Here is a 72,089-nt window from a genome sequence, read left to right as displayed (position 1 = left end):
ATCATCCAATTTGTTCCTAAATACCCATTTGGTGTCAATTATGGACTTATCTACTGGTTTAGGTACAAGTTCCCAGACTTGGTTTCTATCAAATTGGGCTAATTCTTCTTGCATAGCAATAACCCAGTCTGGGTCAGGTAGGGCTTCTTCTATAGTCTTAGGTTCAATTTTAGAAATAAGGGCAATCTTACTCAGGTTTCTATAGGAGGATCTAGTTCTGACTCCTAGGTTTGGGTCACCCAAAATTTGGTCAGGTGGGTGAGAGGTACTTACTCTAGTTGGTCTTATGTGTGGGTCAGAAACTGGTTCTTCTGGTTTATTGAGGTTAGGTTGGATTTCATCATCTTCTATAGTTCTTGGATTGATGTCAATGTTTTCATTTATATTAGGTAGGTTGTTTTCTTCATCAAAGATTACATTAATTGTTTCTTCAACTTTTAAGGTATTTTGATTATATACTCTAAAGGCCCTACTGGTTGAGGAGTATCCTAAAAATATTCCTTGGTTAGATTTGGGTGTAAATTTTCCTAAGTAATCTTTAGTATTTAAAATGTGAACTTTACAACCAAATACTTTTAAATAGTTTAGGTTGGGAATTTTATGGTAATATAGTTCATAAGGTGTTTTATTGTGAGGTTTGTTAATTAGAATTCTGTTTTGAATATAATTTGTGGTATTTATGGCTTCGGCCCAAAATTGATGATTTAAGTTATACTCATTTAGCTTGGTTCTAGCTGCTTCGTGTAGGGTTCTATTTTTACGTTCCACTAGGCCATTTTGTTGGGGGGTTCTAGGACATGAAAATTCATGTTGGTTTCCATTTATTTTACAAAATTGGGTAAACCTATGATTTTCAAATTCCCCCCTGTGATCACTTCTGATACGTTTAATTTTAGTATCTTTTTCATTTTCTGTTAATTTACAGAAATTACTAAATATTTCAAAGGTTTCATCTTTTATTTTTATAAATTTTACCCATGTGAATCTAGAGTAGTCATTAATTATAACTAAGCAATACTAGTTCTTGCTTAGTGACTTGGCTCCATGTGAATCAAATAAGTCAAGGTGAAGGAGCTCAAGCACAGAGTTAGTTCTTTCTAGATTCGTTGACTTGTGTGTTGATTTGGTTTGTTTTCCTTGTTGACAAGCATTACAGATTGAGTTTTCAATGAATTTTAATTTTGGCAAACCTCTAACTAAACCATTTTGACTCATTTTAGAAATGAGTCTAGTGTGAGTGTGACCCAGTCTTCTGTGCCACAGTTGAGTTTCCTCTTATTGTGTCATGAGACACTTTATTGAGGATATTGATAGGTCAATTGTGTAGATGTTATTTTTTCTAAGTCCCTTAAGTCTGATTTCAGGGTTTTCGATGTTTTTAACTAAACATCCAGATTTGTCAAAATTGACTAAGTATCCACTATCACACAATTGACTTATACTTAGTAAATTAAAGTTAAAATTTTCAACCAATAAAACATTTCGAATAATGAAGTCAGAATTAAGTTCAATATTACCTTTTCCGATTACTTTCAGTTTACCGTCGTTGCCGAATGCAACCGATCCTAAATTCTTGTATTTGAGTTTAGTAAACTTCAACTTATTTCCAGTCATGTGTCTGTAGCATCCACTATCCAACATCCATTGATCCAATTCCTATGCATGAAGTAGTTGAATTGGTTTCCTTTTAATGGATTCAAAGATAGCTTAATTGAAGTAGACTCCTTAGTTTTTCTATCTCACCCAATTTAAGTTAGCAATCAATTAATCCTATGGGTGTTTGTGAGATGTTTGATTAATGTTTTGAAACATTTTGGAAAAGGTTTTAAGTTAATGATTTCTAACCAATAATTTTAAGCTAATTAGGTTTTGAAACTAATTTTAAGTTTATTAAATTTGAAAATAATTTTAAGTTAATTAATTTTGAAAATAATTTTAAGTTAATTAATTTTGAAACTAATTTTAAGTTGATTAATTCTGAAAATAATTTTAAGTTAATTAATTTTGAAAATAATTTAAATTGATTAATTTTGAAAATAAATTAAGTTGATTAATTTTGAAAATAATTTAAGTTGATTAAATTTTGAGTTTATTAAATTTGAAAATAATTTTAAGTTAAAAGATTTTTAAAATAATTTTTAAAGTAATTTTGAAATTAAGTTTTTAAAAGATTTTTAAAATAATTTTGAAATTAAGTTTTTAAAAGATTTTTTAAAATAATTTTTTAATTTTAAAAGTAATTTTGAAATTAAGTTTTTAAAGATTTTTAAAATAATTTTTTTTTTAAAAGTAATTTTGAAATTAAATTTTTAAAAGATTTTTAAAATAATTTTTTTTTAAAGTAATTTTGAAATTAAGTTTTTAAAATGTTTTTTTTAAAGTAATTTTGAAATTAAGTTTTTAAAAGATTTTTTAAAAGTAATTTTTAAAGTAATTTTGAAATTAAGTTTTTAAAGATTTTTAAAATAATTTTTAAAGTAATTTTGAAATTAAGATTTTAAAAATAATTTTAAAAATAATTTTTAAAATAATTTTGAAATTAAGTTTTTAAAAGATTTTTAAAATAATTTTTAAAGTAATTTTGAAATTAAGTTTTTAAAGGATTTTTTTAAAGTAATTTTGAAATTAAGTTTTTAAAATATTTTTAAAATAATTTTTAAAGTAATTTTGAAATTAAGTTTTTAAAAGATTTTTAAAGTAATTTTTAAATTAATTTTTTAAAAGATTTTTTTAAAGTAATTTTTAAAGTAATTTTGAAATTAATTTTTAAATATTTTTAAAATAATTTTTAAAGTAATTTTGAAATTAAGTTTTAAAAAGATTTTTAAAGTTATTTTGAATTTGAATTAATTATCAGTTTGATTTTACTTACTTAGTCATCTCACCCGATCTAAATTTTTCAATAAGAGAATCCTATAATTTTTGTGAGATGAATTATAGTTCAATTTAAGATTTTGGTTTAACTTTGTGTTAGATTCAAGTTTAGTTTTGGGTTCAACAAGTAAGCATTCTTTGGATAAACTTCTGGTCTATGGTGAGTCACAAGGAACTCATTAAAGTAATCATGCCTTCGAGGTTTTCCAAATAGTCCTACCCATTGAACTTAATACTAAACCATGGTCTAACTAGTTATGATCTATTTAAGAGTAGCTTCGGTCAGTTCCACTTGGCCAAATGCACTAGGTCGAAGCCATATCTTCCTAGACATGCGATGCCCAAGCTTCCCTAACGTACTATCATCCAAAAACTTCACCAGTACCGTGGGTCAAGTTAAATCTAGCCCATTTTTTTTTTTAACCTTAATTACCCGGCCGAGTAGTCTACTCTTGTTTACCCATTCCGGGTAGATTAAGTTCAGTTACCCAGTCGGGTAGTTTAGTTAGGGGTGCCAGCTATTCTGGATCCTCCTTCTAAGTTTTTATTTGATTGAATTTTTGAATTTTGAATTTTGAACTTTGAATTTAATTTTGAATTTTTTAATTTAATTTCGAATTTAATTTTGAATTTTGAATTTTTAATTTAATTTTTAATTTTTTAATTTAATTTCGAATTTAATTTTTAATTTTTTAATTTAATTTTTAATTTTAATGGTTTTTCTGTTAACTCCCCCTGGATCATAGCCTCGATATGGCCTATCGAGGTAGTATATTTGATACTTCGGGACCCAATATTGACCAAGTCCAACTTGATTGACCAATTTGGACTTGGGGACCCATGCTTGGATTACCTTACTATTTGGTTTGTTTATTAAGGATAAATAAGATTTATATTTCTTTTGGTTTTGTATCCTAGCCCGGTTCTATTATAAACGACTCTTTGTGTCCCAAGAATTAAGTCAAGATTCTTGGAACCTAAAGAAAACAGTTCTAAAGTATTTTTAAAATTTTTGACTTGATTTTTCATACCAGAGTTTTCTTCCTCAAGTTTTTGAACTTGAGTTGAATTTCCAGTCTGAACTTGGTCAGGTAATGATTTAGAGTTAGTCACTTCTTTAAGGACTACTATTTCCTTTAGAAGTGACTTGACCTTAAGGTTTGACTTAGCTAGTTTGCGCAATAAATAATTGACTAGATTATTTAGAATAGGGATACTTACAGCGGGATCTGGCCCTTCGGAATTGGATACAGATCCGTGGCTTCGCTCGGACTCGGCCTCCGACTCACTCTCGCTCTCGGATCCGTCAATCTGGTCCCTGGCCATCAGAGCAAGTAGGCTTGTCTGATCAAGTTCGTCGTCGTCGTCTTCCGAAGAAGATTCATCCCACGTCGCCTTCAGGGCCTTCTTTCTTCTCTGCTTCTTAGCTTCCTTTTGATTTGGGCAGTTGACCTTGATGTGCCCCTTCTGGTTGCACCCGTAGCAGATAACTTTGAACTTACCTTTCGAACTTGGTTGAACCTCATTGGTTTGTACCACCTTCTTTAGATCTTTCTTGTTAAAGCCCTTCTTCTTCTTGTAGAGCTTCTTTACGAGGTTCACGAGCTCGGTTGTTAGTTCATCGTCTTCGTCTTCCGAGTTGGGATCATCTTCCGATTCAGGTTCAGTTCTTCGTTGTGATCTCGGTTCGTGCGTTCGACTGGTACCTACAACCAAAGCAAGCCCCTTCTCGATTGGCTGTGCATTAGTCTGCTCGTGAAGTTCAAACTCACAGAATAATTCATCTAATTTAAGACTAGATAAATCCTTAGAGACTTTGTAGGCATCTACCATTGATGCCCACAATGTGCTCCTCAGAAACGAATTTAATGCGTAACTTATGACGTCCCGATTCTCTACCTTTTGCCCTATTCCGTGGAGAGAGTTGAGGATGTCTTGTATTCTTGCGTGTAGAGAGCTTGCCGTCTCACCTTCCTGCATTTTCAGATTATATAGTTTATTAAGTAGTAAATCACGTTTACTCACCTTTGTGTCGGAGGTTCCCTCGTGAAGTTCAATCAACTTTTCCCAAAGCTCCTTTGCTGATGAGAATGGACCAACTCTATTAAGCTCCTCTTTGGTCAGTCCACACTGGAGGGTGCAGGTAGCTCTGGCGTTGGCTTCCACTTTCTTGATGAGGGAGGGTTCCCAGTCTTCGCAGGGAGTAGGTTTGCCATCAGTGTCAGTCGGTAGTTGAAATCCAGTTCGGATGATCATCCACATCTCGAACTGGATCTTTAGAAACGTCTCCATCTGTCCCTTCCAGTACCCGAACTCTTCTCCGAAGAAGAGCGGGGGACGGACGGTGCTGAAACCCTCTTGTTGGGCCATCAAGATAATATGCAAAAGAAAAGTAAAGAAATACGTCCCAAGACTAGGTCTTGGATTAGTAGTGCGGGAGTAAAGAATTGAAAAAGAACTAACTCGAGTGGTGTTGCACCAACTTCGAGCGATATCGATACGAACGAAAAAAAACTGGAATATAGTAATAATACTAATTTCAGTTGACTCCGAAAAATTTAAAACACCGCGAAAAAAATTGTGTGATTGATGGTTGCACCAAATCAACGCGACCGGCTCTGATACTAATTGTTGGATCGAGACGCGCTAGAGGGGGGGGGGGGGTGAATAGCGCTCGCGGCTTTCACACTTTTCGAATTCGTACGAGTAAAAACAAACGCAGCGGAATTAAAGAACAAGCAGATGAACACAGTGGATTTACTTCGTTCGGAGCCTGTGACGACTCCTACTCGAAGGCCCGCGATCCTTGATCGTTTTCCGTGGGCAACAACTATAAGCATGAGAATTATTACAATCTACATACAAATTAAAACAGTAATTAAAAATATCGACAACACTTAGAGAATATGAATTCTGGAGCTTAGGGTCGTCGAAAAGTAGTCGCAGCACTTCGAGAACCTTTTGTTAGCTGCTAATCGTGTATAGGGATCACTTGGAATACTTGTAATAAACTGCTGGTCGAGATTCCTTATAAAGGGTGTTCAAGGCGCCTTCCACTGTTCACCAAGGCGCCTTGAATGAGCCGAGTCAGCCGCGGAGATAAGGGCTGAACTGGTCGAACCTTATTAGGTTCAAGGCGCCTTCAACCTCTCCAAGGCGCCTTCATCAAGCTGTCTAAGGTGCCTCCAAGCTTGTTTCGCAGCCAGCTCAGGTTCTGCACCCGAGGCGCCTCCAAGATCCATGGAGGTGCCTCGGTACTATTCATCCGAGGCTAATTTTGCACTTTGGTCCCTACAAGATATGTTAAACACAAAAATACCCTACAACACAAAGTTAGCTCATAACACATAAGTGATAGTATAAAAGTGAAAGTTTGACAGTCTCCGGACTGTCCGAGTCTGACTTCGGGTTTCCGACCGGAAACCCTAGGTCGACCCGACGCCTACTGTTCCCTCTGCGGGGAACGCGTCCTCACCTACTCCACTCAGGAGATTTACCTGCTGCCAGTATGATCCTCCAGATCGGCTGGACTTTTGCTCAGCACTCGAAGCTTCCGGACTTTCTGCTGGACATCCACTTCCCGGCTAGTCCAGTCTTTCACCTGATTTGCAACACCAGGACTTTCCACCTAGGGTTACCACCCCCTAGGACTTTTGCCTGAAGCCTTCGACCTGCCAAGAATTTCCGCATAGGGTTACCACCCCTATGACCTAGGGTTATCACCCCCTAGGGTTTTTACCTTGCCTAACCACAGTTAGGTCTTTTCCTGAAACGCTTAACAGATTTGTTAGATCACTAAACATCTTAACTTTGAATCCTTTGCCATTTATCAAAATACGAGTTTGATCGTCGGATGCTTCCCGCACCAACATTTTCTACACCATATAATAGTAAGATCTAACGAAAGGAGGTAAGTACTACTCACCTGCAGTATAAGTTGCTTCGATGATGCATGTTGTGATATGTTTTATACATGTTAAAGAAGATACATGTTGTGATATTTTTTATGCATATTAAAGAAGATACATGTTATGATTGTAAGATGTCCTCTAAAGTTTTGGGATTAAGAGCATGTTTAGAGTATCTTGAATGACTTCCCATTTAGTTTTGGGGCTAAGAAGCATATTCAAGTGCCCTAAAGTGCTTCCCTATAAGTATGGGGGATTAAGCGCACATAAGGTGCTTGTTTAAATGACAAGTAAGTGAAAGTATAAGAAAACGGATTAAGCGCACATAAGGTGCTTGTTTAAATGACATGTAAGTGCAAGTATAAGAAAGTATTTTAGTTTAAAGTGGCATGTACTGGACACAAGGTCCATGGGTGGGCTTCTAGATCACCCCTAGGCCCCTAGATTGCCTAGTAGTACCTTAATAGGTTCGGGAATAACTACCTTGGATCTTATTAAGGATGCGCACAAAGTGGTACAATGTCGGGCCCAAGCAAGTTTATTATTATTTTCACTAGTATGTAATATAAAGTTTTCAAACTTCGTTGTTTGTTTTAGTGGAAGCCTTCTTAAGTTTGACAACTTGAGTTATGAAGTGTAGCATGGATGAACTCCATAGTATGGCAAGAATTGTGTTTCCATTACATGTTTACATTGCTAGCATAGTTTTAAGTTGATGTTTTGCATGATAAACGTATTTAAAAATGCATGTCATGTACATATTTCTGACTTATACATTTTAGTGCGAATTATTGTCAAGTGCGAGTTTTGTGTTTTCGCCAAACAGTATTGAAAAGCATATTCTTGTTTTAATGATTATTTTGTGAGTAGATGGTACTTACTAAGCATTCGCTTATAGATTTGCATTTTCTTAAACTGTAGATGAAGGTAAAGGAAAGCTCGAGTAGGAGGAGGCAGCAGGAGCGGTGTTTTGTATGTGTGTGACGGAACAGTGGAAGAAGATCTGAGAACTTGCTATTGTTTGGAATGAATTTAGATCTTGATGCTTAAGTATTTCTTTCTCTCCTCTCTACCTGAAATCTTACCAATAGTTGCTTAGGATGAATTTATTAGTTTGGCAATAACAATAGGGGCAAGGAGGGAAGATCTATGGCCTCCCCAAAGAGGAGGACCCCTCCTCAAACAATGGGAGAGAACCCTAAGCAAAGGATGAGTACAAAGGGGAGAACAACCCATTTTTGCAGAGCAGGGTGTGACCCCCACACGGCTCGTGACACGGTTGTGTGGATTCACTCGGCCTTGTACCTCCTCCTCTCGACCAAGGTGACACGACCATGTGGATTCACACGGCCGTGCACCTCTTCCTCTTGGCCAAGGTGACATGGCCGCGTGGATTCACATGGCCGTGTACCTCTTCCTCCCGGCCAAGGTGACGTGGTCGTGTGGATTCACACGGTCGTGCACTACCAAGGTGACACGGCCGTGTAACCCTCACACGGTCGTGCCTTGCGCCAGCCGGGAATGCCTTACACGGTTGTGTGGCACACACGACCGTGCCAAAATTTAGCCTCAGTAAGGCTACACGGTCGGTCATCGCCACACGTCCAGGTATTGCTCCTTCTCGGGTAAGCCAACACGGTTGGTCAGGGCCACACAGCCAGATCCACTAGAAGCTCTAGACTCCCTTCCAGCTCCGTTTGGCTCCAAATCATGTCCTATCAGTCGAAACAAGTTCAGAGTAGATCTCTGAACTAAGCATTATATAATGTAAAAAGTATAAAATTAGAAATTAAAGAGTAACGTCTGACTAGATAGGTAAGGTTAGAAGGTTGGGGCATTACAGTTTGGTATCAGAGCAAGTTCCACCCTTCCGCCACACACACATCAAGCATTGATCCTGTAGCTTCCAAGTAAGAAAGTACCTTCTCACAAATTTTATGCATTTTATTCCTATTATGATTAGTAAGAACTGTTTGTTAAGATTAAGCATGCTTATACATGAACGTATTAAAGGCAGCAAGTAAGAATGATGATGGGATGACGTATGTCTCACTGGTTGGGTTTATGAATATGTAGATGGCTAGAGGATGGCCGGCTAGAGAACCGAGAGTTAATGAACCTCAACCAGAGACGAATGAGTCTGCACCACCACCCAACCTTTTAGAAGTAGTAACTCAGCTGTAGAGATAATTGGCAAAACAACAGCAGGTTATAGCCACCCTGATTGCTAACCAGCAAGTTTCTCCTGTAGTCCCACTGGAAGCCAATGTGGTGGCACCATTTATGACAGAGGTTCCATCAGTTACACCTGCAACCCCAACAAGAGTAGTGAGGCAGGAAGCATACCTTATCTAGTGGCAGAAACTGAAACCAGAGAATTTCTCTGACACCAACGAACCATGGGATGCTCAAGCATGGTTCAAAACCCTAGAGAGCATAATGGAGCTACTAGACTGGCCGGAGGTAGAAAAGATAAAGTGTGCTTCCTTCTACCTCACTAGTGATGCAAGAATGTGGTGGGAACGGGTCAAGGCAAAAAGAATAGTGAATCAAATGACCTGGTCTGACTTCGAGACTGAGTTCTTCGAAGAGTTCTTCCATATCCAAGTCACGAACAAACATTACGATGAGTTCACAGAATTCTGACAAGGAAGTTTATCAGTTGATGAAGCCGTGAAGAAATTTAATAGGCTGGCTCGTCTATGCCCCGAGCTAGTTAGCATAGAATGAGAAAGGGTAAGGCTAATGCCCAAGATGCTGAGGCCAGAGATAGCACTAAATGTAGCTGGCGGAATTAATAGACCGTAGACTACAGAAGAGTTGATTAGTAGTGCCCTGATCATGGAGCATTACCTGAATAGTATCAAGCAGCAGAAGCCAGTACTGATTGAGAATAAAAGTCAAGGGAGTTCCAGAACTCAGAAAACCCAGAGCCATGGTTCAACCTAGAAGGGGAGCTCCAAGAGAAAGCAGTGGAGTAATAAAAATGGAGGATCTGTAAGCAAGCAGCCTAAGTATGCTACGTGTCCCACGTGCGGAAAAATGCATCCTGGAATCTGTCACAAAGGCACTAGTGGTTGTTATACGTGTGGCCAAGAGGGGCATATGGCCAAGTATTGCCCGACCAAGATCAACCTTCCTCCAGCACAACTTGTTTAGTATGGAGGCAACTCGGCACAGCTACACCAGATGCAGGCCATTTTGGAGGGTCCTCAGATTAACCAAGGCAGACTGGAGGCCCCGCCGAGTTCTAAAAATGCTCAAGTTTTCTCCCTTACCAGAGAGGAGGTAGCAAATACCTCTATTGCTGTCACAGGTCAGATACGCATTTTTAATCAATATGCAATTGTGCTATTTGATACTGGGGCAACCCATTCGTTTGTTTCCATAGCATTCGCTGGAAAAATAGGTATACCCCCGGAGGTTCTAAGTGGATAATTCTTGACGACACTACCCTCGGGAGAGATAATGACATCTATGCACTGACTACATGCAGTGCCAGTCAAAATTTCAGAAAGAGAACTGTATAGTGATCTGATAATGTTGAACATGTCTGATTATGATGTTATTTTTGGGATGGACTTTCTGAGCAAGTATGGTGCTTCCATCAAGTGCCATAAGTGAAGAGTCCTATTCTAACCCCAAGTAGAATCTAAGTTTGAGTTCATCGGAGAATCAAAGAAGAGACCCCAGAAATTCTTATCGACCATGAAAGCTTAGAAAATGTTAGCCGATGAATGTGCTGGGTTTCTAGCTCAGGTGGTTAATACCCAGCTAGAAAGAGACCAAAAGATGGAGGAAGTTAGAGTCGTATGTTACTACCCAAAAGTGTTTCTGGATGAGTTGCTAGGGGAGCTCCGGTATTATTCGTAAAGAAGAAGGACGGGTCCATATGAATGTGTGTGGACTACCGAGCACTGAACAAAGTAACAATCAAGAATAGGTATCCCCTGCCGAGAATTGATGATCTATTTGATCAGTTAAAGGGAGACGCAATCTTTTCTAAGATAGACTTGCAGTCCGGATATCATCAAGTGAAAGTGAAAGCGGATAATGTATCGAAGAAGGCATTCTGAACGAGGTGTGGGCACTACGAGTTTATAGTTATGCCTTTTGGAGTAACAAACGCTCTTGCTACGTTTTTGGATCTGATGAACAGAGTATTCAAAGCATATTTGGACAAGTTTGTAATCGTCTTCATAGACGATATCCTTATATACTCCAGAACTCAGGAAGAACATGCTGAGCATCTGAGTATAGTATTACAGATTCTTCAGCAGAGCCAGTTGTATGCAAAGTTCTCCAAGTATGAGTTCTGGATAGATCAAATGTCCTTTCTAGGTTACATTATTCCAAAGATGGGGTTATGGTGGACCCGACAAAAATAGAAGCTGTGAGTAACTGGAATAGACCCAAGAATGCTAGTGAAATCAGGAGTTTCCTTAGGTTAGCAGGCTACTACAGGAAATTTGTAGTGAATTTCTCAAGGATCACCTCCCCATTGACAGTACTTACCAGAAAGAACAGGAAATTTGAGTGGACAGAGGATTGTGAGAAAAATTTCATTGAGCTGAAAAGGAGACTGACCAGTGCTCCAATCCTGATTCTTCCTGAAAATAGCGAAAGCTTCGATATTTACCGTGATGCTTCTAAATTGGGGCTCGGAGCTGTACTGCTGTAAAATGGCAAAGTCATTGCCTATGCCTCGAGACAACTCAAGGATTATGAGAAGAACTACCCGACTTATGACCTTGAGCTAGAAGCAGTAGTCTTTGCTCTCAAAATCTGGAGGCATTACTTATACGGAGCTCAATGCAAAATTTACACAGATCACCAGAGTCTGAAGTATTTCTTCACTCACAAAGACCTGAACATGAGACAGCGGAGATGGCTTGAGCTAGTCAAAGACTATGATTGTGAAATTCTCTACCATCCAAGGAAGGCGAACAAAGTGGCAGATGCACTAAGTAGAAATCTTGCGCAGCATTATTGTCCTTATCTGCTATGTCTCATTTCCTACAGGAAGAAATAGTAAATTTTGGGCTTGAAATTATTACTGGGCAGCTCCCCACTTTGACATTAGTGTCAACCCTGTTTGAAGATATACAGAAAGGGTAGGATGAGGATCCAAATATTAAGAAGATCAAGTAAGGAATACAGGAAAGAGAAAATGGAGAGTTCCGAGTATCAGACCGTGGGATACTATATTATGGTGATCGCCTTTGTGTCCCTAATCAAGAAGAATTACGAAAGGAAATTCTAGATGAAACCCATAGAACACCCTACACTATGCATCCTGGTTCCACCAAGATATACCAAGATGTAAAGGAATGCTTCTGGTGGCCTAGAATGAAAAGAGGCATTGCAAGATATGTTAGTACCTGCCTGACATGTCATCGGGTTAAAGTAGAACATTAGAGACCGGGCGGAGTTCTGCATCCTATATGTTGGTAAGAAGGTGGTGAAAAGAAATAAATGGGACTCCAGATAGACCTTATCGAGGACACCACCAGAGCCATTCAGAACATTCGTCAGAGAATAGAAACTGCTCAGAGCCGGCAAAAGAGCTATGCTGATGTGCGTCGTAGACCGCTGGAATTTGAGGTTGGAAACTCAGTGTTCCTCAAAGTAGCTCCTATGAAAGGAGTCATGCGGTTTGGAAAGAAAGGAAAGTTGAGTCCACATTATGTGGGGCCATACCTGATCACTAGAAGGGTTGACAAGGTAGCTTATGAGCTGGAACTACCTCATGAAATGTCAGCCATCCATAATGTATTCCATGATTCACACGGTCGTGCACCTCTTCCTCTCGGCCAAGGTGACATGGCCATGTGAATTCACACGGTCGTGCACTGCCAAGGGGACACGGCCGTGTAACCCTCACACGGTTGTGCCTTGCGCCAGTCGAGAATACCTTACACGACCGTGGGGCACACACGGGCATGCCAAAATTTAGCCTCAGCAAGGCTACACGGTCGGTCATTGCCACACGACCAGGTATTGCTCCTTCTCGGGTAAGGCTACACGGTCGGTCAGGGCCACACGGCCAGACCCGCTAGAAGCTCTAGACTCCCTTCCAGCTCCGCTTGGCTCCAAATCATGTCCTATCAGTCAAAACAAGTTCAGAGTAGATCTCTGAACTGAGCATTATATAATGTAAAAAGTATAAAATTAAAAATTAAAGAGTAACGTCTGACTAGATAGGTAAGGTTAGAAGGTTGGGGCGTTACATCATCTCCTCAAATTTGAGAATGCCACTCTGCCCCAGCAATTTACGGACGGTGTAAAATGTCGTATGTTCCTCACCACATTTGGTGGGGTGGGTCAGCAATGGTTTGAACGACTACCAGATAACTCCATCTTTCGTTTCAAAGATTTTTGCAAAGTCATTCTTCAACATTTCTCTAGCAACCGGTGTTATAATAAGATGCCCTGAACCTCTTCTTGCTTAAACAGGAGCCTAAAGAGACACTACAAGCCTACATTAAAAGGTTCAATCAGGTGGCTATGAGTGTCCCTATCGTCACCACAGAGATTTTGGTGAATGCCTTCTCTCAAGGACTCACCGACAATGTAACACCCACGAATTTCTTAAGCTAAGTATGTGAAGATTTTCTCTTAGAATAAAAAGATAAGATAGAACCAAAAATATATAAAAGAAATGGAATTGGTCAAGGATTGAACCTTGAACCTTTTTAAGCTAAGGATTATGGAATTACCACTAGACCATCATAATTTATTGTTAAAGGAGGAATGGAAATTCTAGATAAAGTTAAGAGCATGATAAAAAGAAGGAAGCAAGAAAAATTCAATTAGCTTTCTTTCTCCTTCTCTTGATTAAGAAGAAAACAAGAAAAAGACAAATTGTCTTCTTCTCCTTCCTTCTCCTTTAATTTTCGTGGGTTGATGAGATGAGGGATTTGGAGAGCAAAGGGGGATGAATGAAGACATTTTCTTCATCATTAAGAGAATAAAGGATGAGTTAAGAAGAAGGGAAGGCAAAGTTTCTTTTTGCTTCTTACTCCCACCTAGCATAAGAGGAAAAACAAAGAAGGGAGTTCATTTTCTTCCCTTTCCTCACCATTGCCGTGACCTAGAGCCTCCCCTCTCCCCTTTCCGAAAATCCAACTAAGGTTTTCTCCCTAAGAAAACCAAACCACAAGAAGGGGTCCTCAAGATCTATCTCTCACAAGCAAGAGAAGCAAAAGGGAGCACTAGAAGGAGAAGCTCTCTTCTTCCTCTTCACAAAGGGTATCTTCTTTTAGGGAAAAGACCAAGCAAGAGGATGTGAGTATCCCCTCACCTGTGGTACAAGTTGTTATATGATTTTGTTCGAGTTTAGATGGATTAACAACCTAGGGTTTCTTTTGGAAACTTTCGGCCATGACACTTTGTAAGGCCTATGGAAGTTCAAAACCAAAACCAACATGCTTAAGGTTTTTCTCATGATATGCTATGAATATGACCTTGATATTTCATGCTTTTATGTGGCTTGGAGTTAGGTAATACCCCACCTTAGGGTTCAGTCATGAAGAGACTTAAAACTCTAGAGAAGCTCAACTTAAAGACTAACATGCTTATGATCTCTTCTATGATATGATATGAATATTTTCTTGTCGTTTCATGCTTGTATGTTACTTGGAATTTGTAGAACCTCACCTTAGGGTTTCGGCCATGAAAGGAATAAAAACCCTAGAAGAAGCTCAACTCAAAAAAAAAAAAAAAACCAACATGCTTATGAACTTCCCCATAATATGTTATGAATGTTCCCTTGATGTTTATACTTGTATGTTGCTTGGAACTAGTAGAACCTTACCTTAGGGTTTCGGTCATGAAGGGATTAAATACCTTAGGGAGGCTCAACCTCAAATCTAGCTTGCTTATGATTTACCTTATGATAGGATATGGAGATAACTTGATGCACTTGTGATTTCATGTTGCTTAGGGTTAGGTTTTCACATGGTGAACTTTCGGCCAAAATGAAAAGTAGGGCTTAGGCAAGCCTAAATTCAACCCTAACATGTTTATGTTCTTCTCCATGATATGCTATGAAATTTATAGGGTATTCACATGCTTGTATTTGGTTGAAAAAAAAAAAACTTAGAGTCACATTGATGGCATTCGGCCACCTATGATTTATGGACTTAGGAAGCTTGAAACTTAAACTCAATATGCTCATGTGGTTGCCTATGATAAATGCATGGAAATTGTTTAGGGTTCACATGTTTACATGCTATTTGTAATCAAATTTTGGACCTTGTATGTTTCGGCCAATGTGGATTTCTAAACCTAGGAAGCATAGAACCTAAATCAAACATGCTTATGATGTTCTTTATGATAAATGTTATGGAAATGAATTAGGGTTCATATGCTTGTATGATTTCATGCAACCTAAGTGAGCCTATGCATGTTTCGGCCACCCTTAGTTGGTTGAAGATTGAGACCAAATTATGACTCATTATGTGCTTCACTTTGCCATGATATGAATTAGGAGAAGTTAACTCGTGATCCATGCATGATTATGTTTTCTTTTTCTTCCATGATATATATTATATATGCTCGTTTAAGTATGCTTATGAACCATGCATGAGAATGATACCTATGTGTTGGAACCCCAAGGTTGTTTTGGTGTGATCAACAAGTTAAGTTAGGTCCTGCGTTGTTTCTAACCTTGTGTCTAAGTGTGCAGGAGCTTAGGAACACAGGTAGTCGAGCGGAAGACGCAGCTAGCGAGAAGGACGACAGTCCGAGGGACGAGGTGCTGCGGAAGAGTACACCGGCGGACGAGAAGGAAGCGCGCGGTGGTTCCGAGGGACGAAAGCCGGAGCGGAAGATTACTCGGGGAGCAAGAGACGCAGTTAGCGAGAAGGTCGACGACTGAGGGACGAAGACTGCGGATGAGTACGCTGGCGGACGAGAAGGAAACATGCGGCAATTCCGAGGGACGAGAAGCCGGAGGGAAGCCCGCTTGAGAAAACCGGAAGTTGGGTTCGGGTGAGCCCTTTTCCGGATGGCAGAGATCACCCAAGTAAGCGGATCCGGAGAGGAAGACCCGGACCAAGGCGGGACTAAAACAGAGCAGAGGTCCCGGACGCAAAAGTCAACCAGAGTTGACTTTTTGCTCCGGGGCGCCCGGAACTGTCCGGGGCGCCCGGAGCAGCCCGGGGCGCCTGGAACAGTCCGGGGCGCCCGGAACGTGAAGTTTGACCAGAACGCATCTTTCGTGTTCTAGACGTTGGGGGATAAAGTTTTATCCCCCCTAAGGCGCCCGGAACCCTTCCAGGCGCCCCGACCAAGACTATAAATATAGCCTTGGTCCAGAAGTTGTCAATCAACTGAGAACTCAAGTATTCTTTCTACACTTGTACGCTTTTCTGTTTTAAGCTTCTATTGTGCGCTTCATTGCTGTAAAAGGCTTCTCCGCCTGAAGGAGATACTAGTGCTACGCTTTCTTGGATTAACAACCTTCCCGGTTGTAACAAAGTAAATCTCGGTGTGCCTTTTACTTTTCTGCTTTTATTTATTTCTCTTATTTTACAAGTGTTAGTTTAAGAGTTCGAGAAGGGTGTTTGCGTTTTGATTTTTGCAGGGCTATTCAACCCCCCCCTTCTAGCCGGGCCAACGGTCCTACAAGTGGTATCAGAGCCAAGATGCTTCAGGAGGACTAACCGCCAATCGAAGCAAAGATAATGGCCGGACCAAGCATCCATAGGAGGGACAAAGAATCCCTTTTTATACTACAACGGATGTTTCTGGGGTCTGCGGGTGTAAGGAAAATGTCAATGGATAGGCTTTGTCTGGCGGTGAATGCACGTGACACCTCCTCATAAGCCGTCGATAAAACCAAAGGGATAATGAACCCCGACTTTAGGAAATTCCCTGACACATTGAAAATTCTCTGAAGGCAGTTACGATTCCCTTGCTTGCTTGTCCACTACAACCTGGGAAGATGAGACAACAAGCACTTGCACTCAAGAATCAAAGAGATCATCACCGGACTATCGAATCTCGGAGAAACGGTAAGTAACCGAGATTCGCTAAGGTACGCACTAAATTCATTTCCTAGAAATTCAAAATGGGCATCACTAGTAGATGCCTTTTATATTTCTAAAGATTTAGAAAAGATCTCGTTAGAAGAATTTTTTTCTACTTTTGAAGTGCATGAGTCAAGATGTACAGGAATGAAGGAGCCCAAGAATAACGTCGCCCTCAAAGCTTTGAGAGACGAACCAGAGTCGGAATCCTCTCTCGATGATGAGGAAATGGTAATGATGGTAAGAACATTCAAGAAGCTTTGTAAATCCAGATCTACTAACCATCCACAGGGGAAGAAGAAAAGGACGATCCGCTGCTACCACTGTGACGAAGAAGGGCACGTCAAGGACAGTTGCCCCAAGCTGAAGAACAAGAACAAGGAAAAGGGTAAGAAGCCTATCCAAAAGCGAAAAGTCCTAAAGGCGACGTGGGATGATACGTCGTCGGAGTCGGAAGTCGAGGCATTCTCCGGACTTGCTCTAATGGCAAGTCATCAAGACGACGACTGCGAGTCAAGCTCTTCCGAAATGAGCATCGATGAAGGGGGAGCTTCGTCAGAGGAAAGCAGTAGTTCAGGGGGAGACACGGAAAACGAACTCGACAAGGTAAGTCAGGTACGTTCACTTCCTCCCGATAAACTTTATAAATTTGTTAAGTTATTAACTAAAGACTGCTGTAAATTAGAAAAAGAAATAAAAAATTTAAAAATAATCTTAGCTAAATCCTGCCCTCTAGAAGAATTAGATAAATCAAAATTGGAAAATGAAAAATTGAAACTTGAAAATAATGATTTGAAAATTCAAGTAGATAATTTGAAAAACCATGCATGTTCATCTAATTCTAGAAAATTTAAAAATTTAAATTGGTATTATAGATATCACCCGGGACAAATTAAGAATATCTCTAGAAAATATGTCCCTAAGAAATTTTTAATCAATCCAGTAGGCTGGAACCTTTATTGGGTTCCTAAATCTTGCTTAGTCTAAGTTTTAAAATTAAAATTAAAATTAGCGCTTTTCAGTGAGAAAATTAAACAATGAATTTCTCTATGAGGTTTTGTCTAAGGAAGTGGTTGTTGCTCCAATAACCAAGAAGGCCTAGTGCCTCGCCACGACCTGGAAGCCAAAATATTGAAATAAATGTTTAATTAACTTTCTGTCAAAGCATTAAAATTAGAATTAATTAATGCTTTCAAAGTTAAAAAAAACATTTTTTCAAAATATTTTTATACTTAGAAAAATACTTTTTGCCAAAGTCAAATTTTCACTTAGAAAAATTCTCAAAGTTCTCACTTAGAAAAATTTTCTGCTTAAGTTACTTAGAAAAATTCTCATTTTTTGTTAATTTAGAAAAACTTTCATAAGACAATTTTGTTTAAGTTAAAAGACCATTTTGAAATTGAAAATTTCTGCTTAAAGTCTTTAAGAAATTTTTTTTACTCTAAGTCTTTAACCCTTAGTTCTTTTTAAACCCCATTTTTTTGTGATCAAAGGGGGAGAAGAATTAGTATAAGTCTAGGGGGAGATAGAAATTGAAAATTAAAAATTTTTGAAATTTAATTTTGTTGCACATTATTGCAATAACTTGTTTTAATTTTATGTCTAGTTTTGACCCTAGCTTAACTTGGGTTGATCACACCAAAAAGGGGGAGATTGTTGGAACCCCAAGGTTGTTTTGGTGTGATCAACAAGTTAAGTTAGGTCCTGCGTTGTTTCTAACCTTGTGTCTAAGTGTGCAGGAGCTTAGGAACACAGGTAGTCGAGCGGAAGACGCAGCTAGCGAGAAGGACGGCAGTCCGAGGGACGAGGTGCTGCGGAAGAGTACACCGGCGGACGAGAAGGAAGCGCGCGGTGGTTCCGAGGGACGAAAGCCGGAGCGGAAGATTGCTCGGGGAGCAAGAGACGCAGTTAGCGAGAAGGTCGATGACCGAGGGACGAAGACTTCGGATGAGTACGCTGGCGGACGAGAAGGAAACACGCGGCAATTCCGAGGGACGAGAAGCCGGAGGGAAGCCCGCTTGAGAAGACCGGAAGTTGGGTTCGGGTGAGCCCTTTTCCGGATGGCAGAGATCACTCAAGTAAGCAGATCCGGAGCGGAAGACCCGGACCAAGGCGGGACTAAAATGGATCAGAGGTCCCGGACGTAAAAGTCAACTAGAGTTGACTTTTTGCTCCGGGGCGCCCGGAACTGTCCGGGGCGCCCGGAACGTGAAGTTTGACCAGAACGCGTCTTTCGCGTTTTGGACGTTGGGGGATAAAGTTTTATCCCCCCAGGGCGCCCGGAACCCTTCCAGGCGCCCCGACCAAGACTATAAATATAGCCTTGGTCCAGAAGTTGTCAATCAACTGAGAACTCAAGTATTCTTTCTACACTTGTACGCTTTTCTGTTTTAAGCTTCTATTGTGCGCTTCATTGCTGTAAAAGGCTTCTCCGCCTGAAGGAGATACTAGTGCTACGCTTTCTTGGTTTAACAACCTTCCCGGTTGTAACCAAGTAAATCTCGGTGTGCCTTTTACTTTTCTGCTTTTATTTATTTCTCTTATTTTACAAGTGTTAGTTTAAGAGTTCGAGAAGGGTGTTTGAGTTTTGATTTTTGCAGGGCTATTCAACCCCCCCTTCTAGCCGGCCCAACGGTCCTACACTATGTTGGCTATGTGCCCAAATGTGATGGCTACGTGCCCAAATATGATGGCTATGTGCCCAAGACGAGTATGATGGCTATGTGCCCAAGTATGCATGGCTATGTGCCCATTTATGCATACCTTATGAATGACATGAACGTGATATGCTATGAATGACATGAACATGATATGCTATGAATGACATGGACATGATATGCTATGAATGACATGAATATGATATGCTATGAATGACATGAATATGTTATGCAATGATAAAGATATGATATGACATGTATTTTACTTTGAATGGCTTGTACCAAAAGGGTGGACTCCTTATGCGCCCCTAGGTCGAATTACAGGCCTAGTAAAGGGTGGGCTCCTTACGTGCCCCTAGGTTGAGCTACGGGCCTAGTTTCCTAGTAGGTTCAAGACTAGCTACCTTGGGTCTACTTAGGATGCGTGCATTTATGTATGTATGTGGTACTAAGCCGGGCCCCTCTCATGTTGAGATTATTTTTAAGTACTATATGATATTGTTTTAAGACATTTCACACATGACATAAATAATGTTTTGAAAGACATATAGCACATGACATTACCCATGTTTTAAAGAACATCTTGTATCCATGCTTACGATATGATATGAAATAATGCTTACAGTTATGCTATGATATGATGCCTTGATGTTATGAAAAGAAATGTCAATGATACTTTCACTTATGCTATGATATGATTCATGCCATGATATGATGTTTACTTATGCTATGATATGATCTATGCCATGCTATGATGTTCACTTATGCTATGATATGATCTATGCCATGCTATGATGTTTACTTATGCTATGATATGATCTATGCCATGCTATGATGTTCACTTATGTTATGATATGATCTATGCCATGCTATGATATGATTCATGCCATGATATGATGATTACTTATGCCATGATATGATTTATGCCATGATATGATGTTACTTATACTATGATAAGATTTATGCCATGATATGTTGTTACTTTATGTTACGATATTATTGAAAATTATGCCATGATATGATGTTTTTTTTTATTATATGATGATATGAGCGTCATTTATTCTATGATGTATGATATGATGATTTTACATGATATGTTGGCTTTTGTGAGTAGGAAAGGATCTCACTAAGCCTTGAGTGCTTACAGATACTTTTCCTTGTACCACAGATAAAGGTAAAGGATGGATAAACTAGAGGAGCAGTAGGAAGGGGCAAGAGATGTGTGATGGTGACTTGGCTAAAGAAATAAAATGACCTGCTTAAGTGAACTTATGAATAATATGTTATTTTATGTTGATGTCTTACATGATTCCCTATGTATGTGTTAGAAATGAATAATATGACTTTTTAAGTTGAACCATGCTATTTCATACTCATATGCTTAGTATGATTTTAGAAAAAAAAGAATATGCTTCCGCTGTATGTATGTATATGTATGCTAAGTCAAAGTGAGTAACCCCGCCCCCCACTAGCAGGAGGAGGGGTCGGGCGTTACAGACAATGACTTCTTTTGCGATCTAGCCACAAGGCCCCCGCGGAATTTTGACCTTCTACTCAATCGGGCCACGGAGTTTATAAATGTTGAAGAAGCACAGGCTGCCCGGAGGAAGGAGGTCACCACACCTGCCCTAGTGGTTGATCGTCTAATGCAGCCTACTACACTGCCAAGAGGACCTCAGGCAGGTCCTAGATTCGCCATCAAGAATCATGGCCTCAAGTCGTACAACATGTGGAGGCCCCACTTGAAGTCCGCGAAGATAGTGTACAGACAAGCTCAGCAAAACATGTCTCCTCCATGCAACTTGAAGGAGGCACAGAGATTGACTGGCCGAATTACTGTCCTATCTCACTTCATCTTCCGATCGGCTGATCGAAGTCTGCCATTCTTCAAGATACTTTGATTGGCGATCAAGGTTCAATGGGATGCTGATTGTGACAAGGCGTTCAAGGAGTTAAAGAGTTATTTGGCCACTCTGCTTGTATTAACTAAACCAATAGTAGGTGAAACCTTATGAATTTATTTATCAACTAATGAGCATGCTATTGGTTAAGCGTTAGTGAGGCAGGAGGGAAAAGAACAACAACATGTATACTTTTTTAGCTATTTATTAAAAGGAGCAGAGGGTTGAGTACTCAACAATCCTGAGGCACCCGGATGAATGATCAAATGGATGACTGAACTCAGTGAGTATGATATACAGTACCAATCAAAGGCAGCTATTAAAGCTCAGGCCCTAGCCAAATTCGTAATAGAAGTGCAAGGGCCTAAAATTGAAAAACTTGGAAGATATATGTGGATGGATCCTCTACCCAGTAGTGTAGTGGGATAGGTATTCTTTTTATATCACCTAGGAAAGATAAAATGTAGTTATCTATTCAGTTGAATTATAGAGCTACTAATAATGAGGCAGAATATGAGGCATTGATAGCTGGATTGCAAGTCACACAACATGTAGGGGCGACTCGGATCTTAATTTATTCAAATTCTCAATTGGCAGCCCAACAACTATTCGACAATTTTGAGATCAATAATGAGCGGCTCAAGTTATATGCAGAGGCATATAATAGGTTGAAAATTGAGTTTAAGAAGTGACTATACAAAAAATTCCTCATTGAGATAATCAAACAACAAATGAATTAGCTAAGTTAGCTTCTGCCATAATTCCCTAGAATTTAGATAAGCCTATTGAGCAGATAGTATTAGTGGCTTGTATTGAGCGGTAGGCTGATCTGGAATTGCAAAGTGATTGGAGAGTGCTGATTATCTCATTCTTACAACAGGGCACTCTATTGACTAATTGAGAATAGGCATGCTTACGCAAGAAAAGAGTGAGTTGGTTCACCATGATTGGGGATCAGTTATACAAGAGAGCTTTCTCTTGTCCTTTACTCAAGTGCGTTGGATCGGATAATGTGTCCTATATTTTAAGAAAGTGCATCAGGATTCCTATGGAAGTCATGCAGGAGGTCGGTCTCTCACCCGAAATGTATTATTAGCCGGGTATTTTTACCTACTTTGCATGCTGATGCAGCTTAGTTAGTTAGGACCTGTTTATCTTGTTAAAAGAATCAGAATATCTCACATTATCCTACAGAATTGCTCAAGACCTCTATTATTTCTTGTCCATTTAACCAATGGAGTATGGGCATAGTAGGACATTTTCCCTTCACACCATCCTAGAAAAGGTTTCTACTGGTGGTTGTGGATTATTTTTCAAAATGGTGAATGTCGAACCCTTAGCCAAAATAACTAAACAAATGATTATTAAATTCTTATGACAGTGTATTATTTATAGATTTGGCATTCTACATAAATTAGTTTCTGATAATGGAAGGTAATTTTAGGACAGAAGAATTCGAGAATGGTGTATAAAATATGGTATCACACAGGCCTTCACTTCGTGGCTTATCCACAAAGCAATGGTCAAGCTGAGTTAATAAACAGAGAGATTAATAAAGGGATTAAGACTAAATTAGATCATGTTGGAGGTAGTTGGATGAATGAATTACCCAATGTGTTATGGGCATATCGCATAACTCCTCTAGAATCAATAGGTATAACTCATTTCCAGCTGGCTTATAGTGGTAAAGCTACATCCCCAGTCGAGATTGTGGTGGAATTCGATTGGAGACATTTATATGATGAGGATAATGCTAATAGACATCTTATGGAGTTTGACTAGATAGAGGAGGTTCGAGATAAGGTGACAACTAGACTTATATCATATCGTCAAAGAATGAGACAAAACTATAACAAAAGGGTTATCCCTAGATTTTTTTTTTCAAATACGCGACCTAGTCTAGAAACGCATCAAGCTGGTCGGGGACATTAATAAGCTGGAACCACAATGGGAAGGACAATAGTAGGTGGTACAGAAACTAGCTTCAGGCTCATATTATCTCCAAGATGCAAAGGGAAGAAAGTTAGAGCGACCCTAGAGTGTCAATCATCTATAGGCTTATAGAATTTTATAAGTACGCTTGTGACTTACTCTTGTATGTTGTTCCATTTTTAATACATTTAATGAGAATGCAGGTGAATTATCTAGAAAATTTATGTAACTCTTGAGCAATCGGGTTTGCTTTACATAGTAGAAGTCGACTTTAAACCTTATACTGTAGAACTCGTCTTTAAACCTTATATAGTCGAACTCGACTTTAAATCACATACAGTTAAACCCGACTTTAAAACTTATACAGTGAACTCGACTATAAAACTTATACAGTCGAACTTGACTTTAAACCATATATAGTCGAACTAAACTTTAAATCTTATACAGTCAAATTTGACTTTAAACCTTATACAATCGAACTCAACTTTAAACTTTATATAGTCAAATTATGACTTTAAACTTTACACCATCAAAACTGACTTTAAACCTTATATAGTCGAACAATGACTTTAAACCTTACACAATTGAACTCAACTTTAAATCTTATATAGTCAAACCCGACTTTAAACCTTGCACAGTCAAGCTATGACTTTAAACTTTACATCCAGTCGAACGACGACTCTAAATCCTATGTAGATTTTAGGTCCCCAAATAATCCAGCCTATTTATTTCGTGCGACATTATGTGCTGGTCCAGTTTATTTTTTAGTTCTGGATTTCATTATAAAAGAATCTTGTAAACATCCGGTCTGTTTATTTCATGCAACATTATGTGCTCGTCCAATTTATTATTCAGTCTGGGACTTTATTATAAAAGAAGTTTGTAAACATTCGGTCTGTTTATTTAGTGTGACATTATGTGCTATCCAATTTATTATTCAGCCTAGGATTTCATTATAAAAGAAGCTTGTAAACATCTGGTCTATTTATTTCGTGCGACATTATTTGCTCATCCATTTTATTATTCAGTCCAGGACTTTATTATAAAAGAAGCTTGTAAACATCCGGTCTATTTATTTCATGCAACATTATGTACTCATCCGGTTTATTATTCAATTCGGGGCTTCATTATAAAAGAAGATTTTAAACATCCGATCTATTTATTTCGTGCAACATTATGTGCTCGTCTGGATTATTATTCAACACGGGACTTCATTATAAAGATGCTTATAAACACCTGGTCTGTTCATGTCATGTGTCCGCCCGGTGTATTATTCACCCCAGGAATTTATTATAATGGAAGATTATATATATCTGGCCTAATTGTTTCGTTTGGCATTATGTTTTCTCCCAACTCAATATTTAGTTTGAAAATTCCTTATGAAAATTACTTATCATTCGTCTGGAGAATTTTTTACAATACAAGTTGTTCGCTTAGCTTGGTTCTTTTACTCAAGCCATTGTCCTAACTAATATATATTGCATGAAGAGCACTTGCTGGATCTATTTTTATCAGAAATATTGGTGATTCTAATGATTTGTAAAGGGACAGGAAATATCTAGCAATAGTTAAGTGTGCCAAAAAATCTCGCAACTAATTTCCTTTTAAAATCAATAGAGTCAAGGTAAGCCTTCCTCCCTATCTCGATGTGTTCCTCTTCCCCAGCTCGATAAGTGGATAGCTTGGCTCGAGCAACATCTACTTTAGCCTTCATGGTGTTTAGTTCAGCCCATAGAAATTAACTCTAGTTCGGTCTCTCGACAATTTAGTTCTTCCTGTTGCTTTAACAACAAGAAATTCTTTATAGAAAGTTCTTTAGTCAATTCAGGGGACCTGGAAGTATGCGAAACTCTCAACTCTTCTAATAAAGTACTCTTATGAGCCAGATTTGAGAGGGCTTTGTATTTTAAGGCTCTCTCCACTTGGAGCTTATATTTGCTACCATCTAATAAGAGCTCTAAATTTTTCTTGTCCATTTCTTGAGTCAACAGTAATTGGCGGCAGTCTTGTAAAGTTTTGTTCATACCCAAAATAGGTTCAGCCTGCGCCTCTATTTTTCCTTGTAAGTGGGTCATCTCATTGGTAGGAATAGTGGAAGCAGCCTCCAGTTCCCCCACCCGATCCTTCAATACTTTATTGGCCTTTTCCAGATCCCCAACCAATTGGCCCATATGTAGGCCCGATGCATAAAACTGGATAGAATATTACTAAAGTTATATTTCATAATAGTAATCTAAGAAAACTCAATCATGAACTTACCGCAGTGGCATCTCGATTGTATTTGTGAACATACTCTAAAATTGTAGTCTTTTGGGCTTGTACGTGCACTTGTGCCAAGGATTCGTCTAACAGACCTTTCAATTTTAGTATCCCATAGGGTGGGGAAGAAGCAAGGTCCACGCCTTGCTGGGATGGTAACCCATGAGTTTGCTTGAACGAGCAGAGAGAACTGGTTGAAGGTGTAGGCCTTGAAGGGAGAACAACAGGGAGCTTGGGTGATAGTAAATGAACAGCAGCTGATTGGACGGGTAGGGATGTTGATGCTTGATTAATTGGCTTGAGATTTTGCTCTAGCATTGGTCCTTCAGACACCCAAACAGTTGATCTCCTACAAGGGGTTCACCTCGAGTGAGTGACAGCCGAAGGAATGATTAAAGTTTGTGTTGAAATTGGTTGAGTAGGTAGAAGGGTGGTCATTGTCTCAGGGGGCTGCATAGCTGGGGCAATCGCATGAGACATAGGAATAAGAAGGCCTAGCCTCATCATAGTAATTGCAAAAGGAGAACTGTTGGCTCATGAAAGTCGCTAGAGGGGGGGGGGGAGGGGGTGAATAGCGATCGAAAATACGATGCGAGTATGCAACGAAAAAATAAAAATCACAACGCTAACACGAACCAATTTTACTTGGTTCGGGGCCTTCGTCGACTTCTACTCCAAGGCTCACACTCGTTGAGTGTTTTTGTTGGGAAATCACTAATAGTTCACAAACAAGATTAGAACAGTAGGTACAAGAACTATAAAAATGGAATACCGAAAATAATAATAAAAAACTTGAACTACAAGTTATCGGAGTAGATTCGCAGCGTCGGAGGGGCAGAGCGCAACAGAGCAGTTGTAACCAGAAGTGTTGTTTTGATGCTCCGTGGAGGCCTTCTTTTATAGGCATTCTCCAGGCACCCGAATCCCTTCCAGGAGCCCAGACTAGCATTTTCCAGAAAACTCCTTTTCCTGCAAGAAAATGTTAGTCCAAGGCAAAAATAAAAGTTATACTATCCTACAAAATAAAAGTTAGCACAAATATAATAAAACAGAGTAATAATTAGATTTCGTCTCACTGCCATTTGAATCTAGTCACAATCACAACTTAGACTTCCGAAATGGATCTAAATTGGATCGATGCCTAAGTTCCCTAATGTAACGACCACCCTTCTTACTACTTCTATACTCTAAGGATGACCGTTACTTAACTACTAACTCTACTTAACCGGTATCATCGAAACCACGAGGAGTCTCTACCAAAAAATTTCGACAGTCTCCCCTGTACCGGTGACCTTTAACTAAGATACAAACATAATATACATCAGCCACATGCGGCTGGAATATATATATCAATCACTCACGCAGTTAAATAAATGACAAACATCAAAATAACTACTTATTAAACAGAACTCATCTCCATGCAATCTAAACAAAAATAATCTCAAATGACATGAACATAAAATACAACTTCAAATGTTTATTAATTACTAAAATGCGGAAAACTTAATAACGTCCCAAGTCTCTTCCATAGTCCTGGCATCACACATCCATCCGCACCTCCTTGTCACCTTCCTTTGCTAACACTTTTCTTTTCCTGTATCTGCAGTAAGAGGAAATGCAAACTATAAGCAAAATACTTAGTAAGCGCTATCTAACTCACAAAATCTTGATATGCATGTACATATATCTATAACTTGATCTAACTGATTGCTTACTGAAGACTGTTCATGCTCATCTACTAATAAAAGAACAAGACATGCTGGAATGCTAACCATGTAAAGCTACTCATGCTCAGAAAATAGCAAAGAACAGTAAGCTAATCTAAATAACATGCTAGCATAAAAGAAAACTCAACTTGTTGATTTTAAAACAAGGTGAAACTTAATTCATCTGTTCTAAACTTATTCTTTAATTCACTTGTTTAAAACTTATTCTTTAATACTTTATACTTATGTAAAACTTGCTTTACTTGTTCAAAAACTTATACTTATAATACTTGAAAATAGTAATCAACTTCTCTTGGGCCCGACAACTGTACTTGCCTTTACTTTTGTAATGACCCGACCCATTTGGCGGCCCATTTGGTGACCCTCGGGTTGTCGACCGTCGGCCGTGCCGTTACTACTAGGTTATCTAAACCTAAGGACGACTATGGGAGCCCAACCCAAGGACAACTAAGAGTCCAGCACAGTGCCACTGATAAAAGTAAAATACTTGTTATCTTTTAATACTTCTATATAATGCTTCGGCATTTTCTTTAGCACCTTGTGTGCCAAAATCCTTAAAGTCTTGACTTTGGGATCTACTTAAGGCCTTGGCCTTTTTCTTTCTTCTCTTTATCTTTCTTATACTTGTTAATACCTCTAATAAAGAAATATTTCATGCTCATCTAATAATAAAGGAATCAAACAGGCTGAAATCTGAAACTGTAAATAACTAAAGGCTGAAAACTAAATCTGCATGCTTAAAACTTCCAACGGAAAGATCTAAAATAGCAATTAAACTAAAGGCAAAAACTGAAATGCTAAATCCAGGAATCTGGAACAAATGTTAGAGTAGCACTAAAAGCTAAACTAAAACCGAAGGCTTAATTCTAGGCTAGAATCTACACAAAGGTGCTAAAAATAAAGGTCGTTCGTGCTTGTTCAAGTAAGGAAAATGCTCCACACACATATATGTTCTGTTCATGCTAAATAAGGTAGCAAGGAAAGGAAAACTGCACTTCTATCAGCAATGGAAAAGAAATTTGCTCATGCTTACAAATAGCTAAGATAAAGCTAGAAAAACTGCACTTCTATTAGCAATGGAAAAGAAATATGCTCATGCTTTACTAACAACAAATGAAAACTAAACAGCAAGAGAAAAATCTAAACAACATGCTAAATCCATTCAAATCCCTTCTCCTCTTCTTTAACAAACGAAAACTGGAATCTGAAACTTCAATTCATGGCAGTAAATAAAGGAATCCGAAACTACTCATCACTGTGACAAATGAAATAAAGACTACTTGCTCAAAAGAACTAAACTATTTCATACTCAGATTTAACAAAGAAATTTCTAAATTGAAATACTAAACTACACTATTAATGGATCTAAAAACTGCATGTACAACCGGAAAACACACAACCTGCAGCCTATCCAAAAAAAAAAACTTGAACTAGAGAAGAAACTAGGGTCCGGAACTACTCCTACCGCAGGTGAGTAGCAACTTACCTCTTGTTCTTTGACTCACAACCGGAAATAACTTCTATGGTTTCGGCGAGCTCAAGATCCCAGCTCTTCCTTGCACCCACGAGCTCTCCTTGACGAGAGGGACTCGGGTCCAAGAAGAGCTCGCGGAAATCCTCTTTGGCCGGCAGCCGGAGAAACCCCAGCTCCCTGATGCGTCTTCGCCCGAGAAGAGGAATGTCGACGCGCCGCGCATGAGAGAAAGGGGAGGAAGGAATTTAGGTCACGGGTAATCAATCAAGCCCTAAGTTCTCCTCTTTTATAACTTCAATATTCGGTTAACTTCTTTAAATAATTTTGCTATAATTTCTAAACAGAACCGATGGCCCGAATACTTGGTCAACAGCGGTTTGGCGTGAGTTGGAGGTCGCGCGTTCGAACTCTGCCCGGCTCCCTTTATTTTGGTATTTCTGTTCCTATTATGGCTTAAGTATAATTTGGTTCCTCTATGTTCACAAAATATCCGCAGCACACTTGGTTAGTTGGATTTACTTACGGCTTTGCTTAACCGGAGGTCTCCGGTTCGAATCTCGGCTTGGGCATTATTTTTGCCGAAACTTCTTTCGTCTAGTAAAAATACCAAACGATCTCCAAATATTACATAAAAATACTCTAAAAATCGCTAGAATTTTTCTAAAGTATTTCTAAATATTTTTAAGAACTTTTAGAACTCCTAATGAGGAAAATTGGGTCGTTACACCTAATTGGGAACGCGTCCTCACCAAGTCACTCCCATCTAGTGACTTACCTTAATTTACCTGCCAGACGTCCGGTCAACCCGTTGACCCATATGGACTTCGTGCCAGCAACCCGGTCAGCCCGTCAACTAGTTTAGATTCGTGCCAGCTATCAGGCCAGCCCGTCGACCAAGCTAGGCTTTGTGGCAGACGTCCGGTCAGCTCGTCGACCTGTCTGGACTTTGTGCTAGCTACCCGGTCAGCCCGTCGACCTACCTGGACTTCGTGCTAGACATCCGATCAGCCCGTCGACAAGTCTGGACTTCGTGCCAGCTATCAGGTTAGCCCGTCGACCTAGCTGGGCTTCGTGCTAGACATCCGGTCAGCCCGTCGACCAGTCTGGACTTCGTACCAGCTACCCGGTTAGCCAATCGACCTAGCTGGACTTCGTTCCAGACATCCGACCAGCCCGTCGACCAGTCTAGACTTCGTGCCAACTATTAGGTCAGCCCGTCGACCTAGCTGGGCTTCTCCTGCACACTTCGTCAAAGTGTTAGATCACAACAAAATTAATTAACCTATTTTGTCATTCATCAAAACTTAGACCATCAGTGCTAACCGTACCAACAAGAACGAGTATGTTTTTGAGACTCAGGCTCTTTACATCGGTCAAAAGAAATCTCGGCCAGGGCAAGAGAAGGTTGTTGAGCAAAGGGTTGATCGAATATAACCGGGCTTGATGTTTCTTCTCGTGGCCTTTTGCGCTGAACAACTAAAGGTGTCTCATAGCCCAAGGAGCTGGAAGAGGGTTCTAGGATAGGCTCTATGGGAAGGAGTAAACCGGTGAATGCAGAAGTCTTCTCAAATTGATGCTCTTTCAATAAATCTTCCCTAGCTTGTTTAAGGCCGATCTGGTTAGCTGAGTATTTTTGTAAGGGAAGGTTTGAAGAATAGCCTCCGCTACAAAAGTAAACACTGGGACAAATTCTTATGACTTTCAAAAACATTAGGTCAAGGATCATGTTTGAAATCTTTGGTCCCTTGATAATGGCTTGTGGAACTGTTGGTGCAGCGGAGGCCGGCAAGAGGGGGGTGAATTGCTGCAAACAAAAATTAATTATACCCTCCTCGGATTTCAACTCAGAAAAGAAATAGTAATAAATTAAAAATAAGCAAGGAAATAGAAATTAAGTAGTAAATAGGATTTAATCTGGTTACAACCAAGGAGGTTGTTAATCCAGGGTAGTAGAGAAAGCTCAGTAGAAAAATCTCCTTTGCTGAAGGTGGAGAAGCCTTTTACACTTTGGAAGCTTAGAATTATTGCTAGGATAAAGTACACAGTTGATTGCTTGAGTTGTTGTTTAATTCCTAGTTCTAGGGGCCTTTAAATAGCCTCTGGAAATTCTATCCTGAGGGTCCAAGGCGCCTCCAATAAGGTCCAAGGCGCCTCCAGCTCGGTGAGTGGATAGAATTCTATCCGGTGCTCGAACGGTCATTCTGACCTGGCTCAAGGCGCCTTCAAGTTCCTGCTACAGTAACTTCCTGCTACAGTAATTTTCAGCTTCTTTTGACTCCTTTTCTTCTTCGTTTTGGCTTCCGAAGCTTCGTTCTTTTGGGTGATTGCGGCCAACCGGAATAGGGCTCACTAGAACCCAATTCCCAGCCTTCTCCTCGAGCAGCCTTCCGTCCCGGCTTAACGTCCCTCAAACGCCGCGCACGCTCTTCACGCCCACCGGAGTACTCTTCCGCAGCTCTCTCGTCCTTCGGATGCACCGAGCCCGTCGGCTCCCTTCCCGTGCCATCCTTCTCACTAGCTGCGTCTTTCGCTCGACTTCCTATGCTCCTAAGCTCCTGCATACTCAGACACAGAGATCAAACATAGCAGGACCTAACCAACTTGATTGATCACATCAAAACACCCACGGGGACCAACAATCTCCCCCTTTTCGATGTGCATCAACCCAAGTTCAAGTTAAGGTAAAAATAGATAGAAAAGTAATTTTAAAGAAAAATTACTAAACTAGCATGTTAAGCATAAGTTTTGCAATAAATAAAATTGCAACACATTTTAGAAAAATATTAAATTTTAAACTTTCTAACTCCCCCTTAACTTGTCCTATCTTCTTAACTTGTAACCTTTCTCTCCACCTTTGATCACAGCAAAAACGGGGTGAGTACTCAAAAAAAATATTTTAGAAAATTTTTTTAACTTTAGATAAAATTTCTAAAAAAAAATGATATCTCAGAAAGTTAAATTTTAAAAAAAAATTCTAAGTAAGAATGAGGTTTTTGAAAAAATTTCAAGTCAAATGAATTTTTGAATTTCCAATAAATTTTAATTGATTTTTTTTAAAAAAATAATTCTTAGTAAAAATAACTGAGATTTAAAGAAAATTATAAGAAAAAAAAATCTATAACTTTTTCACACTAATTTCTAAGTCAAAATTGATTTTGGAAATTTTCAAAAATGTTTGAAAAACTTTCAAAGAATTATTTAATTCTTGTTTAATGCTTTTTCAAAAAGTTAATTTAACATTTTCTTTCAATATTTTAGCTTCCAGGTCATGGCAAGGCACTAGGCCTTCTTGGTTATTGGAGCAACAACCACTTCCTTAGACAAAGCTTCCATAAAGAATTTCAATGTTTAATTTTCTCATTGTAAGCTTTTAACTAAAAGAGAAATTTAAACTAGCAAAGATTTTGGAACCCAATAAAGGTTCCTTCCTACAGGGTTGGTCAAAAACTTAGGGGGTATATAATACTTGGGCACTTTTCTAAGTTGACCCTGATGGTTTCTAATGTACCAATTTAATCTACCATAAATCCTTGATTTTGGAAAATGATTTAAGCATGCAGCAGATTTCAATTTTTCAATTTCTAATTTTAAACTTTCATTTTCTGATTTAAATTTATCTAAGATATTATTTAATTCAGCATTTTCTTTTTCTAATTGATCTAATTCTTTGGAGAGAGACTTGATAAATTTTAAAAAATGAGTCGGGGTTAGATTGCGTACCTTACTTACCTGATCTGGTGACGCTCTCCCTTCACTGCTGCTTTCTTCTTCTGATGTTCCTCCCCCTTCATCGATGCTCATCTCTGAGCTAGACGTTTCTTCTAGCTGACTGTTGGTCATCAGTGCTATTCCCGAGAATTCTTCGACTTCTGATTTGGAGGACAACGAATCATCCCACGTGGCCTTTAGATTGTGTTTGGTTCGAGCTGGATTCTTGCAACTTTCCTTATCCTTCTGTTTGCTCCTCAATTTTGGACAGTCCTCCTTGATGTGCCCTTCTTCATTGCAGTTGTAGCAACGAACCGTCCTTTTCTTTCGTTGATGCCTCTGCGATCTAAACTTATTAGTATTAAAAAATTTATTGAAGCGTCTTACCAGTAGTGCCGCTTCTGATTCGTCGACTGAGGCTTCGGAGTCAGAACTGTTCATTTTTTGTCTTTAAGGCAATGTTCTGGCTGGTCTTCTCTACTCCATTGGGCTCTGAAACTCGAGATTCGTGAAGTTCAAAAGTGGAAAACAATTGTTCTAAAGTAGTTACCTCGAGGTCCTTAGAGATGTAGTACGCATCTACTAAGGAGGCCCACTCTGGAGTTCTGGGGAAGGCGTTGAGCGCGTACCGGACAGAGTCCCGGTTCGTTACTCTTCTCAAAGATTGGTTAGTTGCGTGATCAACTCTTATTGGAGTGTATACTTAAAAGTTTAGCTTTTGTACACATTTATTTTGAAATAAAGAATCACATTGGTCAAATGTTTACATTTATTTGTTAAATGTAATTGTTCAATTAATTTATATAGTAGATAACATGGAGTGTGGAGTCATACTTAGAAGATCATGTTGTCGGTTCTCTATAAATTATAAATAGTTGCTCACGACTAAGATGGAAAGGAACAAACCATCAGAATAGACGTAGTGTAATTAAGTATTAGTTTATCTTGACTAATAAATTACACTGATACACTTTAAGTGTATTGAGTAGGATCATTTAGGTAAGTTCTTTTTGTACTGACTTAGTAAAAGAACTAGACCTTAGTTATTATGGAAGTGTGTGCTCTTAATCCTAATATAATAACAAGCATGTATATTTAATATTTATTTCTTTGACTTATCAAAGGGTGAGGTTTAGCTCAATAAATCAATATGCCCGATAAGTTGGGAAATGATATTACTTATAGTATGTGTTGTTGATTATAGAAGTAATCTGTGTCCTAGTTATCTAGGTTGAGAATGTCCCCAAGAGGAGCTCATAAGGATTGCCATGTTAAACCCTGCAGGTGGACCTAGCCAACATGACAATAAAGTTGAGTGGTACCACTCTTGGAGCTAGATATTAATTAAATGAGTTGTTAGTAACTCACTTAATTAGTGGACATTCGTAATCTTAAACACAGGGAGACTAACACACTCATGATAAGAAGGAGCACATAATGTAATTTGGGATTGGTGCGGTAGTGCGGTAATAACTCTCTAGTGGAATGAGTTATTATCGATGAACTTGAGTTGTGTGTTCGGGGCGAGCACGGGATACTCAAGCTCATCGGAAGGCCAAAACCAATTTCTCCTCTAGGTCCCTGTTGTAGCCTCAATAAAGTCTCAAGTCCATCCAAAGAAAAGCCTATCTTGGTGTCCAAGAAGGGGCCGGTTCATTGCTTGGTGACCAAGCAATGGCGGACCACATATTCTCTAGAAATGGCTGGCCCTTGCCTTGGGCAAGGGGGCCGGCCACAATATTTAAATTAGGAAGGCTGTTTTTGAATTTTTATATTTCCTCAGATATTTACAATTTCTAAAAAGAGAGATTTTAAAAATTTATAAAATTTTTCTAATTTAAATTAGGCCACAAGGTTTTAAAAGAGAGTTGTAAAATTTATAAAACTTTCTTTTAAAAAGAAATATTATTAGAGATGTTTTAAATTTTAAAACTTGGTTTTAAATTTTAAAACTTTCCTTTTAATATCCACATTAGAAAAAAAAGAGAGAGTTTGTAAAATTTTATTAGAAGTTTTCTTCTTTTAAAATTTTATAAAAAGTTTTCCTTTCTTTCCCTTTTAATAAGTGGCCGGCCACCTTGCTTGGTGCCCAAGCAAGAGGCCGGTCAAATAATTAAACATCAACAAATAGTTGTTTAATTAATAAATCAATCTAGGATTGATAAATTAAAAGGAAAGAAAAAGCAAAAAAAAGGAAATAGGAATGAGTCTAATTTTTTATAAAACTCTTTCCATAATTTTCCATTGGGAAACTAATATAAAAAGGGGGGAAGGGGAGGCCTTGAATAACATAACAATTGATATTGTGTTGTTGGAGATCATCAAGTGGCCGGCCCCTCTCCCTCTCTTCCCTTTGCTCTCTTTTGCTCCTTTGTGGTGGTGGTGGCCGAATTCTAGAGAAGGAGGAGAAGCTTTCCGGGTGGTGTTCGTCTTGGAGGATCGTCACCCACACGACGTCCAAGAGGAGGCGAGGGATACGACAGAAGATCTCAAGGTTTTTAGCATACAAGGAAGAGGTATAACTAATATTTAATTTCCTCATCATACTAGTTAATTTTTCTTTGTATAAATACCAAATACAAGAGGCATTCGATTCTTGTTTTTCGAATTTAATTTTGATGTTGTGTTCTTTTTTTTTCCTTGTGATTTGATTGTTCCTTTTGGTTAACCTAGAGTTATATAAGGAAATTAAATATTAACTTTCCTTAAAAGGCTTTGTCAAGTCGGTGGTGGTTGCTCCCATATCCAAGAAGGCTAAGTGCCTCGCCATGCAGTACTGGAAGCCAATTTTGGAAACTAATATTTAATTGAATTTATAACCTTGGTGATTTGGATCAAACTTGTTAAGTTTCGCAGGAGATCCAAATCTAAACCTAAAAGAACATATAAGTTAAACTTGGAATCAAACGTGTTAAGTTCCGCAGGAGATACAAGTTTAACTTAAAAGAACACATGGTAGCTAGGAAAGGTTCAGATCACGTACAAAATTTTTGTACAGTGGAGCCATTGGGTTTTCCGAGTAGCGACCAACAAGTGGTATCAGAGCGAGGTTTTGCCTCTGTGTATTTGGTATTAGTTTAATTATGCACATGACATACATAATTTAGGCAGGTTAATAGTAGGATTTGTTAACTTTGTGGATGCAGGATCCAACTATTATGACTTATAGTTATTATGTGTGTGATTGGACCCTTGGACATGTCAAGGGCTTTTATTATGTGTGCATGATTGTATTATAAAATACAGCAGGAGATGTATTTAGTTTTATTAGGATTTTATTTTTTGATCTATTTACATGTACATTCTGTTTATGGAATATAGGATCGATGGATGTAAATTTTTATTTTATGTTCGATCTAGTTCACATGTACATTCCTTCGAGGAATATAGGATCGAAAAATGTAAAATTTTGTTTATGTCGCGGATCGAATCTTGCAAGGCATGGAACCTTTTTGAGGACCAGAGACGCAGAGGAACAAGGGGCAAGATGGATGCGACAACTAGACTCGATGGTAGTGGCCAAAGATGGCAGCAGCTAGGGTTGGCGACACACAGAGGACAACAATAGATAAAAGCCATAATAGTTGAAAATTAGTTTGTCTATTTATTGCTTTTTATGCTGTGACTGTGTGTGCTTGTTAGTATGCATGTTTAGTAGGCTAGCATAGTCAAAATTCCTCACTTTAAATAACTAAGTGGGAGAGGGATTTAATTTTAAATAAATTCCACGGTCTCCATTACTGGTTTATAAGTGATGCAACAAACTTGCGCGTTGGCTCTGAGTGCCTTCCTCCATATCGGATGAGCTTGTTTGCGGATCACTAGATTAAACTTCCATTCTTAGGATGACTATAGGAAGTTAATTAAGAGCGTGTGATCTTCTCCATCGGAAGGGGCACAATCTTATTAATGGACTTAGTGTCAAGTAATGGTACACACTTAGGCACGTCTAATAGTATCCTCCCCATCGGAGTCACTGCTATTATTCGTGTGACCAAAGTAAACCAACTATTAATTTTATTTGTCAAAAAGTTAGGTTGACAAGATAATAAAATTAATGGGTAAAATCCTCCTTTTACAAATGTTGAATTTGTATACGTCCACACTATCGTGGCATACAAAATTCATGGTGTTTTGAGGTGTTGGTTAATTTAAAATAGTATTGTTTGAGGAATCAATATTATTCTAAATTTAGAGTTCTGACCAAAAGTTATTTGTGATTCTTAGGATGATTTTCAACCCACTGGCCATCATACTAAAAGAGAACAGACTTACTGGTCCTAACTGCATAGATTGGACAAGGAACCTGGACATTGTTCTTACTGCTGAGGGCTATAAGTTTGTACTGTCAGAGGAATGCCCAGAAACACCTAGCAATGATTCTACCCCAGAGGAGATTCAGTATCATAGTAAATGGGTAAAAGCTGATGAGATGGCGCAGTGTTACATCTTGGCTTCGATGTCAAATGTATTGCAACATCAGCATTAGGACTTACCAACAGCCTATGATATAATGAACAATCTCAAGGAACTCTTCAGACATCAGAATCGGGCTGCTAGGCAAGAGGCAATGAGAAAACTGATGACAGCCACCATGACTGAGGGGACTCCCGTGAGGGATCATATTCTCAAGATGATGGCTTACTTAAACGAAATACAAGTTATTGGAGGGGAAATTGATGGGGAAACCCAAATCGATATCATCCTCCAAACGCTGCCCAGAAGTTTTGAGCATTTTCGCCTGAACTATAATATGAATAAAAGGATGTATTCATTGGCGAAACTTCTGACAGAACTTCAGGCAGCCGAAGGGTTGTTTCATCAACATTCTCAAATTCACTATGCTGAAATTGGTTCTACTTCTAAGCCAAAAGGCAAGAAGAAGAAGAAACAAAATGGCTCAGTAAAGAAGGTGAATAAACCTCAAGGTGCAGGACAAAAAGCTGGAATAAAGAAGCCGAAGGGCAAGTGCTTTATTTGCAAGCAGACTGGACATTGGAAAGCGGACTGTCCTCGTAGGAAACATAACAATAAAGGTATATCTCATACTCTAGTTGTTGAAACATGTTTAGCGGTGTTATCTACCAGCACCTGGTGTGTAGATACGGGAGCCACTGATCATGTCTGCAATTCCTTGCAGGGGTTCTAGGAAACCCGACGACTATCTGAAGGAGATATTACCGTCTACATGGGCAATGCTACTAAGGTGGTGGCTGTTACAGTGGGAGATGTCTACTTATCTTTTAATAGGAATAGAAATTTGGTTTTAAGAAATTGTCTTTATGTACCCAGTTTTAGAAAGAATTTAATTTCAGTTTCTAAACTGTTTTTAGATGGATATTCAGTTTCCTTTAGTAACGATGTAGTTATTAATAGAAATAAAGTGATTATCTGTTCTGGTGCATTAGTTGGCAATTTGTATACTTTAAATCCAATTCTCCCACAAAGCATAATATAGAAATTAATAACACATCTTCTAATTCAAATAAGAGAAAAGAACCTTCGGAAATGAACCAAGCATATCTTTGGCATCTAAGGCTTGGTCATATTAACTTAAGTAGGATTCAAAGGCTTATAGCCGATGGACTCTTGGGTTCATTAGAGTTGGAAAATTTTCCAACTTGTGAATCTTGCTTGGAAGGTAAAATGACCAAGAGGCCTTTTAAGGCCAAGGGGTATAGAGCCAAAGAAGTGTTAGAATTGGTTCATTCTAATTTGTGTGGTCCTATGTCTGTCCAAGCAAGAGGTGGTTTTGAATATTTTGTCTCTTTTATAGACGATTATTCAAGATATGGATACATTTACCTAATGCGCCGCAAGTCTGAGTGCTTTGATAAGTTCAAAGAGTACAAGGCTGATGTGGAGAAACGTCTAGGTAAAAGTATCAAGACACTACGGTCTGATTGTGGTGGCGAATACCTCTTAGGAGAGTTTAGGAATTACTTATCAGAGGCCGGGATTCAATCCCAATTATCCGCACCTGGTACATCCCAACAAAATGGTGTGGCAGAACGAAGGAATATGACTCTTATAGAGATGGTTAGATCGATGATGAGTTATTCAGAAATATCAAATTCATTTTGGGGATACGCTCTGGAAACGGCAGTGTACATTCTGAACTTAGTACCTTCTAAATCAGTTTCTTCTACTCCCAAAGAATTGTGGAATGGGCGAAAGCCCAGTCTAAGACATTTTCGGATTTGGGGTAGTCTAGCACATGTGCTGAAACCAGATGCTGATAAGTTAGAATCTCGTACAGAAGTTCGCGTGTTTGTGGGGTATCCCAGAGGAATGAAAGGTGGTTTATTTTATAGTCCTAAAGACCAGAAGGTCATTGTTAGCACCAATGCCCAGTTTTTAGAAGAAGACTATATAATGGATCACAAGCCCAGTAGTAAAATTGTTCTAGAAGAACTTAGAGAGGACACGTCTACTTCAGTACCAACAGTACAAGATGAAGTACCACAAGAGACTGCAACACGTGTCACACATGATACACAACCACAGACAGTGCCTCGTCGTAGTGGGAGGGTTGTAAAGCAGCCTGATAGATTCATGTTTTTGGGAGAGTCTTCGGACTTGATCCCGGGTAAACATGAACCTGATCCCCGAACATATGACGAAGCACTCCAAGATATAGATGCAGTATCTTGACAAAAGGCAATGAATTCTGAAATAGAGTCTATGTACTCTAATAAGGTCTGGGAGCTTGTAGAACCACCCGATGGTGTAAAAGCCGTTGGATGCAAGTGGATCTACAAAAGGAAAAGAGGGACAGACGGGAAGGTAGAAACCTTCAAAGCTAGGCTTGTTGCGAAAGGGTACACTCAAAAAGATAAAATCGATTATGAGGAGACCCTTTCACCAGTAGCCATGCTTAAGTCTATCCGGATATTCTTATCCATTGCTGCTCATATGGATTATGAGATTTGGCAAATGGATGTCAAGACAGCTTTCCTTAATGGAAGTCTTGAAGAGAACATCTATATGAAGCAACCAGAAGGGTTCATTGAAAAAGGCAAAGAGCATCTAGTGTGCAAGCTCAATCGGTCCATTTATGGACTAAAGCAAGCTTCAAGGTCTTGGAACATCCGGTTTAATGAAGTAATCCAGTCATATGGATTTTGTGAGATACGACAAAATAAAATGACCTATAATGATTTATGGGAATTTTTAGGTATTTTTCTAGAATTATTTGGAGGTGGTATGGAGGAGTTTAAGGGGATAAAATGTTTAAGTCTAATAAGGTAACGAAAGTTATCATTTGAAAGGGGCTTAAAAGGGGATATATGCTAAGTGGAGAAATCAAACCCTACTATTTATATGGAAGCTACAGTGCTTAAAGCCCTAAAAACGCCGTTTTCCCCTCCTGTTCGCCCCTTCGCCCGATTCCGCCGACCCAGTGCCGCGACGTCACTTCGCACCCGAGCTCACGGTGACGCGGAGTTCAGTGAAGCCTCGCTGAAGCCTCCAGTCCTCTACCCCTTCCTCTCTTCGGATTTGCTGCCTTGTTCGAGGACCGTCGGGCAGGAGGAGCAGAGCTGGAGACCGAAGACGCTGAGGGGTCGAATCGCCGGAACCCCCGAGCTCGATCTTAGCTGAGGGTGCGTTCCAAACAGTGGTCACGACGTTCCCTAGCCCTAACGCCAAGCTGATTTCGTCGGATTTCGCCTCGCCGCTGGGGGTGGAAGCTGTCACTGAGATATTGGAGGTAAGGATTGTTTCAATTAGGGTTTGGTAGCTATGGGATCTACGATTGGTGGCCAGGATAGGAGATTGGACTGACTAGGGGTTAGTTCTAGCAGAAACACACGGTGAGGAGCTCGGCCAAGTTTCTCCAGCAGCAAACCAACACCGGCGGACATCCCCAGCAGATGATTTCCGGCCGTGAGTCATTGGGTAAGCCATCTTCAGTTTTGGATGTAGACTTGCAGTTATGGTTGTTAGGTTTCGGTAGGGGTTATGTGTTGATTGGGTGTTGGCAGGGGGCTCACGGTGAAGGTTCGGCCAAAACCTCCAGTAACAAGTATCACTGGCGGGTCTCCTCAACAAGGTTGTCTGGCCGTAAAACAATAGGTAAGGCTTCTACAATTGCACATATGAGGTTTGTAGAATAAGGTGTTGAATTCGGTTGGGTTATGTGCTGATTAGTGCAATTTCAATTGTTAGTAGCCTTGTAGAATTATGGTTGTGCTTCTGAGGTAGCGAGCAGTATCTTTGTGTTTGTACTGGCAAATTCCATCTCCAGGCAGTGAGTCAACAGAGGTGAGTTCACTGTTGGGTAAAGATTTGGATTTGTTGGATACTTAGTTTAGGGTGTTGGCAGGGGGCTCACGGTGAAGGTTCGGCCAAAACCTCCAGTAACAAGTATCACTGGCGGGTCTCCTCAACAAGGTTGTCTGGCCGTAAAACAATAGGTAAGGCTTCTACAATTGCACATATGAGGTTTGTAGAATAAGGTGTTGAATTCGGTTGGGTTATGTGCTGATTAGTGCAATTTCAATTGTTAGTAGCCTTGTAGAATTATGGTTGTGCTTCTGAGGTAGCGAGCAGTATCTTTGTGTTTGTACTGGCAAATTCCATCTCCAGGCAGTGAGTCAACAGAGGTGAGTTCACTGTTGGGTAAAGATTTGGATTTGTTGGATACTTAGTTTAGTTGAGTATGAATTTGTGCATTGGTATTTAGGGAACAAATGCATGATTGGAAATCCAAATTGTCATAGTGTGTGTGCTGGAATGGAGAGGTATGGGAATTCTGTTAGAATTGGAAGCTTGTTGATTGTTGCTGATAATTGATAGATGTAGATTTTGTTAAGGAATGAGATAATTTCGTGCTGTACCAGTGCATATGGAACCAATGCATGTTTAGAATTCCTTATGTTGATCAGATTCGGCTGGAATTGTGTGGTTCTCGGGAACAGATAGATTAAGGCTTGGGACTAGTTTTGAGTAGTTCGGTGTGGATTCGTTTAGGTAATAAATGGAACTCGGAACCAATTCACCTGTCGTGTACATTAGTACAGTTAATTAGTTGCATATATATATATATATATATATATATATATATATATATATATATATATATATATATAGCTAAAATTGATACGTTGACATAGGACTTTGATCGAGACGAGCGTCGTGACGAGATTGGCGTCGGATTCAGCTTATATTTGAGGCGGGTACTTTTTACTTGTTTCTTTAGTTATTGTTCTTGGTGCATGAGTAGGCCAGATAAAGTAGAGTTTATCTTGACTCCACTCATTTTATTTCTTGTGCTTGATACTTTATCCACTCAATCTTCAAGATGCTCACTTTCATATCTATACAGTCTCCCGTTGTTATTCTTGATAACTAGCAGATACTATATTACTAGGTATCAGATACCAGATACCAGATGCCAGACATTAGATATTAGGTATTGGATACATAGACACCTGATACCATGTTTTCATGCTTTGGTTGCTGTTTATTTACACACCTTACTGAGCATGCTGGCTTCATGTAGCATACCTATTTCTGTTTATATATATATGATGACTGTTGCATTGTTTGCATCATGTCATTGCATGCATTGCCGACGATCCTGTCTCCCTTGTGGTTGAGGCGGTTGTTGGCCTGGGCCGCACGCTTGGGCACTCATGGGTAGTGGTAGCTTGGAGCGTGCCGCATGTCCTGTCATGCCCCCCACTCGCACACTCATGGGTAGTGTCTGCTGGAGTCGCGGGCAGCAGGGACCCCCGTCGCAGACGTAGCTATTCAGCTACTATGCAACTGTCGCCTCGGCCACTCGAGAGTAGTGGTAGCTGGAGTGGTGTACAGTTTGTCATCGTCCCGGCCTCTCGTCCATACTGGGGTCATGGACTTGAGGGGTGGGCGGGAGTGACCATCCGTGCATACACTACTTTTTGATATACCTGCTTATGCTGTTTATGCTTACTTATGCAGTTCTGTTATCACATACCTGTTATATATGCTTGGACACTGATTTCTATTACAATATACTCTATATGTGATTCTGATAGTTATGAGCAGTACTGTAGCAGTTTATGTTATCTCAGACCTTACACTGTTAGCCTAGGATATGGTTTCAGGTATAGATATATACTTTGTTTACCCAGTAGTATCTACTATTTATCTTTTCAAGACTGTATCCTTTTGTATTCCTGTTCTTTATGATACTCATGCACTGTCTATTCTATTACCCGCTGAGTCTTTATACTCACCACCCACATTGGTAATTTCACCAGGTAGCTGATAGTGATGCTAGTACACTTGGAGGAGGATCCCGACTGCCGGTCCCACGTCGCTTCCGAGGACGGTTTTTATGATTTTGGTTTTCATTTCGATTGTGTGTTGAACCTTTGAATTTGGCATTGTAATAATCGGGTTGTGGACTTGTTATTTTGTATTTGGTTGCTTTGTCGAGGAGTCAAGCCGGGCCGGCCCGCGGTGAGTTTTCGTTACTTTATACTTGTTATTGTTGTTTTCCGCTGTGTTTGATTTTCCAGCCGTGTGGGCTGCATATTATCTGTGTGGTTGTGATTTAATTTGCATATGTATTATCTGTTGGTGATGTATACCGGTTTCATTTGTCACTGCTACAGGGGAGGTGCTGTCCGATTTTCGTCGGACAACCTTACTCTCGGGGCGTGACAGATTTATTCAGTGTCCGGATGAGTCTTGTGTATACAAGAAGTGTAATGGAAACGTGGTGGTATTTCTTGTACTATACGTAGATGATATTTTGTTAATTGGCAACAATGTCAAGGTATTATCGGACGTAAGGGTATGGTTGTCCAACCAATTTGATATGAAGGACTTAGGAGAATGTGCACACATCCTTGGGATCAAAGTTATAAGAGATCGCAAGAAAAGAATGTTGTGTCTGTCCCAAGCTTCATATATAGATACAATCCTTGCTCGTTTTAGCATGCAGGATTCCAAGAAAGGTTTCTTACCTTTTAGGCATAGAGTAGCTCTATCTAAAGAGATGTCTCCGAAGACATCAAAGGAGATAGAGGACATGAAAGCAGTTCCTTATGCTTCGGCTGTAGGAAGCTTAATGTATGCAATGCTATGCACGAGACCTGATATCTGTTTTGCTGTGGGCATGGTTAGCAGATATCACAGTAACCCTGGACAAGGACATTGGACTGCAGTAAAGCATATATTAAAGTACCTGAGAAGGACTAGAGATTATATGCTAGTTTACCAAGCAGACAATTTGCTCCCTATGGGTTACACGGATTCAGATTTCCAATCAGATTGGGACAACAGTAAGTCTACATCAGGCTATGTGTTTACTTTAGGAGGTGGAGCCATCGCATGGAGGAGTGTTAAGAAGAAATGCGTTTCGGACTCAACCATGGAAGCTGAGTATGTAGCAGCCTCTAAGGCGGCTAAAGAAGCAGTATGGCTCAGGAACTTTCTAATGGACATAGATGTAATTCCTGGTTTGCCCAAAATCATCACAATTTATTGTGATAATAGCGGTGCAGTTGCAAACTCGAAGGAACCACGAGCCCATAAGGCAAGTAAACATATAGAGCGCAAGTACCACCTGATACGAGACATCGTCAAGCGAGTAGAAGTTGTCGTCGCCAAGATAGCATCAGCAGATAACCTGGCAGATCCTTTCACTAAGACCCTTCCGGCGAAAGCTTTTGATCGGCATGTGGAGGGGATGAGAATCAGATGTATGGTAACAGATATGGCAGCTTAGACCTTTAGTATAAGTGGAAGATTGTTGGAGTGTATACTTAAAAGTTTAGCTTTTGTACACATTTATTTTGAAATAAAGAATCACATTGGTCAAATATTTACATTTATTTGTTAAATGTAATTGTTCAATTAATTTACATAGTAGATAACATGGAGTGTGGAGTTACACTTAGAAGATCATGTTGTCGGTTCTCTATAAATTATAAACAGTTGCTCACGACTAAGATGAAAAGGAACAAACCATCAGAATAGACATAGTGTAATTAAGTATTAGTTTATCTTGACTAATAAATTACACTGATAAACTTTAAGTGTATTGAGTAGGATCATTTAGGTAAGTTCTTTTTGTACTGACTTAGTAAAAGAACTAGACTTTAGTTATTATGGAAGTGTGTGCTCTTAATCCTAATATAATAACAAGCATGTATATTTAATATTTATTTTTTTGACTTATCAAAGTGTGAGGTTTAGCTCGATAAATCAATATGCCTAATAAGTTGGGAAATGATATTACTTATAGTATATGTTGTTGATTATAGAAGAAATCTATGTCCTAGTTATCTAGGTTGAGAATGTCCCCAAGAGGAGCTCATAAGGATTGTCATGTTAAACCCTGCAGGTGGACCTAGTCCAACATGAAAATAAAGTTGAGTGGTACTACTCTAGGAGCTAGATATTAATTAAATGAGTTGTCAGTAACTCACTTAATTAGTGGACATTCGTAATCTTAAACACAGGGAGACTAACACACTCATGATAAGAAGGAGCCCATAATGTAATTTGGGATTGGTGCGGTAGTGCAGTAATAACTCTCTAGTGGAATGAGTTATTATCAATGAACTTGAGTTGTGTGTTCGGGGCGAGCACGGGATACTCAAGCTCATCGGAAGGCCAAAACCAATTTCTCCTCTAGGTCCCTGTTGTAGCCTCAATAAAGCCTCAAGTCCATCCAAAGAAAAGCCTATCTTGGTGTCCAAGAAGGGGCCGGTTCATTGCTTGGTGACCAAGCAATGGCCGGCCACATATTCTCTAGAAATGGCTGGCCCTTGCCTTGGGCAAGGGGGCCGGTCGCAATATTTAAATTAGGAAGGTTGTTTTTGAATTTTTAAATTTCCTCAGATATTTACAATTTCTAAAAAGAGAGATTTTAAAAATTTATAAAATTTTTCTAATTTAAATTAGGCCACAAGGTTTTAAAAGAGAGTTGTAAAATTTATAAAACTTTCTTTTAAAAAGAAATATTATTAGAGATGTTTTAAATTTTAAAACTTTCCTTTTAATATCCACATTAGAAAAAAAGAGAGAATTTGTAAAATTTTATTAGAAGTTTTCTTCTTTTAAAATTTTATAAAAATTTTTCCTTTCTTTCCCTTTTAATTAGTGGCCGGCCACCTTGCTTGGTGCCCAAGCAAGGGGCCGGTCAAATAATTAAACATCAACAAATAGTTGTTTAATTAATAAATCAATCTAGGATTGATTAATTAAAAGGAAAGAAAAAGCAAAAAAAAGGAAGTTGGAATGAGTCTAATTTTTTATAAAACTCTTTCCATAATTTTCCGTTGGGAAACTAATATAAAAAGGGGGGAAGGGGAGGTCTTGAATAACATAACAATTGATATTGTGTTGTTGGAGATCAGCAAGTGGCCGGCCCCTCTCCCTCTCTTCCCTTTGCTCTCTTTTGCTCCTTTGTGGTGGTGGTGGCCGAATTCTAGAGAAGGAGGAGAAGCTTTCCGGGTGGTGTTCGTCTTGGAGGATCGTCGCCCACATGACGTCCAAGAGGAGGCGAGGGATACGGCAGAAGATCTCGAGGTTTTTAGCATACAAGGAAGAGATTTAACTAGTATTTAATTTCCGCATCATACTAGTTAATTTTTCTTTGTATAAATACCAAATACAAGAGGCATTCGATTCTTGTTTTTCGAATTTAATTTCGATGTTGTGTTCTTTTTCTTTTTTCCTTGTGATTTGATTGTTCCTTTTGGTTAACCTAGAGTTATATACGGAAATTAAATATTAACTTTCCTTAAAAGGCTTTGTCTAGTCGGTGGCGGTTGCTCCCATATCCAAGAAGGCCAAGTGCCTCGCCATGCAGTATTGGAAGCCAATTTTGGAAACTAATATTTAATTGAATTTACAACCTAGGTGATTTGGATCAAACGTGTTATGTGTTAGGATCCTTTGTACTTGTACGGCTAGAGAGGGGGGGTGTGAATAGCCGACCCCAAATCTTTGCTCGTTTCTTTCTACAAATTAGGTTAGCAGCGGAAATAACAAAAGGAAACGAAAACAAAACAAACCAAACCTCAACTCGTCGATGTAACGAGGTTCGGAGATGAAACTCCTACTCCTCGGCGTGTCCGTAAGGTGGACGAAGCCTATCAATCCGTCGGTGGATGAGTCCCCGGAAAACCGGCTAATACAATATACTCCTTGTGGGTGGAGAAACCTCGCCACAATATTCTTGCAACAGCAAGAAAGGAATACAACAAGAAATACAAGAAGACAAGAACAATAAATGTAAAAACACAGGTTTTCTTGCCTCCTCGCCGACTGGATTCGTTGAAGCAGCAGCTCCTCAGAACACCTACAACAGCAGGATATCCCAGTCGAGAAGCTCATGCGAACCTTGTGAAGAAGAGCTCAACAAAGCTCAAGCACCGGAACAACAGGCAGAGAAGAAGAGAAGAGGAAGAAGAAGAAGTGCAGCTACAGCTCTCGACCTGCGAAGAAGACAATGAAGAAACTAGCCGTTGCGTCAACTAGAACCTCGATCGGCACCGATCAGCCCAGGCGCGAAGCTTCGTTTGTCACCGATCGTCCCGCATCGATCAGGTGTCGCGATCGAAGCCCTGATCGGTCGTGGACCGATCGAACCTCTGATCGGTCCATAGACCGATCAAGCTTCGCCTCACGCCATCGATCTATGCTCGATCGGTCTGCCGATCGATGGGTGGATCGGCAGACCGATCCACGGCTTTCTTCTCGCAAGTTGCGTTGCCTCGATCGGTCTCCGCATCGATCGATTATAACCGCGAGCCATCGATTCGATTCGATCGGCCACCACCGATCGTGGCAAACGCATATCACCGGATCGGTCACCATCCGATCCAACTCCTAGGTTTAGAGTGCCCTCTAACCTAGTTCGGAGAACGAGCCACCGAGCCATCTCCGACTCCATATGCCAAGCTTCACTCACTTGACTTCTCAACACCGGATGTCCGATCACCCTTGATCCATCTGGATTTTCGCTTGCCCGGCTTTACTCACCTTTCCCCCGCTTCACTCACCAGATTTCCACACCGCCTAACATCCCAGTTAGGACTTTCCCACCTGGCTTCACTCACCGTGACTTTCCAACTACCTAACATCCCGCTTAGGACTTTCCCACCGCCTCGCTTCACTCACAGACTTTCCCGTGCCAAGTCTCCATACTTGGACTTTTCCAATGCCAAGTCTCCATACTTGGACTTTTCCAGCCAAGTCTCCATACTTGGACTTTTCGCGCGCCAAGCTCCCTGGACTTTTCCGTGCCAAGTCTCCATACTTGGACTTTTCCAGCCAACTCTCTACTTGACTTTTCCGTGCCAAGTCTCCATACTTGGACTTTTCCTCGTGTCAACAGGTCAACCTCGACCTACGGTTGCACCAATAATCTCCCAAACATCTATTCTTGTCCCACATCAAGAATAGAACTCTCATGAGTGTCAAACATCAACATGCAACACAACTAGGTCAACCTTGACCTAAGGTTGCACCGACAATCTTCCCAAGTCAAACATCAAAATACAACTCGAGTCACGTCAACTCGAGTCGGGTCAACCAGGTCAACCTTGACCTAAGGTTGCACCAACAATCTCCCCCTTTTTGATGTTTGACAAAACCATAGTCAAGTTAGGTTAAACCGATAACCTTAACTCAGGTTTTCCAATGTTCTTCCTTGAACATTCTTTCCAAACTCCAATGTTCTCCCTTGAACGTTTCTCCCCCAAACTTAGGTTAACCCGATAACCTAACTTGGGTTCCCCAATAATTCTCCCCCTTTTTGACACACATCAAACAGAATTCCAATATTCTTCCTTGAACATTCCTTGACATTCTTCCCCTAGCTTAGGTTAACCCGATAACCTAACTTGGGTTCCCCAATAATTCTCCAATGACTACTCTCCCCTTTTTGACACACATCAAAAAGAAAAAGGAGGGTATCAAGGTCAAGAGTTTCTTCCTAATGAAAGTCCCATACCTTTCATTTGAAACTCTTAATTTCCCCCTTGATACTAAACTCAACAATCAACTTAGTGATAATCCCATATCACTAATCCTTAAAAGTCTTTTGGAGTAAAAACTCCCCCTAAAAGTCAACTCCCCCTTGACAATTAGGTAAAACTTCCCCTAAAGGTCAACTCCCCCTTGACCATTGCACCAACAATGTCTTGGCGAGTTTCAAACCTTTAGAAATCCACAAAACCCAACTTCCAGCTGAAATTTCAGACCAACAGCTGAAAATCAGAAACTGGCACGCACTGATCGGTCCCCAGACCGATCAGAATCCCCCTGGATCGGTCCCCAGACCGATCCACGCTTCACTGATCGCACTGGATCGTCACTGATCGGTCTGGTCCTCGGTCCGGTGACCGATCCATACTCTGAAATCAGAGATTTCTGATTTCCCTTCCCGGAAATTCAGAAACTCCTAATAAATTCCAGAAAATTCCAAAAATCGTAAAATTTTGAGGATACATTCCTCATATCATATATTATCATGGAAAAATATTTTTCTATGAAAATAACTTCCATTTTTCAATCTTGATACAAAGTTCAAAAACTTTGAAATATTTCAAGTTTAACTCAACTTTGTATCACAATGTTCAATGATGAATGATATCACTAAGATGGCTTCATCAAGGTTTTACAAATCAATTTCAAAATGATTTTAAACCTTTTAATTTAGGACCATAATCTTAGGGCTAAATGTACATGACTTGTACACAAGCTTTCCCTATGATCCTCCATTTCTTGAATTAGGCTCATCTAGGTACAAGAACTATGCACCTTGATCCTAACTCATGATCCTAATATCTCACACACATCTAAAGTGTATCAACCACATCCATGTCAATTTTGATGTGAGATATGGGTTTATGTATCTTAGACTAAGGTCTCATGCATTTTCTAAACACAAATTTGATCTCAATATCAAAATGTGTTTTTCATCCTTAAATCAATTCAATTGATTATTAATGCAAGAGATGATGACATGGCATAAATGATATCATAAATGGAAAACATGTGCCAATGTCATGATGTCATGGCATAAAGTATGAAACTTAACTAGAGCATGACATATAATAACCTAAGCATTATCATGACATTTCAAATGATCATAAATTAAATATGATGTCATGACATGGCATATGGCAAACAACCATGGTAAGTTAACACAAATAAGATACCTAGATTACCTATCTAAGTATCCTTAATCACTTAGTTAACTTAAATTCTAATCCTAGATTGCCCAAAGTGCTCCAAGAAAATGTCAAAACCCAAATTGGCATTTCTTGATCTCTTGTTTGATTTATACCATTTTAAAAATTTTACAAGAGTAGCACTTCTAAATTAAGGCCCGGATTGCCTTGATTACCTAAGAGAATATCAAAATCCCAATTTGATATTTCTCTAGGTTTTTCCAAATTGTGTCAATTTAAAGTAAGATTAATATATTCTCACTTTGGCACACTTTACTCTTCCAAGGAGTGAATGATAAAGATTATTCCATTTCATTTTCAAAGGTTCCCAAAAACCTTGAAAATGCTCCTTGAGTGTCAATTTCCTCAAAGTTGGGTTAACTACCCTTCTTATTAGAGTTGACACTCTCTAACCCATCTATGGGGTAGAGAAAATGCTCCTAGGAACCCAATACCTATTTGAGCTCATTGGGTTCACTAAAAATTCACTAGGGATGACTTCCCTAGCAACCCTCCTAATGACCCTCTTAGGCTTTAAAGCCTTGGTCATTTGGGTCTCATCAAGGTCAACTATAGGGGTGACTCCCCTTGTGACCTTGGTAATGGTCTTCCTAGCCTTAGGTTTTGTTCCATAATCGAATGGAACATTATGATAGGTGGGCTTGACCATTTGGGACTTAGGTTTGTGACCCAAACCTTTCTTGTCCTTGGACTTGGGTTTTTGACCCCTAGACCCTAGAGTCAAATCCTTAAGAGCCTTTTCTAGAGAGTCAAGTCTTGACCTCAAGACTTGATTTTCTTTCTCTAATGCCTCAAGTTTTGATTTATCATTTTTCTTTGAGGTATTCCTAGGCATGTGTCTAGATGATTTGGGATTTCTATCTAGATTTTCCTTAGCCTTAGATGAGTTAATTCTAGGGTTAGCATTTCTAGAATTGTTCTTATCTAGGCTAACATGCTCCTAAGCACATGTATCGATTTCTAGTGTTAACATGCTTATCATTATTGACAATGGCAATAAGACTACTAGCATGCATCCTACTAGAATTGCAAGAATGAGCTTTAAATGTTACCTTAGGGTTTGCCTTAGCTCCCCCTTTACACGTGTTTGGCCTCTTGTCCTTGTGAGGTTGCCTCCCCCTTGGACATTGACTCCTATAGTGTCCCCGTTGCTTGCATTGGAAGCACACCACGTGCTTCTTTCTCTTGCATGTCGGGACTCCGACTTCCTTGACCTTTGGTGCCGGTGGAGTCTTTCTAACCCTCTTTGGACACTTACTCTTGTAGTGCCCAAACTTCCTACACTCAAAACACATTATGTGTAATTTGCTTGAAATCACAGTGTTTGAGTTACCTAGGGTTGTGGATGTAGATGAGCTTTCTTCTTCATCCCTTCCGGAGGTAGATGCCTCTTCTTGCTCCGATCTTGAACAAGAGCTCTCCTCCTCTTCTTCCTTGGATGTTGAGTAACCCTCAACTCCCAATTCGTTTCCTCCATGATGTGAGCTACTTGGCTCACTAGGCTCCTCTTCATGGAATTTTGCCAAATTGTTCCACAATTCCTTGGCGTTGTTGTACCTATCTATCTTGCACAAAACATTATTAGGTAAAGCAAATTTAATAATTTTTGTTACCTCGTCATTGATTTCGGATTGTCGAATTTGCTCTTTCGTCCACTCCTTCTTCTTGATAGGTTTTCCTTCCTTATCCATCGGAGGGGAAAACCCTTCTTGTACACAAAACCAATTTAACATATTAGTTCTAAGAAAATACATCATCCTTACCTTCCAATATGTGAAGTTGTCGTGAGACTCGTAGAAGGGTTGAATCGTGACATCTTCTCCATAGAGATCCATCTCTAGCCCTTGCTCCCCCGGGTGTTGATCCGTCGAAGAGCGGCCTCGCTCTGATACCACTTGTTAGGATCCTTTGTACTCGTACGGCTAGAGAGGGGGGGTGTGAATAGCCGACCCCAAATCTTTGCTCGTTTCTTTCTACAAATTAGGTTAGCAGCGGAAATAACAAAGGAAACGAAAACAAAACAAACCAAACCTCAACTCGTCGATGTAACGAGGTTCGGAGATGAAACTCCTACTCCTCGGCGTGTCCGTAAGGTGGACGAAGCCTATCAATCCGTCGGTGGATGAGTCCCCGGAAAACCGGCTAATACAATATACTCCTTGTGGGTGGAGAAACCTCGCCACAATATTCTTGCAACAGCAAGAAAGGAATACAACAAGAAATACAAGAAGACAAGAACAATAAATGTAAAAACACAGGTTTTCTTGCCTCCTCGCCGACTGGATTCGTTGAAGCAGCCTCACACCAACAACAGCACGAGATATCCAATCGAGAAGCTCACGCGAAGCTTGTGAAGAAGAGCTCAACAAAGCTCAAGCACCGTAACAGCAGAGAAGAAGAGAAGAGGAAGAAGAAGAAGTGCGCCTCGACCCCTTTATACCGCGAAGAAGACAATGAAGAAACTAGCCGCTGCGTCAACGGTTAGAACCTCGACGGCCCGCACCGATCGCCCTAGGCGCGAAGCTTCTGTTTGTCACCTGATCGGTCCCCAGACCGATCAGGTGTCGCGATCGAAGCCCTGATCGGTCTGTGGACCGATCAGGGAACCTCCTGATCAGTCCATAGACCGATCAGGCTTCGGCTCCTCACGCCACTGATCTATGCCTGATCGGTTTGCCGATCGATCAGGCCATGGGTGGATCGGTCAGCAGACCGATCCACGGCTTTCTTCTCGCAAGTTGCGTTGCCTCCTGATCGGTCTCCAGACTGATCAGATTATAATTAGTGAGCCACTGATCTGATTCTGATCGGTCACCAGACCGATCAGGGCAAACGCAATATCACTGGATCGGTCACCAGTCTGATCCAACTCCTAGGTTTAGAGTGCCCTCTCTAACCTAGTTCGGAGAACGAGCTACCGAGCCATCTCCGACTCCATATGCCAAGCTTCACTCACTTGGACTTCTCAACACCAGATGTCCGATCACCCTTGATCCATCTGGATTTTCCCTTGCCCGGCTTTACTCACCAGGACTTTCCACCTGGCTTCACTCACCAGGATTTCCACACTGCCTAACATCCCAGTTAGGACTTTCCCACTGCCTGGCTTCACTCACCAGGACTTTCCAACTGCCTAACATCCCAGTTAGGACTTTCCCACTGCCTGGCTTCACTCACCAGGACTTTCCACCTGCCTCCATACTTGGACTTTTCCAGTGCCAAGTCTCCATACTTGGACTTTTCCAGTGCCAAGTCTCCATACTTGGACTTTTCGCGTGCCAAGCTCCCTGCTTGGACTTTTCCGTGCCAAGTCTCCATACTTGGACTTTTCCAGTGCCAAGCTCCCTACTTGGACTTTTCCGTGCCAAGTCTCCATACTTGGACTTTTCCCGAATCAGGTCAACCAGGTCAACCAGGTCAACCCTGACCTACGGTTGCACCAATAATCTCCCAAACATCTATTGTTGTCCCACATCAAGAATAGAACTCTCTCACGAGTGTCAAACATCAACATGCAACACAACTAGGTCAACCTTGACCTAAGGTTGCACCGACAATCTTCCCAAGTCAAACATCAAAATACAACTCGAGTCACGTCAACTCGAGTCGGGTCAACCAGGTCAACCTTGACCTAAGGTTGCACCAACATTATGTTCCGCAGGAGATCCAAATCTAAACCTAAAAGAACATATAAGTTAAACTTGGAATCAAACGTGTTAAGTTCCGCAGGAGATACAAGTTTAACTTAAAAGAACACATGGTAGCTAGGAAAGGTTCAGATCACGTACAAAATTTTTGTACAGTGGAGCCATTGGGTTTTCCGAGTAGTGACCAACAACTCTTTGATCATTTCTTGTAGCTGCGCTACCTTCTCGCCTTGGTTCATCCGGAGGTTCGTCAACTGGTTTCGGAGGATGTCGCGCCTCGCTAGCTTCGCTTCGGAGGTACCTTCGTGAAGCTCCAGGAATTTTTCCCAGAGATCTTTCGCGAAGTCGTAGCTTCCGATCCGATTTACCTCCTGAGGCGGCAGAACGTTGAGTAGGTGGAACTCAGCCTTTCCGTTGGCGACGAAATCTGCTTGCTCATTTTTCGTCCAGGTTTTTTCCTCCTTATCTTTCGGAACTACATAGCCATATTTCATTATTAAAAGAATGTCAAATTCAGTGTTAAAAAATACCTCCATTTTGCGCTTCCATGTGGCGAAGTCTCCGTCGAACTTCGGGGGATGGATGTTCGCTCCGGCCATCGTCTTGATCGTAGTGCTTCAGTTGGCGGTTAGTCCTTCTGAGGCGATCAGGCTCTGATACCAATTGTTGGTGCAGCGGAGGCCGGCAAGAGGGGGGGTGAATTGCTGCAAAAAAAATTAACTATACCCTCCTCAGATTTCAATTGAGAAAAGCAATAGTAATAAATTAAAAACAAGCAACGAAATAGAAATTAAGTAGTAGACAGGATTTAACCTGGTTACAACCAAGGAGGTTGTTAATCCAGGGCAGTAGAGAAAGCTCAGTAGAAAAATCTCCTTTGCTGAAGGCGGAGAAGCCTTTTACACTTTGGAAGCTTAGAACTATTGCTAGGAAAAAGTACACAGTTGATTGCTTGAGTTGTTGTTTAATTCCTAGCTCCAGGGGCCTTTAAATAGCCTCTGGAAATTCTATCCCGAGGGTCCAAGGCACCTCCAACAAGGTCCAAGGCGCCTCCAGCTCGGTGAGTGGATAGAATTCTATTCGGTGCTCGAACGGTCATTCTGACCTAGCTCAAGGCGCCTTCAACAAGCAATGAAGGCGCCTTCAAGTTCCTGCTACAGTAACTTCCTGCTACAGTATTTTCCAGCTTCTTTTGACTCCTTTTTTTTCTTCGTTTTGGCTTCCGAAGCTTCGTTCTTTTGGGTGATTGCGGCCAACCAGAATAGGGCTCACCAGAACCGAATTCTCGGCCTTCTCCTCGAGCAGCCTTCCATCCCGGCTTAACATCCCTCGAACGCCACACACGCTCTTCACGCTCACCGGAGTACTCTTCCACAACTCTCTCGTCCTTCGGACGCACCGAGCCCGTCGGCTCCCTTCCCGTGCCGTCCTTCTCGCTAGCTGCGTCTTCCGCTCGACTTCCTGTGCTCCTAAGCTCCTGCACACTCAGACACAGGGATCAAACACAGCAGGACCTAACCAACTTGGTTGATCACATCAAAATACCCACGGGGACCAACAAAACTCCTAGTGAAGCATAAACACATTGCATTATTATTTCAGAATCCATGATGGTAAGCTATCAATGAAGGCAATGAATTATATCTCTGCACATTATCTAAATAACCGTTCAAATTTTAAAGTTACGTTGAGTTAATTTAGAATTTTATTTTATTTTTAAAACAATCTCGATATTTTGGTTTATTTGATTCAGTCATGATTTTAAAATTCAGAAATTGATTAAACCAAATCGGTATCATTCAGCTCTTATATCTTGAGTATTCAATTTGTATACCTGAACTAGTGTCTCAAATAAAATCTCTAAATTACAACTTGACTCTTGATCGGTGAGTCATGGTTCGACTATCCAATAGAAGTCATATAATATGCAACATAAGTTGGCTGATATGAAAATTTTGATTAATTTAATAATTGACTGAATGAATCAATTTTATATTGGATCAATTTGTTCAATTTTATTGACAAAGTTTGATCAACTTATTTATTAAAAAAAATGATTAGATTGGTTTTGATTTGTTCAATTTGATTTTAAATTGATTGCTCACCCAATAGTAACAAAGGATTAATATGTTATTCACACAGAATAACTAAGAAAATCTAAAAAAAATAATAAACACTACATCCAAATAAAAATGTCAAACCACTCAGAAACTTTGATTGAAGTTAATGAAGCAGACACGAAAAGATTAAATTAAAAGTTATATAGGTGGCCTTTGGTTCTTTCTTAGGAATCAAAATGAGAATGAGAATCATAGTATTGTATAATAGGAATGAGTATGAGCATCAATATCACTGTTAAAAATAATATTTAGTCAGTTGAATATTTTCTATCAAAATAAATTAAAAGTTCCTATTATACCCTTAGAGGAAAATAAGAGAAAAAAAATTAGATGTCATTGAAAGTTAATGTGAGAGAAAAATATGATGAGAGAATGATCAGAGAGAAGATGTTATGGGAAATAATGAAGAGAGAGGAAAAGTCTGATGAGAGAAAATAAGGAAAGAGAGTGTGATGGGAGAGACCATTGTGCCAAAGGCGACAACGTTCGCCTTCAGCGCCCCGCCAACCTTTCCCAGAACCAACACGAAGGAGATAAATTACAGGTAGCTACTAGTTTTTAAAATAGTGACTGACGCATGTGGGAGGCATTTATCTCGGCTATGCCGAGTTTCAAACCTTAGACCTCATGGTGGCAACACCTCATGCACTAGCCACTAGACCGTCCCAAGGGGACAAAAAAAAAACTATCCGGGTAAATTTTTTATAGTGACCTGCCCCACCGTCGAAACGACCCCATATTAGAAAACACACTAAGGCTGTATTTGGTTGGCGGTTATCCTTGATAACCTTGGTTATTCATTCAAGGTTATCAACGAAAACACTGTTTGGTTTAGGTAATCAATAATTCCCGAGTAATGTTTCATGCCTGACATGTCAACAAAAGGGGCATGCAATCCAGAATCAGAAAACCAAGGAAAACTGAGGTTTTTTTTTAATCCAGGGTTAAAAAATTTTTTTTACCTAAAATACCCTTTAAGATTAGAAAAATGTGATAAAAAGGAAAATGTAAAAGAAAAAATATAAAATATAAAAATAAAATAAAAACATAAAAAAGGAAAAAAAGACGTAAAAAATAGAAAAAATCTAAAAAATAAAAAAAAATAATTAACAAACATAAAAATAGAAAAATAGAAAAATAGAACAAATGTAAAAAAAAATTAAAAAATAATAAAAAAATGGGAAAAAATTAAAATAAAAAACATAAAAATAGAAAAATAGAAAAATAGAAAAAACATAAAAAAAAATTAAAAACCAAAATAAAAACAATATAAAATAACGTAAAAATAATTTAGAAAATAAAAAAAGTAAAAAGGTAATTTTTTTTTTAAAAAACACATAAAAATAAAGAAAGAAGTGAAAAAGAAAAAATAAAAAAAATGTAGAGGGTAAATAATAATAATAATAATATGTTGTTGATTTTGTAACTTTGGGTAATATAGTGAAATATTAAACTAGATTATTTATTAAAATCTTAAAACAAACTAGTTTTTGTTTTATTACCTACATTGAAATAAATAATTTGGTTATGTTTTATTCTGCATAACCTTGATTATATGATTACTTGGTAATCACATAACTAAGGTTATACATGATAACTTGAACCAAACACATCCTTATATGAGATTTTTTTTGGAGGCATGGTACCACTATGTTGATAAGAGGTCCCACTACCGAGACAAAACCTCAGTCAACAGACCCCTCAAAGGGGGATTTATTTGTTGTTAAGGGGACTCGAACCCGGAACCCCAAGCAACACAAGTCTCAATGCTTACCACTTGGGATTAGGGATGACAATTGGGCGGGGTGGGGGCGGGTTTGTCATTCCCATCCCCGCCCCGTTCTCATTTTTTCGGGTTCGGGAATTCCCCGAACCCGAACCAACGGGGACCAAATGCCCATCCCCACCTCATTCCCAAATTTAATTTATATTATTATTATTATTTAATAATTATTATTAATGATAATATTAATATTAATATCAATATTAATAATATTATTATTAATAATATTTTCAAAAATTTTAATATTAATATTAACACTATTATTAATATTTTTTTAAAAAAAATCATATTATTATTTATTAATATTAATAATAATAATATTTGGGGTGGGTTCGGGGATGGGGATAGTATTCCCATACCCGCCCCATCCCCGAAAAATCGGGGATCCTCATGCCCATTTCGGGTTTTCCCCGCGGGGCCCCAAACCCGCGAGGAAAATTGTCATCCCTACTTGGGATAAGTCACTTTGATAAAAGAAATCCTATGTTGGGTTATTTTTTTAACGTGACTGACCCCATAGTAGAATGACCCCATACTCCAGAAACTCCATAAGGGATTTTTTTTGGAGAGGCACAGTACCACACTGTTGCTAAGAGGGATTGGGCACGGCACCACAGGCAACATTAATATGTTGCTGAGAGGACTCGAACCCAGCACCTCAGGCAACAGATGTCTCCGTTCTTGCCACTAGGACAAAGACACTTTGACGTGATGAGAGAGGATGAGCAAAAAGAAAATATGATGAGAGAGAAAGTTTGATGGAAAGAGAATGAAGAGAAAAAAAGTGTAATGAGTGAAAATAAGGAAAGAGAATGTGTGATGGGAGAGATTGAGGAGGACGAAAGTATGATGAGAGAGAAAGTGTGATGAGGAAAAATGAGGAAAGAGAGTTTGATGGGAGAGAATACATGATGAGAGAGAATGAGGAGAGAGAAAATATGATGAGAGAGAATGAAGAGAGATAAATTGTGATAAGAGAATATGAGAAGAGAGGTGTGATGAGAGAGATTGAGGAGAAAGAAAGTATGATGAGAGAGAAAGTATGATGTGGAAAAATAAGAAAAAAGAGTTTAATGGGAGAGAAAGCATGATGAGAGAGGATGAGGAGAGAGAAAGTGTGATGAGAGAGAAAATATAATGGGAGAGAATGAGAGAAAATGCGATGAGAAAAAAAATGAGAGAGTGTATGATGTAAGAGATTGAGCAGAGAGAAAGTGTAATGATAAAATACGGAGAGAGAAAGCATGTTGAGAGAGAATAAGGAGAAAGAAAGTGATATGAAAGAAAAATTGAATAAATATATTAAAGATATTTTCGTCCAAAACATAATTCTCATTCTCATGCCCGTCAAAATCTAAAGGAAGATGTGAGTTTTATCAATACTCAAATTTTTGGATTTTATTTCAAAATTTAATTCCATTTCTATCAACCATATATAAGTTTGAATAAATCCATTCTTTTATTTCCAAATCCGAATGCCACTTAATTTCAAACTACCTAAAATACAAGACAATATACTTTTTCTATAGACTCTGATAATAAATATAGGAATAAATATTTTCAATAAAACATACTATTTATAATAGATATTATAATTATTTATTACAAAAATAAAAATATTAATCATCATATGATATAAATTATTTTTTTAATTAATTATAATCTTATTATTTAAAATTGTATTTTTTATTTATCATGTATAAAATTTATTAATATATTTTTTATTTTATTTATTTCCTTTCATCTAATGCGATTAACCTTTACTTTTATAATTCAACTCCGTCATTTTGTCACAAGTGCATCATCTATAAATAAAAACATATCTTGTTATAATAGATATTATAATTATTTTTTATTATTTAAATAAAAATATTAATTATCGTATCATATGATATAAATTTATTGTTTAATTAATTATAATCTTATTTAAAATATATATATATATTTTTATTTATCATGTATAGAATTTATTAATATTTATTTTTATTTTGTTAGGACGCATCGTGTTTCAACTCTAAGATCTTATGTGATAATACCTCATGTCTCAATTATCGCAACACTCCGATAAGACTAAACTATCATGGTACATTCTTGAAGTGTTTTTTATTCAAAATGCAATTTTTAAACATGACTAATTATAATAATAAAATTTATATATCGTGAGAATTTCAAAATGTTACAATCTAAAACTTTTTATTTTTCTCTTGTATAAAAAAAGTAAGTGTAATATATATAACTAATTATATAAATTCTATATAGTTATATGATTCATATTAATATTTAATTCAATTAGGAAGGTATCATAAATTGGATAAAATTTTTTCCTTGACTATTTAGTAAAGTCATTATCTGGCTTTTTTTTGTGAATACTTTATAATAATAGATAGATTTATCAGGATATTCTTATAGTATTTATGGGTTGACTCAATCTAAAATTTATTTAAATATTAATGTATAATTACTATTTGCATCTTTGTCTTCGCCTTCCCAATACACAGATGATAGAGTTCTGAACATGTCCTAGAATTTGTTTAAATATTAATGTATAATTATTATTTGCATCTTTGCATTATATTATTGTAATTATTATTTGCATTTTTTATTTATATACTAAATGTCAAATTAATTATAATGAGTAGTTTCAAAACTTGGCACGGCTAATATTTTTCTTTGAATGACATTCTTTTCTAATTTTCCTTTCTCATTAATCTGAGCCGAAATAGATAATGTAATAAGACTCTTAATTATTTGCCTTTCTAATTTTTTCCTCCCTCTCCAAGTAGCGCTATATAAACCTTCTTCGAGCCATTTAAATCCATCAGCAATTTTGATCTAACAATAATGACGAACGTAGTGAGGAAGGCCATAAGTCTACTTCTTTTATCTTGGTTCCTCCTCCCGTGCTTAACAAATGGCTGGGTGAGATTCTCTCTCATAAACTCAAATTCATGTTATTTCTTTTCAATCTTTTGCCAGATAAATAATTATCATTTGATTATTTGATCAAAGTTGAAATCACCTTGAATTTTTTCTTCCATATTTTGAACTCTATGTCTTGTCATCAAGATTGATCTAATCGATGAATAAATTAATGAATGTGACAGGCAGCATTGGCGGTGAGATCGTGGTGCCTGTCCATGCCTGGAACGACAACAGAGAAACTCGTGGCGAACATCAACTATGCTTGCGGGAGCGGCTTAGCAGATTGCAAAGCGATACAGGAAGGTGGCTCGTGCTACTCCACGGACATCATCAAAGTGGCAAACTACGCCATGAACGCCTATTACTATGGCGCCGGGCATGAGGACTTCAACTGCTACTTCGATGGTTCCGGCCGCATAGTCTACGACGACCCCAGTAAGTCGATAATCAATTATTTGATTAAAATTGCTAATTAATTAATTTGATCAATTTGCACGCCTTTACTATTCTTGATTCTGATGCTTGGTTCACCTCTCATTGTGGTAGCTTACGAGGGCTGCGTATATCCTTAATGAAGCAAACTGGATCCTTCATGAAGCAAGCTGGATTGCTTGAGGATAGGATAGAGTTTGAGGTTTAGTCTGGTCGCACCAAAAATAAAACAAACAAATAAATATAAATTTGCTTACATTTTTCCATGTATTAAATTCATTAATAAAGCGATCATTTATCTCTTTTCTTTTTTAATTTTCATGCATCAGAGGGATAAATATAAGTATATATAAGGTCAAACATATTAAAAAATAATATCAGTGTACATATTTCTTTCTCTAAATAAAAAAATCAATTCTAAAAACTCCACACATGTCTCCTATGTTAGAAATAAAAAAGAATTTTGAAATCATTTTTATTGTATCCGACAATTGTAAAATTTTTGAAAAGGACAAACTTTTTACGGTTACTGGTACGGATTATAACGAGCGAGTACAAAAAATGATGTATTAGTTAAAGTTAAGGTGATGTGGTGATTAAAGTAGGGATAAAGGGGTATCCCGCACCTGTTTCCGTTGATCGCTCAGTCTCTAAGTTTTTTGGATCCCGCTCGGGTAACTCTATAGCAGGACACCCAAGCAAGGACGACTGTATATGAACCCAATTAGATATAACGACTCGAGGCTTTCACTCTAGGGAGGACGCGCTCGATCAGTCAAGGGCATGACGGGTTCAAACGAGTTTGGCCGAATAAAAGAATAACCAGGTTCTAGGCCTTCCAGAAACTCTTTACATTTGTATAACCGAGTGACGGACTAACGAGGCTCAAATTACTTAAGGTTCTATTGGTTTTCCCCAGCTGAGCAAAGGCCAGCCGATTTTATCACCCTTAGCTTCGCAAAGGTTTCAATAAAAAAACAGGCAGATAAAGTTCGACCGGGAAAAAATTGGGTTGGCTTAACAACACTTAGCCTCATTAAAAATCTTAATATATGAACGACCAGATAGAGACCGGTCGAACATAAGACTCTCTGTATACGCCCGGCCAGGCAAGGACCGGGCAAGCTTAGCAACACATAGCCTCATTAACAACCATAATATACGAATGCCCGATTAGAGGTCGGTCGAACATAAGACTTTGTGTATGCCACGCCGGGCAAAGACCGAACGGGCTTAGAAACACTTAGCCTCATTAACAACCTTAATATACAAATGGTCGGATAGATGCCGGTCGAACATAAGACTCTCAGTATACACCCGGCTAGGAAAGGACCGGACGGGCTTAGCAACACTTAGTCTAATTAAAAACTTTAATACACGAATGACTGGATAGAGGTCGATCGAATATAAAACTCTGTGGGTATGCTCAACTCAATAGGCTTAAAGAAATTTATCCTTAGAAAACTCTACATATACGTTCGATCAGGCAAAGGTTGGTCGGGTCTAAAGTTACTTGATATCACATTTTCTCTTAAATTCTATTTCCATATACAATTAATCATATAACTTCTCAAATAGTTCATTAACATACTGGGAATACCATAATAGCCTCTGAATGGAATTCCATAATATTTAAATATACAACCAAGAAGATTAATACCACAGTAGGCATGAATACAACCAGCCTGAGAGACGGGTCGAGATGTCCTTAACAGATAACTTTTAACAACATTATGACAGATCATCAAAGCTTATCGGGGAATATTCCTTGAAAACCCCTTTCAAAGGTTATTGTGTTTCTCATATGCCAGCTAAGCATCACATCATATTCCTCTAACCGCTTCAGTAATGGTGCGGAGTATAAACGACAAAAGAGGTACATCATTGGGTATGAAAAAAATTCCTTGGATAATCATTTAGCATGCTCTAGGTTGTATTCTTCTTATCAACTAACAAACTCTAATAAGTTGAGCCACCTCATGATGACGGAGATTACAAGAGGTGATATATAAAGGAGGGTCCCCTCCGTTAATGTGTAAGGTACAAAATTAGTATCATTTGAGTTTTTCTCTCGCGTGAGCACTCTCTCTACTGTTCTTCATTCCTCCATCCAGGGCTGTACTGACTTGAGTATCGGAGGGCCTTGCCAAGGACCCCTTCCCTGGTTTTTGGTCACTAACATCCATTGGATCGTCAGATTATGTGCAAGATCGGAAGAAATCCCAGTTCTCTGTTGAAGAAGTCATCCATCGACCAACAAATCATTCACCAGAGCTAGTGCACTATCTCCCTAGCCTTCAGACAAGATCAAATTTGGTGTTGTCTATGGGAATCTTCGTTTGAGTCTGAAGCTTCGAGATGGAGGAGGTAGGGAAACTCACCATAGTCGCTTTAATGCTAGAAGAGTTCGAGATGATTGTTGAAGCCCGAGTGTAAAAAGCATTACAACATAGGAAAGCGGTTACTGGAGGTATGTTACCACCGCCAAACTCGACATGATCAACAACCGCACATCAGAGTGAAAGAGGGGCTCAAAAGGAAGGCCTCACCCGGTTACTTCCTGTGCCTCTTTCATTAATCTGATGTCCCCGAGCACTCTTTCGCACATCACTTCAGCAAAAAGTCTAAGGAGGGGCGTCTCAAGAATCTTCAGGAGAAGCACCTATCCGAGACAAGTGTAAAGGGAAAGCCGCGGTTAGCGATAGCTCTCGGGAGTAAATTGTCACACTGTTCTCGCAATGAGTATCGGATGATCCACTGCCAAAGCATTATCAGAATCTAAACGTAAGAGAATACTCAGGAACAACTAACCCGGAGGATCATCTGTAACACCCGTACATTTTCTCTCTTCCAAAAGAGCAAAAAGAAATAGAAGAAGGGAAAATATATATATATATATAAATGACCCAAGTTGGGTTTTGAACCTAGACCCTTGATTTAAGATTGATTTAAGTTGTCATTAGGTGGTGGTAAAGCATCACATTGAAAATAGGAAACTATTCATTATATTTAGGTTATGTGTGAAGAGATGCTTCAACTTCCACTTAGTATAAAAGGGAATGGAAGAGACCAAAAACCTATTTTTTTTCATTTCCTCTTCTCCTCCCTAGCCGAAATTCCTCTTCTCTCTTGTTAGTTTTCGGCCAAGAACCCTAGGGTTCCAAGCTTCTAAGTTTCTTCAAGAGGATAATCTAAGAGGAGAGTTTTCACAAGGATTAGTACGCGCGTGTAGGGTGACTTGGAGATTAAGGCATACAAGAAAGAATTGTCTTTCCTACACCGTATAATAGTAAGATCTAATGAAAGGAGGTAAGTACTACTCACCTGCAGTATAAGTTGCTTCGATGATGCATGTTGTGATATGTTTTATGCATGTTAAAGAAGATACATGTTGTGATATTTTTTATGCATATTAAAGAAGATACATGTTATGATTGTAAGATGCCCTCTAAAGTTTTGGGATTAAGAGCATGTTTAGAGTATCTTGAATTGCTCCACATTTAGTTTTGGGGCTAAGAAGCATATTCAAGTGCCCTAAAGTGCTTCCCTATAAGTATGGGGGATTAAGCGCACATAAGGTGCTTGTTTAAATGACAAGTAAGTGCAAGTATAAGAAAACGGATTAAGCGCACATAAGGTGCTTGTTTAAATGACAAGTAAGTGCAAGTATAAGAAAGTATTTTAGTTTAAAGTGGCATGTACTGGACACAAGGTCCATGGGTGGGCTCCTAGATCGCCCCTAGGCCCCTAGATCGGCTAGTAGTACCTTAATAGGTTCAGGATTAGCTACCTTAGATCTTATTAAGGATGCACACAAAGTGGTACAATGTCGAGCCCAAGCAAGTTTATTATTATTTTCACTAGTATGTAATATAAAGTTTTCAAACTTCGTTGTTTGTTTTAGTGGAAGCCTTCTTAAGTTCGAGAACTTGAGTTATGTAGTGTAGCATGGATGAACTCTATAGTATGGCAAGACTTGTGTTTCCATTACATGTTTACATTTCTAGCATAGTTTTAAGTTGATGTTTTCAATGGCAAACGTATTTAAAAATGCATGTCATATACATATTTATGAATTATACGTTTTAGCGTGAATTATTGTCAAGTGCGAGTTTTGTGTTTTCCCCAAACAGTATTGAAAAGCATATTCTTGTTTTAATGCTTATTTTGTGAGTAGATGGTACTTACTAAGCATTCGCTTATAGATTTGCATTTCCTTATACTACAGATGAAGGTAAAGGAAAGCTCGAGTAGGAGGAGGCAGCAGGAGCGGTGTTTTGTGGGTGTGTGACGGAACAGTGGAAGAAGATTTGAGAACTTGCTATTGTTTGGAATGAATTATGATCTTGATGCTAAAGTATTTCTTTCTATCCACTCTACATGGAATACTACCAATAGTTGATTAGGATGAATTTATTAGTTTAGCAATAACAACAGGGGCAAGGAGGGAAGATCAATGGCCTCCCCAAAGAGGAGGACCCCTCCTCAAATAATGGGAGAGAACCCTAAGCAAAGGATGAGTACAAAGGGGAGAACAACCCATTTTTGCAGAGCAAGGTGTCACCCTCAGAAGCAAAATCTTCTGAGGGTGATTCCTCAGTAGAAAGAGTGAGTCTCCTTTTTGAGGGGGGAGCTCTAGTGAGTTTGCGTCCTGGGCGTTTACCAGGGGCAATCTCAGTAAGGGATCTTTCTGAGCTTACAGGGGATGTAAGCTCGATAACGGGAAGGGAAGTGGCTGCTGGAGCAGCAACAGCCACTGATGAAGAAGCAACTGGCAAAGAGACAGTAGTAGTTTCTGCAAGAGGACCCTCAGAAACTTCGGGAACCACCTGAGAGCTGAAAGCTTCAGTTGGAGGAGCTGGAACTTCAATTGACGAAGGCTGCTTAAGTGCAGTAAGAAGCTCTTGTTCTCTAGCATGAAGGGCAGCTTCTTCTAGACGTAACTCTTCATCAATCAAAGTAGCATAGAAATTGGCCTCTGTGCAAAGGGAAGAAAATATTTTAGTTAGTAAAAATTGATGAAAGAGGAAACAGAAATTTACCTAAGGAGTCGCGTATCCTGCATTTGACCGGGCTCAAACCAAACAAATACAGAAGATCACTCCTTAGCCATCTGGTGATAGAAAGATGACGATAGAGCAACTTTTCACAATAAAGAGGAAAAGAAGGGTGAAGATGAAATTCCTTGACATCAGGTAAGGGAGGTAGAGAGGATCTCCAAGCATGAGAACATGGAATAGGCCCCGGAAACTTTACAAAAAAGAAGCGAGATTTCCAAGCTTTAAGAGAAGAGGGCATATCATCAAACAGGACCATCTTAGTCCGTGATTGAAAAAGAAAAACACTTGGTTCTGCTACTTTTGGATAAGAAAACATGAAAACATTTTGAGGAGTAGCTAGGAGGAATATCAAGTGTACAAAACAACATGTATATGCCACACAAATAACGAAAGGCATTAGGCAGTAGTTGTTGAAGAGGAATGTCGAAATATTGGCTTACATCGATCAAAAAAGGAGGAATGGGAAACCTTAAACTCCCTATCAACTGATCCCTAAAGAAGGTTAATCTGGGTTAGGAATTATGACGTCATATTCCATAGGAATCTCATACTGCAGACGAATGGCAAGCTGAGCATCCTTGTCAAAAGAGGATAAAATTTGAGTATACCAAGGAGCAATCGTCTCTTCAGCCATAAATAGAAGTAAGGGTTATCGAAACGACAGATTACTTACTGGGAGCTAAGAAAGATAATCGCTGGAAGACGGTGAGTACGAGGATTGATCAAAGATCGCAACAAAGAAGAAACGCCAAGGTAAGGAAAAAAGAACAAAGTCGACAAGAAGATGAAGGGTTTAGGGTTGAACGAACGTATGACCACCGTTATATCAGAATGCCTTTTATCAACATACAACGTTGATTACAGAAAGGTGCAAGCGCTGGTGTTACGAGAGAGAGAGAGAGAAGACACATGTCATATAACCATAAATGGGCATTTATGATGGATACGATAAATCGAATCGTGTAGGGGTTGGTGGCGCCTCGTCACGCACCTCCAACATTCTTTTACCGTTGAAGAACCAATCATAATCAAGGAAATTCTGAAAAGACATGGTTTAGTATGTGTAATACAAAAGGACGAACTGGATTTGACAAATCCCGGACTGAAAAAGGAAAATATCAAATAATAATAGTCAACCATATGGGAAGCAATGTTTGAATTAATGTAACTATAGTAGACAGGGTAATATCGGTCGGGATAACAACGTTGATGATATACAAGTCAATATTGGCCGGGTCATCTCATCTATTCTTATGAACCAGAAGGATTCAAGAAGGTCACCTAGTTCGATACAAAAGATTGTTCGATTTTACACTTAGAATATGATCAGATACATAACATTACATTTTCCTCTCAAAACAGTAGACCTCGAAAGGTCAATAAAAGTTATAAACATGAGCTCTCAGACTCCTTAGTAAACTTCAACCCCACTAAGGATAGATTTTACCAAGGCACGAAGGAAGCTTGCCCGGGTTGAAGAAGTGGAAATAATTTACCTAGACGAAGGAAACTATGAAGTAGAGTGGTCTCATGAACAAGAAAGCACAAACTTGTTCATACCCTCTCCAACATGTGACTAAAAGGTCCACCTCCCGCCCGAGTCTTTTGAGCTCTGATTCCAGAACACCCACCTTAGCCTGAAACCGAAGCAACCTAGGCTGCGATGGCAAGATTAGCTGATCACTAATAGCATGTCGGGTCATCAAGCCTTTCCACTCTGGGGTCTTACGCTCTTGATCCCGACAAACTTCATTCTTTAAGGTCGTTCCTGACCTTGTTTGAAATTGGGTGACCGACAAAAATTCCTCTAACTCTCATGCTTGAGAGTTAGTGGGGTATGGAGTTTGAGCAGCTTCATTCATAAATCCTATCTTCGCCATCAGAGGTTGCTTTGAGAGAGAGAGGCCTAAAGCCATACTCTCGGTAATAGAAGGCAAGCAAAAAGGAGAAGAACTGAAGTGAGTGAAGAAGAAAGGAAGGATCACAACCCTATTTAAAGGGTCGAGGGACTCACGAGATCACTATACTCGGACTCACGGGATCACTATACTTGGGTTCACGGGATTCTAAACCAAAAGTCACAAGGACTACTGCAGAAAAAGTCATGAGGCTACTGCAGAGACCATGGCAAGTACATGACCAAAAATAGGCAATGAAACAAAAAATAGACTTAGGTCTAGTCAGTCGGCTACGCCTCCTTCGACTAGACTTGGAAGGAAGGCTAGTGATATGGGTTAGGTTTAGTAGGTCCCCGGAGAAAAGAGGAAAGAAAAGAGATAGTAGAATTAAATAATGTAAATATCGACCGGGATATCGGGCTTAAGAAAATATAGGCCAACGCCGGCCAGGATAATACCTTAAAGAAAAGCTAGGCCAACACCGGACGATATAATACCTTAAAGAAAAGATAGGCCAACACCAGACGATATAATACCTTAAAGAAAAGATAGGCCAATGCCGACCGGGATAATACCTTAAAGAAAAGATAGGCTAATACCGGTCGGAGTACATATTGAGTAGGGTAGGCTAATATCGTCCGGGACAACATGCTTAAAGAAACATAGGCAAATACCGGACGAAGTAACACACTTAAGAAAATATAGGTCAACACCGGCCGGGATAATACCTTAAAGAAAAGATAGGCTAATACCGGTCGGAGTACATCTTGAGAAGGGTAGGCGAATATCATCCGGGACAACATGCTTAAAGAAACATTGGCAAATACCAGATGAAGTAACACACTTAATAAAATATAGGTCAACACCGGCCGGGATAATACCTTAAAGAAAAGATAGGCTAATATCGGCCAGGATTGTTTGAGCTAGCACATGCAAATATAGACTAATATCAGGCGAATGTATATGATCGTCTGAGAATGAGCAACTACAAGACCATACAGGATTTATAATATATTATCGGACGAAGAGGACATATGTTAAATAAAAATAATAATCCTCCTGTAAGAAACCTAGGGTCAACCCTGACCGATACAAAATATAGTATAATATCGGGCTGTCCACAACATAGTGAAGACAGGATAACCAAACAGGGGTGATAAAATATAACTTATAGGATAGGACGAGAATAAACATTTTTAAGGATATTTATGAATAGCTTATGAAAATATTTGCTTTATGTAATCGTATAACAGGTTGACTTACTTGGCGGGAAGAATGTTTCTAGACTCTTCTGCAGGTACTAGACGACAAAAAAGGTACATCTGGGGTATAAAAGAGATTCCTTAAAAGCCATTTTCTGCAAGTACGTGGCTTACGTCATCTCATAACAAACTCTAAGAAACCGTGGTCCACTTCATGACTACAGAGGTTATATGAAGTGGTATAAAAGGGGGAATCCTCTCCGTTGGCCAGGTATGCTCACGTTGATGCTCACACTCACAACCCTAGCTTTCTACCACTGTTTATCTTTTTCCTTCTTCCACAATAAGAGAGATCACTGACTTGAGCGTCGGAGGGCCTAGCCAGGGATTCCCACCCCGGTCTTAGGTCACTGACAATAGTGTTGGTTGGTCTCTTATGCGCAGGAAGCTTTGGAATCACCAGATCTTGGTTTTCTTCATTAAATCCTTCCTTTCGTCTTTGGATCTTCGCACAAGGAGGGCATTCTGTGACTCTTATTCTCCTAGATCCGCTTTAAGTTTCTCGGATCGGTATTCTACAGGTGTTATTCTTCATCAGCAGTAGGTTTTCTCCCAGCTTTCCATTTTGTCAAGCTTCTTAGACAGGATCAAATTTGGTGTCGTCTATGGGAACTTCACTTGAATCTGAGACTGCAAGATGGAAGACACTGGAAAATCAAACTTACTCACCATTAGTCGTGAAGATCTGGATTTCCTCATCAACACTCATGTACAGAAGGCTTTACAGCAACAACAACAAGCTCATACTGGAGCTACTCCGCCAGTAACCCATAATCCAGTAATCTCGACTACTGAGCACCCCAGGGGAAAGGAGCCGGTAGAAGAAGATCATGCATATTTCCCTCTGGCCACTGCTTCCCCGACTAGGTGTCCTCGAGCTTTCCTTCATACTCCTTTGGAATAGGGGGGACGAAGTGTCGTATTTCATGAATCCTCTCGCGAGGCGCCAGACAAAGAAAAGCGCAAAACTAAGATGATGGTAGCTAGTGATAGCTCACCGAAAAAAGTCATTTCTCCATTTTCTCAAAGTGTACTGGATGATCCGCTTCCTAAGCGGTATCAAAATCTACAGATCGGCGAGTATATTGGGACTACAGATCCAAAGGATCATTTGTTGAAATTTGAGAATGTAGCATTATTACAATAATTTTCTGATGACGTGAAGTGCTGGATGTTCCTTACAACACTCGGAGAAGCTGTGCAACGTTAGTTCAAGAGATTGCCTGAAAAATCTATCCGAAAGTTTAAGGATTTCAAGAAGGTTTTCCTACACCATTTTTCCAGCAACAAGAGGTATCACAAAACACCCTGGAGCTTATTTTCAATTAAACAAGCATTTAAGGAGTCCATTGTAACACCCACAAAATTATGAGATAAGTATATGGGTGTTAGTTGCTTTAGAGCATAAAGGTTAGAAGAATCAAAAAGAAAAAGAAATAAGAGAAATAAAAGAAGAGGTGAAGGTTTGAACCTTGAACCTCTCACAAAGGATGGAAATAAAATTATGTATGATAACCACTAGGATAATGAATAACATGTGAATAGGAAATGATGGGAGTTGTAGTTAAAAGTAAAGATATAATTAAGTGAGGGAACAAGAGAAAATCAAGTAACTTTCTTCCCCTTGTTTACCTCTTGGTTAAGAAAAGGAGTAGCAAAAGACAAGTTGTCTTTCTTCCTTTTTCTTCTCTATTTTCATGGAGTTTAAGAGAACAATGAAGAGAAGAGTTAAGGGGAAGGAATGAGGACATATTCTCATTAAAAAAATACATGCATGAATTAAGGAGGAAAGGAAGCAAAGTTCATCTTTGTAACTTCCACCCACTTAGCATAAAAAGGAAAGGAACTAAAGGATTTCATTTTTTTTCCTTCCCCCCCCACCATTGCCGAAACTAGAAGCCTCCTCCCTCATCTCCACAAGCCAAGTTTAGGTTTCTCCCTGAGAGAAAACTAAACTACAAGAAGGAGCCTTCAAGGTGTACCCTTCCAAGCAAGAGAAATCAAAAGGAGTGCTAGAAGAAGAAGCTCCCTTCTTCCTCTTCACCAAGGGTACCAATTCTTTAAAGATTAACAAGTGAACACTAGGTAAGCTTCCCATCACCTGTGGTACAATGGTTTATATGATTTTACATGAAGAGAGATAGCTTAAAAACTTAGGACTTGCTTTATGAAAATTCGGCCAAAAACAAGAAGAAGAGTCTAAGAAAGTTGTAACTATTTATGCTTATGATTTTTCTTATGACATGTATTTTATGTAAGAGGTTAATCTAAGGTTTCCATACTAGAGTGAATAATGAAAACTTAGATCCATGAACCTTAGACTCTCGGCCAAGCATGAACAAGAGGACTAGGTAAGCTTAAGACTCAACTAAGCATGTTTCCTTATTCTTGTATTATGTACCCTATGATAATGATGTTGTTAACCTTTCCTCTTACTTGTATGTTATTTGAAACTCCATTTCCATGCTCATGAATGTTCGGCCATAGAAGAACTAAAGGCCTAAGAGAGTTTAAACCTAAAAACTAAGCATGCTAAGATTTCTCCTAAGACAAGATATGAAGCTAAAATGTTATGCCATGATTGTATGTTAGTTATGAATCTTATTTCATGCTTATGAAGATTCGGTTATGATGAGATTTGAAGTCTAGGAAAGTTTAAACCAAGGCTAGGAGGCTCATGACCTTCTTGATAAATGATATGAAACTAGTTGATGTTTTTATGGTTGCTTGTTACATAGAATTTTGGTTACATGTAACTTTCGGCCACACTAAGTTTTAAAGCTAGGATGTGTAGATTTTTAACTAAGTTTACTCATGTTGTTCCTTGTTATGATGCCATGAAAATTGTGTAGGGTTTTCCATGCTTTTAGGCCATATGAAAAACAAAAACCAAGCTCACATGTTTCGGCCACCTTTGGATTAAAGGCCTAGGAAAACTTAGAACCCAACTTATATATGTTCATGATGTTCCTTGTGATAAGTACTATGAAATGTAGTTGTGGTTTCCATGCTCTTATGCCACTAGAAACTTAGCTTCATGCTTGATAGGTTTCGGCCAATACTAGTGTAAAGGCCTAGAGAAATTTTGAAACCAACTTACATATGTTCATGATGTTTCTTGTGATAAGTACTAGGAAATGTAGTTGTGGTTACCATGCTCTTATGCCACTAGAAACTTAGTTTCATGCTTGATGTGTTTCGGCCACTACAAGTTTAAAGGCCTAGAGAAAATTTAGAACCCAACTTATATATGCTTATGATGTCTTGTGATGTATGCTATGAAATGT

Source organism: Zingiber officinale, chromosome 7B (genome assembly GCF_018446385.1).
Source record: "Zingiber officinale cultivar Zhangliang chromosome 7B, Zo_v1.1, whole genome shotgun sequence".
Classification (NCBI taxonomy): domain Eukaryota; kingdom Viridiplantae; phylum Streptophyta; class Magnoliopsida; order Zingiberales; family Zingiberaceae; genus Zingiber; species Zingiber officinale.
The sequence above is the reverse complement of the archived record's forward strand: the minus strand, read 5'-3'. Positions refer to the sequence as shown.